Source organism: Maylandia zebra, linkage group LG11 (assembly GCF_041146795.1).
Source record: "Maylandia zebra isolate NMK-2024a linkage group LG11, Mzebra_GT3a, whole genome shotgun sequence".
Taxonomy (NCBI): Eukaryota; Metazoa; Chordata; class Actinopteri; order Cichliformes; family Cichlidae; genus Maylandia; species Maylandia zebra.
In genome coordinates this window covers 27,540,723-27,606,853 of record NC_135177.1, presented here as the reverse complement: position 1 = coordinate 27,606,853, position 66,131 = coordinate 27,540,723, and the positions used below count along the sequence as shown (strand labels likewise).

The window sequence follows — 66,131 nt, the reverse complement described above, 5'->3', positions numbered from 1 at the left end:
GTTTATAATGACACAAAGTTTTCTGTGAAACTTTTCTGTGAAAAATAGTTTAATGAATTCATGTCACATTTTCCTGATTACATGATTTAATTCATTTGACTGAGTCAGTGTGTATGTGGTCTCTTCCTACAGAGCATTTTCAAAGCTGTGGTTACCATGAACAGCCTTTCTTAGTCTGGTAAATGTGTATAGGTATAGAAAATAGAAAATGACACTTTAAGCAGCAAAAAAATTGATAGGGTTAACTGAGTAATAGTAAAAAGTATTAAGATGTTATGGTTTGCTTTCCTGTGTTTGAAAGTTGTTTTCTTTTTTCTTCACTTGCCTGAAAGTTTTATTTCTTCTGATTAGAATTTGCAGCTTCCTGCACACCATCTATACAGCTTTACAACCATATTAAATCTGAGCAGTTCTAAACCTGTGGACCCTGGTCCCTCACCCAAGACCAGTTTGCCTTGGATGACCCTACGAGAAGCAAATGCCCCCAACAACTTAGCTCCTGGGATCACTGGGCCACACAAACTTGTACATCATGATAAGATAGCAATTCAAAGAGGGGACCAGACAAAGAGTAATTCATACCCCAAGACCAACAGCTGTAGGTCTTGGACACATGAATATAAAAAGGGGCGATGGTGGTGAGCAGAGATGGGCGGTAACGCGTTACTGTAATCCGATTACTTTTTTCGAGTAACGAGTAAAGTAAGGGATTACTATTGCAAAAACGGTAATTAGATTACCGTTACTTTCCCGTAGGAATGCTGCGTTACTGCGTTACTAAAACCGTGATTTTTTTGCGAGAATGTCTCATGACAGTGACGTAAGCAAGTGCAACGTTCGTGACAATAGCTGTGTGCAGATCAACAATGGATCGCCTGCGGGAGAGAGTATGAGCATGCAGCATTTAAAGCGTGGGAATGGATAAGTTTGATTCCAAAAGTGACAAAAACATTAGCGTCCATTAGCATTGTGCGTGGGAAGAAAACTTCTTTTTACAGCAAAAAAACCCCTAAACTTCCAAGCAAGCACCGAGTGCGCCGTAATGGGAAATTCACAGAGAAACTCGCGGATTCTTTTACTGACCGCTGCGGCACACCTGCACCAGGGTAAACCTCCACCTACGCCACTCCTGCTTTACAGGTGAAAATAGAGCAACAGGACCGCTTGTCTTTGACTTTATTTATTTTCTGCTGTGTTTTACTTGCATCTATTTGAAAGACTGAGTGTAAACACAAAAAAATATATATTTTATGTGCTGGAATGTGCAGAAAATAGGTTTAAATAGGTTTAAAACAAATTTCTTCCAGTCAGAGAATGTTGCATATAATAAAATTTTTGCTTGATGCATAAAGTTAAAAGATTAAAACTAATAAAACAAGTTTTAAAAAAGGACTTTTCCATTTGATTACATTTTGTATGATGGATTATGCAGAAAAAGTAGAATTGGGCTGAAAGATCTATCGCTTTATCACCTATTCAGGTTGTAAATCGTGTTTTTAAAAAGTAACTAAGTAACTAAGTAATTAATTTTGTAAATAAGTAATCAGTAAAGTAACGGGATTACTTTTGAGGGGAAGTAATTAGTTACTGATTACTTTTTTCAAGTAACTTGACCAACACTGGTGGTGAGTTGGATCAGGTGATGAGGATGGATGTTAGACAGGGCTGGAGTATCCAAATGTATAGGGAGGGTTCACTTTGAATATCTAGCAGAGGCCCTGTTCTGCAAGATCTCAAATTCCCACCTTTGTAGGAACTTCAATACATATCCTGAGGGATGCTGGGGACACTGAGTCTGAATGGCCCATATCCCATACCTCCATTGCCAGAGTAGCTGTACAGATCTGTCATTGCAAGGTAATTGGTGCTTGTCATGGCAGTAATTCTCAAATCAAATGAATGAATGAAATGAATGAATGAAAATGGTGGACACTGGAGCTGAGGAGAGTCACCAAGTTGGAAGAGTACTACCAGGTTTGGTTAGCTTTTGGGACTCCTAAGGTCTGTGCCAGCATACTGGAGAAGAGAGTCCACCTACTGGTCGAATCTCCAATTCATGAGGAGAAACTGTTTTTGTCTTCATCGTGGAACACTAAACCAGCTTTTTTACCTCTCAAGGATATTTGAGATTTTATGGGAGTTTGCCCAACCACTCAACACATGTTTGGTGAAATTGGGGAAGTTAATCAACCACATCCCATGGGGAATTCTGTTACACGTGCTACTGGTGTATGGGGTACTTGACCAGTTGCTATTGGCCAGTCAGTCCCTGTTCAGCTACAGTGAGAGCTTGGTCCATATTGCTGGCAGTCAGAGCCAGGTCAGGTCCATTCCAGGACTACACCAAGCCTGCCTTTGTCACTGATTCTGTTCATAACTTTTATCATGAGAACTTTGGTGGCTGCAGGATTTCTTCTCTGCTTTTTGCAGATGATGTGGTTTTGTTTGCTTTATCAGTTGGAGACCTCCAGCTCACTCTGGGTGTGATTGCAGCCACATGTTAAGCAATGGAAATGAGATTAGCTGTAAAAGGGTGTAGTGCCTACTCAGTTTCAGGGATGGGTTGTTGCCCCAAGTGGGGGAGTTCAGATATCTCTATGTATTGTTCACAAGTGAGAGGAAAGGGGAGCGGGAGATTGACAGACAGATTGGTGCTACTTCTGCAGTAATGTACCAGTCCATTGTGGTAAAGCGAGCTAAGCATGAAAGCGAAGCTGTCCATTTACTGGTCGATTTATGTCCTCACTCTCAACTTTGGTCTTCAGCTCTAGGCAGTGACCAAAAGAATCACACTGCAGATGCAAGCAGCAGAAATTTCTTCCAAAGGGTGGCTGGGATCTCACTTACAGATAGGGTGAGAAGTTCAGTCATTCACCAGCATCTCAGAGTAGAGCCACTACTATTCCACATTGAAAGGGGCCAGTTGAGGTGGTTTGGACTGGATAACTACGGGTTGTTTCTGACTTAAATGCCTCCTGGTTGCATCATCCATCCATCCATGGGACAAACCGCAAGTGAGAGATATAATCTCTCTCCTGGGTTTGCCTATGGGCCTCTTCCCAGTGGGACACTCAACTGGTAAAATAAGTATTGAACACGTCACCAGTTTTTCTAAGTAAATATATTTCTAAAGGTGCTATTGACATGGAATTTTCACCAGATGTCGATGACAACCCATCCAATTCATACTTTACAAGAAATCAAACCATAGATGTCCATAAATTAACACTGGGAAAAGTACTGAAAAAGCTTACTGAAATGTATTTAATACATCTTACAAAATGCCTTTGTTTGTGATGACAGCTTCAAGATTTTCCTCTATGAAGAAACTAGTCACAAGGGTTACTCAGTTGTGATTTTGGCCCATTCTTCCACACAAACAGTCTTCAAAACCCGAAGTTTCTGTGGGACCCTTCAATGAACTTCGAGCTTCAGTTTTTTCCACTGATTTTCAGTTGGATCCTCCCGCTTTTCATTTGCCATAAGATCAAGACAGTCACAATGACAAAAAAAGAAAAGAAAAAAACTTGAGCAAACTTTAACAAGCCGGATGTTGCAGCAACTTCAGGTCATGTTTTTTTTTAGTGTCTAGACATCCGCACCATGAGTCAGTTGTACAGTACTATTTTTCACACCGCAGAAGTATGCAAAAAAGAAAACACAGAGCTGTTCTATTTTTTAGAAATGGGCATAGACAAAAAAATGATAAGCCTTGCAGTTCTTACATAATGAAACTTTAAATCTTTGTTAATTTTCAAGTAATTCATTCACAGTATCGATTTTAGGTGTAGCCACAAATGACACATCTATGAGAAACAATTACTATATGAAGGTTGTCTCGCCTGTTAATGACATATTGGGAGGCCCACCTGTGGTGAGTAATAAAGGTCTTTCGTTTGCTAAAATGTGTGATTTGGTTTCGCTTGTAGAGGTTTGGTGGCATTGAAACAGACTGACTATGAAGTTTGAGCAGTTTTCAAAATTTTCTTCATTGGACTCATTGAACTCCTTCAAAACCTGCTGTGATAATGTTGAATGTAAAAAATGTTACCAATACATACTTTATACAGCTTAAATTTAAAAACGTTTAAATAACATGGCTACTAATATCAGGTGGTTACACCACAGTGGGTCCTATTAGAATTCAAACCTTAAGTAAAGCTAATATTGAGTAAAATATTCCCGCAAAAACATGTGTAAGGGCAAGTCTGCAACTAAAGATGACTCCAAGAAGAAACTTGCATGACCTTTTAACTGCTTTAAATTAGGTTATTCTGTAAACCCATCTGCCAGAGTTTCATGTAACCCTTTTATCATGCTCCCACACAGTGTGAGAGGAAGTGTGTGAGTCTAAAGCCCACTTTTCAGCTGTGACACAACAAAAGCTGAAAAAGAGCCTTTGGGGGAGGAAAGGTCTCTTCTTTCACACCACAGTCAACAGTGGGCTTCTGACGTTTGTGTATGTGAGTGAGGATCACTACGTGCACAACATATGTAATGAACACTCACTCACACTTTATTATGTACACTTGTTCAACTGCTCGTTAACGCGAATATCTAATTAGCCGATCACATGCTCGCGTCAGCAAAAACAGCAAACTGTTCACATGGAAAAACATTACCTGGTCTCGATTTCTGAAACATTCAGACAATAGAGACAGACTGTAGCATAAACAGCATGAAAGCATGGATCCATCCTTCCTTGTATCAATGGTTCAGGGTGCTGGTGGTATATTGGTTTCTTGGCACACTTTGAGCCCCTTTGGTACAAAGTGAGCATTGTTTAAACACCACAGTCTGCCCAAGTATTGTTGCTGAGCATGTCCATTGTTGTATGACCACAGTGTACCCATCTTTTGATGGCTGTATACGGTGCCTTGCCCAAAAGCTCAAATCATCTCAAATTGGTTTCTTGAACATGACAATGACTTCACTGTATTCAAATGGCCTCCACATTTACCAAATCTAAATCCATCAGAGCACCTTCAGAATGTGATAAAATGGAAAATTAACATCATGGATGTGCAGCCAGAAAATCTGCAGCAACTGTGTGATGCTATCATGTCAATATGGACCAAAATCTCTGAGGAATCTTTCTATTACCTTGTTGAATCTCTAGGAATTGCAGACTAAAGACATCAGTGTACGTTAAACAAATCAATAACATGCAATATGTCTTTTGATTACTGCATATAATCCGAAAGAGCAATGAGTTTTGACAGAAAACAGACTTTATGAATATTTTCCACAGTAGATCACAGAAGCAGCCACAGCTGTCAAAAACAGAACTTAAAACGTGAGCCATACATCTCTATGGTTTCATCCTGGCCTCCAATGGCCTGAGGATTTTTCAGTTCAGTGTTTGGTGTCCACTTGACGAAGTGCACTGGTCCACCGCAGCCACGCCTTCAGTATGTAACCTCAGCAGACGTGGGTTAACCCCAAATGTCTGAGAAATTATTCTGTCATTGGTAATAAAGGATACCTCAGTGACTACTTAACTGCATGTTTGCTGCTTTGATGATGCACTGCCAGGATGAAATGGAGTTACAAATCATGACAGTTTACAGTTTAACTTGTATACTGAAATATTCCCAATCCAGTAGCTAAAATGGTAAATGGACTGCCTCTTACAGAGCTCCTTTCTGCTTTGCTTTAAAACTCAAAGCACTTTATACTACAAGCTTCATTCACACAAACACTTGCTTCACTTGTATATAAGTACTTTCTTAACATTCGCACTCTCATGAACTACTCAGGCAATTTCAGGGTTCAGTATCTTGCCCAAGGATACTTTGGCTTGCAAATTTGAGGAGCCTGATTGGGACTGAATCATTAAGCTTCTGATTAGTAAATGACCTGCTCTACCTCCCAAGCCACAGCCACTTCAAAAACACTCATAAGGAACAGAGGAGAACTTCTCCCTCCATAGTGAGCTGTCTGGGAATTGATCCCAGGTCATGATATTGGGAATCACGCATGAGACAACTACTCTAGCAGCACAGCATTCAAAGTAAGGCTGATTTCAAATAATTTTGTGAGCGCAGGTGTAGGTACCAGGAGACACCACCATACCAAGTTTGGCCGCTATCAGACCAACTTCAATTTTGACTCAGAAATTTCCATTACAGGCTAATATTTGTTGCGTTTTTATATTACCGTCAATTTATAGAAGGAAATAGTTATCTGTACAAATTAGGTTAACTCTTTTTGATCAGGTGCTTTAGACTATGTTGAACACCAATGATCTTATAAAGAGATAAAATATAAATAACGAACAGATGGGAGTTCGGCTCATTGGTGCAGCCTTCCACAACAATCTTAGTTTCCCATGCGACTCCTTGGGAAACTACCTCTGGGAGGGTAATTAAGCTGATACCATATGTGATAGCAGAAAAAGGTTTTATGAACCCATCTAATTTTCTTAATTGTGTGATTGGATTAATTTAACTGAATTACTGCGTACATGCCCCGACCCTGCACTCCAGATAGCCACTTTCAAACTGAAAATTTCTGGCAGCAACTGGGATCACAATAACTTTTATTTATTTATTTTCATTCCGTCGCTGAAACGTGGACTTTTTCCTTCTCAGCTGACTAATCGTTAATGAGTTCTAATTGTGTGTATGTGCATGTCTGTGTCTTAGACATCTTAGCAAACAACAGTGCCTAACGAGCTAATAGCATTAAAGCATTGATGTAATTGAGAGGTTAACTGAGTTGCAGAGTGAGTAAACGTGGTCTCTTTTATAAAGACCACAAGGTTAAACGTAGGTCTTATGATCTTAACAGGGAACATTTTGAACAAAAAGAGAATTCTAGATAATTGATTTTACAAATAGAGTGTGGGACACTCACTATGTGTCTTGGTTTTTGTAATTTATTAATTATAATTTTATTTTATTTTATTACTTTTCCCAGTAAAACGCAAACTGAGTTAGATATTGCAATTTTGTAATGAGATAAGACAAACAGCACATTCTCTAACTAGAATGATAATCCTTGCTGTTTTCTCTGTATAAGCAAGGCCTTTTTAGTAGTGGTTTATGCTTAGCTGACCTAAATGTTTAATGCAAGTTAAAACAATAGGTGACTGTGAGCACCTGTGGCTACAGACCCATAACAGAATGAAGGCCTCCAATACATACCCATTAAATCCAATGTCTGCAGGTTTGCATTTAATCCATTTGAGAAAATCAGGTCCAGAAATTTAAAGTTATAGCAGCAAAAATGTAAATTTCTGAGATGTGTAATGAAATGCTTCTGGGGATCTGGGGACAAAAGCACATTCTGCTGTCCGATCTGTGAGTTAGCTATTAAATGACCTTGGTAACCCTTCCGGCCAGGATTGTTCAAATACAAAGGTTAAAATTTAATAAAAAGAGAGACTTAAGACTTATTCTTAGGAAGTTAGCACATTTATACATTGCTTGTATCAGTATTTTGCATCTGTATTTTTGTATCTGTGTACAAGGTTTTGTAGTAATGGAATGAGTGTGGAATTTGTAGTTTTAATTGAAAATGGTTTTTTTAAACACAATGCTGACCTCATATTTTCAGTATTTTCATGGTTGTCATAATTTTTTTCAGCAAATCTTTTCTTTCTTTTCTTTTCTTGTCGATGGTGAACTGATCAAATATATTGCTTATATAAAGTGATGTGATGATGAGTGATGTGACAAAGATAAAATAACTAGAAAAATACATTCCTACTATGCAAGAGTCCATTAGAGTCATTAGAGCCGTGTTTATCCTGTGGACTCTGTGAATAGCTCCCTGTCCTTTTATTGACAATAAGAATGTTTCCACTATGAGGACTTCTTGCAAATATTATACAGATTGTCTGACGAATAACCAAATTCTAACATGTTCGTATGTTAAATGATAAACAAAGAAACGTATGAGCGAAATGTATTGATATTTTAATAGTGAGTGTGTTAACAAAGAACAAGTAACCATGACATTTCTCATCGGAGATCTCCCACAACTGATATGAATAAAAGAGATGCTTTCTCATCCTCAAACTTCTTCTGAAACCTACTCTCTTTAGCCAAAGTATCACAGGAGATTGTGAGGCTCCACACAGCTGTAGTTACTCAAAGTGTTGTGAAGGTCTGTTTGCTGTGCATGGAGGGAAAAAAAACGATATACATCTGTGTCCCAAACTGACACTCCTGGGGCTGGTGCTTGTTGGTGAGGTTTGGAGTCTGCCTCTGCGGTTTGGCTCGACTTTCGTCCTCTCCATTCACTCCCATCTGAGGTCAAGGAGTTGTGCTTGTTTGTGGGAAGCTCCTTATACTGTCTCGTAATGAATGCTCTAAGCAAAAAAAGTTTTTCCAGACTTCAGAGTTGGATGTGTCCACCTCTCTGATTTGTCCTCCGTTGACAATCTTAATGTCCTGAGAATGACTAAACACAGCTCCAGTAATGGATGCATTACAGAAATGTTGTGCAGTCACTGTTGCATTTCACACCCACACTGTATTTCACACATTTGCCTCAAAATGTGTTAGTGCAAGTTGTTTGTTCTGCTGCCATTTACTCCCCCCTCATACATTTTACACTTTTAAGGGTTTAATGTGGTTTCAGACCTAAAACAGTGTATTAATGTGGGAAAGCAGGAATGTGATAAATTCCTACAAAGCCGTTCAGACTTGAACATCCCTGGGACAGAAGGACATTAAGGACACTAAGATCTATTGTCTGAATGTGGTTTTGAACTTTGTCCTCTTTTGTATTTGGTCTGGTGAAACCACAAACAATACAATGCATAAAATGTTCTGTATGTAGTAAAAGTATCTTCTTTTTTCCTGCAGAGAGGAAAGATTTGTGTCAACAGATTATTAGCTTTGCTTACATCTCTTTCTTTGTTCTTGACTTAGACTGAGAGAAAAAGTATATCTTTTCACTTATAATGCTCACAAATTCTGAGGTGAAACCAGTGGTACCGATGAAAGCTTGGAATCTCAAAGCTTGACCTTTTAAAGCAGCTAAAGTGGAAATTAAGAAAACAAAGAAATGGGCTGTTAATAAATACAGTTTTAATACCTTTTTGGGCTTTATTTTTACTCTTCACTTGACTTTCAGTGTGAAAGATTGGAGTACAAAACAAAACTCAAGAGGTAACAGGAATCAAGACAGCAATGGAGAGAAGGTCACGGTTCAGTGATTCTCCAGCAATTGTTTGGAAATACAACAGCAGTTGAAAGCAGGTCAGATCACTGGGGAAGACAATGAAAGATGGCTCAAATCACCCAAATGTGCTGAGAGGAAAAGAGGAACCTCTTGATTACTTTTCTGCTTCAGTGGGATTGAACAGTGTCTACAAAAACATTTCTACAGGAGGATGTGTTTGAACTTCGTGGCTTATTGAGACATGAGAAAAGTAAGTGCAAAGGGTAAGGTGGAAAGTTGCTGATCACGCATGCTTTTATTTACCCAGTGTCAGATCAGTGGTCACACAGTTGCGCTGCTTTCCATTTTGGAGCAGTGCAGTATAACTCCAGTCATTTAGTGCTGCCAGCTGGGCAGCTCAGATGGAACAGTTGTTTGGGATTAGATTTTTGGAATGCAAAAGGTTTGAGGAGTGGATTGACCGTGATTGACTGTAATTTAAAATGTCAGAAAGATTTAGCAATGGACAAAACCAGGAAACCTCTCCAATTCTTTTTTTTTTATCAGTCCTCTAATTCATGTCTTTTGTTCAGGTTAAAATAGTTAATAATAAAGTAAATTGATGGAATAAAAGAGACCAACAAAGCCATGGACGAGGGTAATCTTGTAAAGTTCATGTGATTTAAGAGGATTTATTCAAACCTACTTTAAGTGTTGAGTAAGATTTCAAGAGGTCAGTTTTCTTTTAGTATTGTAATGTGGGAAAATAGTGCTAACTGAATAGGTTTTAAACACATTCTGAATTCATCTTTATAACCTGTAAATGCTCGGCAATGCCCCCACAAAATGTAAATAAAATTAAATGAAAAAAAAAAAGTTCTACAGGAAAGTGCTATGAAAATTTGAGGACATGAAATTAAAGTCACATAACTGTGATAAAAGCAAGGTCACCAGAAAAGCACATTTTTCTGGAGCTACTTGAAAATTGAATTAGAAATGAGATTTCCATCAAAATAAAATAAAGCAGAACATGATGTAGGGGTCGCATGATTTAAGTTATTCTTCTAGATATGGTACATCTTTCCATTTGACCTGTAACAGCAAAGATCTTTTCTTTTTACTCTTTTTTTTCCATTTTTCTGACTCACTAACTTTCTGAAATCTAACAAAATGTATTTCAGAACGGACATTTTTCTTGCTTATTTGGAATGTCACAGTGAATACTTTGTTTATGATGAAAACCATTGTAAAAATCTCTTTCTGTTTGTTTTGTTTGTTATTGCCTATTTTGTATGTGTTCATACCTCCCTCTTGTGTCCAATTCAGTTATTGCAATCTTGAACCAAAAGGTCTTAAATTGCAATATGATATAGAATAGGGCAGCAGGTTGGCGTGGTAGTTAGCCGAAGAAACATCTTGAATTTGGCATCGACCATCTGGCTGGTATCTTTATATGTGGAGTTTGCTGTTCTCTGGGTACTCCACCTTCCTCCCACAGCCCAAAAACATGCAGTTAGAGGGGTTAGGTTAACTTGGGAATCTAAATTACTCATAGGTGTGAATATGAATGCAAAGTGTTGACTGTCTCTCTGTGTTAGCCCTGCATCACATTGGTGACCTACCAGGGCTGCAGGGATAGACTCCAGGCCTCCTTTCAACTAGATAACTTGGAGAATGGATGAATGGATGCAGTAGAAGTCTTGACCAGAGATGGGCAGTAACGCGTTATCAGATTACTTTTTTCGAGTAAAGTAAGGGATTACTATTGCAAAAACGGTAATTAGATTACCCTTACTTTCCCGTAGGAACGCTGCGTTACTAAAACCGTGATTTTTTGCGAGAATGTCTCATGACAGTGACATAAGCAAGTGGCAACAGCTGTGTGCAGATCAACAATGGATAATATATCGAGTGCGGGAGAGAGTATGAGCGTGCAGCGTTTAAAGCGTGGAAGTACTGACCTTACTTTGAGTTTGATTCCATAAAAAGTGACAAAAACATTAGCGTCCGTTGTCCGTGGGAAGAAAACTTCTTTTTACAGCAAAAAAACCCCTAAATTTCCAAGCAAGCACCGAGTGCGCTATGACGTAATGGGAAATTCACAGAGAAACTCGCGGATTCTTCCACTGACCGCTGCGGCACACCTGCACCAGGGTAAACCTCCGCCTACGCCACTCCTGCTTTACAGGTGAAAATAGAGCAAAAGGACCGCTAGTCTTTGACTTTATTTATTTTCTGCTGTGTTTTACTTGCATCTATTTGAAAGAGTGAGTGTAAACACACACAAAAAAATTTATTTTATGTGCTGGAATGTGCAGAAAATAAGTTTAAATGTTAAACTAATTTCTTCCAGTCAGAGAATGTTGCATATAATAAAAGTTTTGCTTGATGCATAAAGTTAAAAGATTAAAACTAATAAAACAAGTTTTACAAAGAGACTTTTCCATTTGATTACATTTTGTATGATGGATTATGCAGAAAAAGTAGAATTGGGCTGAAAGATCTATCGCTTTATCACCTATTCAGGTTGTAAATCGTTTTAAAAAGTAACTAAGTAACTAAGTAATTAATTACTTTTGAAAATAAGTAATCAGTAAAGTAACTGGATTACTTTTTGGGGGAAGTAATCAGTAATTAGTTACTGATTACTTTTTTCAAGTAACTTGACCAACACTGGTCTTGACCTATCACATATCTTGATAGGAACTTTGAAAGTGGGTGCACTGTTTTACTAAAATATGTGCATGGAAATTTAAACGTATGAAGTAGTGTATAAAGTGTATGGTGTATAGTGTATAGAGAGTTTGTAAGATTCTAATATGCCTGAAAGTAAATATTTGGTTTGACCACCTTTATTCTCCAACACAGCCTAAACTCTCTTAGGCAACTTTCAGTTATTATTCATCTATGTTAGATAGCTGTTAGGCCTGTCAGCAACTTCTTGTTGTGTCGTCCACCTGTCCAACTAACTGTTTTGAAGTTAGGTGTAAAAAGGTGTCCACTTTAAAAGCTGTGAAATGTTCAGATATATGGACTCAAAATAAACAACAAAGGAGCCAGTGTCTAAAGGAAAACTTTGAAAAACCTTCAGACAACCTGAAGAACGATTGCTCAACACCGCTTTAGAAATGACCAAAAAGAGAAAGCCTAGCTCTTTGGAAGGATAATAAAAACAAGGTAAAAGACTGTTACAGCATTACAGTCTTCAGCAAGGCATTTTCAAAGATCTTATAAGCTCATGAAATTTTTTTGTAGTGATACAAAACATTTTTTAAAATAAAAATCATTTTTTACAAATGATTGCTTGACAAATTTGGCACCACTGTATATAAAATATAATAGAGTATTATAAATAATAATTAATGATTACTAATAAAAAGGTATGTGATCACTGTAAGTGTATTTATTTTAAACGACACACCTTACAGACCTTTACCATTTAAACATATAAACAGACGCAAACGTCAAATCAAAATTACAGTTTTTCTCAGTCGCTTTGGTGCGTTTCTCAGAACACCATTAACATTTGCACAGCAGTTAGTGCATTTCCCAAAACAATTAGTGCAAACTGCAAAACCTAGTGGATAGCCTGCAAAAGCATGTCACATGCACAGAATTGATTATCCATACCTCAAAAGCAAGTATCCATGTCAATGAAACTGTCAGTGCCATCAAAATGAAAAGTCTTGACACCATCTTTATGAACAAGATAGTCAAATGGCATTGTCATGTTTCCACTATGACAGTTTATAATTTCAGTGTTTCCCATTGCAAAAACAATTGGTGACACCTGAAAATGCTGACAACAGCACTATGGCCTACCTGTACAGCCATCTGAAATGTGCAGTAAAGTCACTGTAGATGTTATGGGAGTCTTGGGAGTAACTAAGACACTGAATACGTACGTTTCACATTTCCATTGTGTAGAAGTGTTTGTAATCCTACAGAATTGTGCAAAAGAAAAATATGCTACAGTCACTTGTTCACTGTAGAATACATGTAAACATAAAATCACCCATTTGGTAGAGCCTCCTCATGAGTGACAGCTGTAATTCACCTGAGATCAATTGTTCAATTTCGGAGACATTTCCAAGAACAATGATACAGAAAGGTATAGGATTTGCTTGACAGATGGCCAATATTTGGCATGTGATAACTAGTTCAACAATTTTGTGTGTGATGACTTAAGCAATGGATGTATGACTATTAGTTTTATTGGGAATGACTATTCAGCATCCATAGGTATGATTACTTTTGACTGACATGACATAAGCAAATGGAAATGTCAGAAAGCAGCAGGGAAATGTATGGAAGCAACTGATTCATGTCCAAAATCATTTGCAGTTTGTTCAGAGAGAGGAGAAATTGCTACTATGATGTGCACAAATGACTGAGTGTTGTGGAGGTTGAACTAATAGTTATGAGAATTTCAATTCTGATCTGAGAAACGCGCCAAAGCGACTGAGAAAAACTGTAAAAACTGTCCCTTCTTTTAACATGTAGTACCATTTTATAACCAAAAGAGGGCAGTGCACTTCAAGTATCATACCTTCCATCCTACAAGCATCTCTCAACCTTTCCTCTTAAGTATCAGGAACTACTGACGACCTTTTTCAGCCAGTCCCTTCCAGTTAAATCAAGCTATATTTTAAACTTTCTTAAAAATAACTTGACAGCTGACACAAGTTAAATCATTTTCCCAGCCTCTTTCTTTAGTAAGTGTTGAGTGAAGACTACCAGAGTTGAGAAATCCACTGACACCCTAAAATACCCCTATGTTTGGGTCTGGCACTAAACAATGAACCTAAGTTTCCATATTAAAGAAAAGGTCCTTCCTCACTAAGTCTTTTGGTTCTGATTTCCATTACACGTGTGTGTTTAACTGTTGTCAGATGCACATTTGTGATTTGTCTTTTCTCACAAAGCATCCTGGCTTGCCCTAAAACACAAAATACTTCTGTTATTTTGATTTAGAAGCCCTGCTTTTATTGATATCTGCTGCTGGTCAAACATGCCAAACTGTCAGTACTGATGTACAATTCTCTGGAATATTTTTGAATCAAATAGGACATTTTCTTTTTGTAGATTTCCAGAAACGGCCTCTCAGATCTTGAGCCACAGAGAGGGTATGTTCAGCTTTAGAAATGATCAAATCGGATTGCTGATGGGACATCTGCAGAGGCTGATCTTTAAAGTCATTAAAGTTACTGTAGTGTACTGTGCATTCAAGTTCAGATTAAAATTTATATCTCTGAGATGCCTTTCAAATGTTATCATTTTTAAGTTAAATTATAAGCATTTAGTTATATATTCACAACACCATTCAAATCAGTACACATTACACTGTAACCTTACAGTATTTTAGAGCAAAAACTCAATTCCCTTGAAGTATAACAGCTGAAATAGGCTCTAAAGGCATCGCTCAGTTACTTTATATGACAGCCTTTATTGACTATGGGTTATTCTGAGATAGATAGATAGATAGATAGATAGATAGATAGATAGATAGATAGATAGATAGATAGATAGATAGATAGATAGATAGATAGATAGATAGATAGATAGATAGATAGATAGATAGATAGATAGATAGATAGATAGATAGATAGATAGATAGATAGATAGATTTGGTGTGTTTTGAAATAACAGTATAAACTTTAACTTGTATGGATAACTTAGAAATACCACAAACAAGGAAGTTCATTCTTGGAAACAGTTTGACAAAATCATCAAACAGATGAGTCAGTTTATAAAAATAATTTATGATGATCACAAGAAAAAAAAGTAATGAGAAATTTCAAAATCCTGTAACTGAATCTTCTGATCTGAGATTATTTTAACTACAAATGCCATCAGAAAACAATAACAGATTTGATTTAGTTGCTCTCTAACAGTAATCTTTGTCATTGTTAGATTTTTTTTTAAGGGTTGTTATAGTGATAGTACTATTTTGTTTACATTTGGTCAAAGCATTGTGCATTCAAGTCCAGCAGGGTGTTCCCTGTTGATGTGATGCACTTTCTGGGGTCTGGGTTAAAAGCCAAGCTAAAGTAATGAAATCATTTAGTGTTAAGAATCTTGGCAAATCAAGGGCACCCATATACTCCAAAGATTTACCATTCATTTCTCTTGGAAAACATGGGAGCGGGGAACAAGAGAACGAAAAAAGAGAGTGGGAGCTGAGGGAGAGCTCCGTCCAGTGGAGCCAGGGTAAGAATTTATGGTCAGGAAGAGCGATGAATGTGTAATTTACGGTGCATACTCTACCATTCCCCCTGCCCTCCCCTTTGGTAATGAGAAACGGCTGTTTGTTGTGGGGCCAGTGCATGGTATACCCCCTCCCTTCTGGCTATGACACACCATTAGTTTTTATTTCTGTCTCTGCTTTTACGACCCCTGCCCAGGCGCCAGCATTTGGCCAGTGATCGGGACCATCACACCATCTAAGCCCTTCCACCTCTCGAAATGGCTTCCTGTAGCCTGAGAAAAAACACGCCGTAGCTACAGAAATCTTTCAAATTGGAGATAGATAGCAACATACTAACAGCTCCAATCTACCAGGTTTATATTCAGCACAGCGAGGAGGAAATGGCTACTTAAGGTACAAAACTGTCCAAAATAGATCACATTGAACAGGACTGACCTTCCTTGTCACATATTTTGTTTCTCTCTGAAATGAATAAATAATTGCTATTTTCATTTTTGTTATGATTATAATAACAGTCCTAATTTTGGTTTGGCTATCATATCGATTGCTTATGTAGCTGTATTCACCTAAAGTCACATTTCTCAAATTAAGGCAACACAGCTGCATTGAAAAGCTAGAAAAAGAGCCGCAAGAGCAGCCATCTAAAAGAACAGGATCTTAACATTGAAGTGAAGCAAATTATAGCAAATATGTGTTTTTGTTGATACTGATTTTAATTTATTCTGTATCTTAACTTGTTTTCATGGAATTCAAGTTTCTTATTTAGTTTTACTCTAATTTGTGTGCAGTGCTTTGTGACAACTTGCTTGTAAAACACACTTTATATATAAATGTTACCAACTTAACTGAATTATCTGCTGCTGGAATAAAAAAAAAAAACCCACCCATGATGCAGATTACAAGTAGGATCATTTGTTTATGTGGCCATAATGACATTAAAAAGATCAAAGTTAAACCACAAAATCAGAGGCAAGTTGATATTTTGTTTATCCTGTTCCTTCTGAATAAGCTTGACTAAGCTTGAGATTTGTACATAAGTAGTACTTTAACTAAGTTAGGCTGACTGTGTTTCTTTCTGGAAGTGAAAAAAAGACTAAAAGAAAGGAAATAAGACCACCTTGCAAAAAGGAATGAATTCATTCAAGTATACGCATAGTACTTGTTTTTACTGTAAACCCCACAGCAGCAATTATTTGTCATTTATTGACAAAATAATAAAACAGCCAATCTAAAATCAAACAGACCAGGTGCAACATGAGCGTAGGAGTGATGCTCGTTAGCTTCATCTGAACTTTATTTAGGCTTTCACAGAATAAGCTATACATGATAGTACTAATACTTTTAAATTTGTTGATAAACACAGCTTGACATATTCAGTATCACAACTCATAGTATGAATGAATAATAGAGCGTGTAACTTTCCCCGAAACTAATACCTTGTTTAACAAACAGACCCATGGAAAACACTCCATCCGCAATGTCATAAAGCCAGTTTTTACAGTATACGTTTATAAAATGCTATTATCGTTCTGAAATATGAGCAGTAGGGAACATTATATTTGTGCAAAATCTTCAGACCCTGTTGCAAACATACTGATTAGTGATGATTTGATGGCTTATATAGTAATAATTGGCTTGTATTTACTGCGTATTCAGTATATCACTGTGCATTTACATTTTTTTGCTGTTTTCCACATCCTTTTCCTTCAATCTGTTAGATCAGTATTACCATATACTATATGTGCAAACATCAACAAACCTACAAACAACTAAGTTCTGTCATCAAACCACTTGAATTCGTGCAGGAATGCATATAAACAAACACCCAGACTTCAGTTACAAACAAACAGATGCACACGCATACACACACTTGCACACACATGTAATCGTTTGCCATGCAAATACTCATTTCTGTGCAGAGATATTTTCAGATACAAACATTTTTTTTTCAAAACAAACATTAAGCTATCGAATGACAAAAGTTTGTGACTAAAGACCAGAGGATATAAGATGTGCGCCCAGTAATCCTCCTCTGCATTTTCTTCAGCTTGTTTTGGAACAACGACTCAATTTTTGTACACAACACAGTGGGTTTTAAATCAAACAATAAAGATGCGACTGGGGTACAGACTTTCAGCGTTAATTCAAGACATTTGACAGAAAAAAATGTATTAACCGTTTAGGAGTTTAAGATGTTTTATACACAGTCCCCAATTTTCAGAGTATTGATTGACTAGCAGTTTTATGGCCAGGTGAGGCCTATTCTCTCAATATTACACAGCAAATTAAACAGATCAATGATCTGAATTTGAATCTAAGGGTTGTGTGTATATCTTCAAAACTCTCAATATGAAGTCCAAATGAAAGTAAAGGAGGCCATCATCAGGCTGAAAACCCAAAAAAACCTACTAGAGAGATAGTCTTAAAAAAGAATGAATGGACCAACCAGCAAGTAGTTTTATCATTGTCAAGGTCTACAATCAAGAGATGCCTCAAGACTAAATACACTCAAGAGTAAATACAGAGGGTTTACAACAAGGTGCAAATCACTGGTTACGCCCAAGAACCAGAAGGTCAGATTAGATCAGCCTTTGCTAGAAAACATCTAAAAGAGCCTGCCTCCTTAGCTAATTCTAAAGAGTACAGGGCTATAGTCTGCGCTCAGATCCAGCCGAAAGCTGCAAAACCGATCTGGTGCTTCACAGTCCAGATGGATTAGGATCCACAGCACTACTACAGAAGAAACCCAGTAATTTTTCAAGGTAAAGAAATGGGATATTCTTCAGTAGCCAGGTTAATCATGTGATCTTGAAGTCAATAAAGAATGAATTTCAGTTAATGGAGACAAAACTGAAGGCAGAGAGACTGACAAGCAAGGGCATATTGAAAGTGACTACAATCACTAAAGGACTAATGGAGAATCTAAAGGAAACACAACATTTGCTAATTCATTGACTGTAAAGGTTAAAAAAAAAGCATGAAAAAGAATCTTTCATCTAAATTATGGCTGAATTTGAGCCTTTTAAAATGGGGGGACTATGTATAAAAAAATGGCTGTAATTCCAAAAAGTAAATGCAATACTTTTATGAAACCTCCTGAATCAGAGCTCAAAGATCATGTAGTTTTTACTTGATTTAAAATCTGCTGTTGTGGTCTACAGATGACATGCTACAAAAAATGTGTTTGTCCAACAAATTATGAGCCTAACTGTATAGAAGACTTCTGTCCTCGGCAACCACAAGTGATTTCCAGTGCCTTTCTTTCTGTTTCCTTTCACAATAGGAAATAAAGGTACCAATACATAATACTTTCTTTGTCTTTACATCACAGACAGTGACAGTTGAGAAAATCCATCTGCCACCTCTTACAAACATGAAAACAAATGGAGAACAGACGGTAATTAAAATCAGACTGGAACAAAATACATCATGGACCAGAGGAGATTTCGGCATCCCTTCATTCATAATCAGGCTTGAATGCTGCATTTAAAACACATGGTCTGGTCTTAGTTTAAGAGTGGTCAGTTCATCACACAAATCAAGTCCAACCATAGTCTTCATTTTGGCTTTGCTGTCCAACATTAGGACAGCATGTCTCTTCCAGATATGGTGAGCTATTCAAAAAGCTTCAGGGAATCTTTTGTGTTTCAGCAAACCTCCAGTTCTCTCTGCATCTTCTACAATGCAGCATAGCAGCATTAATCCCTTCCTTCAACATCAATCTGTGTCTGTGGCTGACACTGCTGGGCGAGGCATTGTCTCTGGTTTTCTCTCAGCCTCATCCAGCAGGCGTCAGCGCTTAGGTGACAGAGCTGGTTGTGATGCTGGGAGCAGTGGTCGTCCTGCTCTGGCCTTTTCTCCGCTTTCCTCCTCCTCCTCCTCCTCGACTATCTTGTCCTCGCCCACGTGCATTCTCCTTTTCTCTCCTGTTTGTATCGTCTTGTCGGTCTCCTTTACTCTTCCTCTCTGAAAAAAAAAGAATGTATAAGGAAAAAAATTGGGGTTATACTACACATTACTGTATTTCTTATATAAAAGGCATCTGCCCCAACAAAATGTTGCACATAGAAATACTCCTGCTTGGCTAAAAACCTCCTGAGGGGTTGTGTTATGCATCAGAACTTTTAATACAGGCTACCAGACATAAACCATAGTCAAGAAATCCCAAACAACAAAAGCTAAAATAATGTTATGTTTAGCCATGGTGACAGTATATGTATAGCAGCAATTACCGCACAACATGCAGCCAGCAAAAAATAACACATCTAAACATTTGGAGCCAGTTTGTCCACGACTGGACTGAAATAACCCAACAGCTGTTGAATCAGTCTCATGTCTTCAGTTCACGGCCAGAGGAGGTAGAATGCAAATCCCTTTAGAGTCTCCCTGACTTCTGTGGCATCACCTTTCACCTTTGTTGTTTTCAGTAAAATATCTTCATAACTATCGCACCTGTTGCCTGGAAACTTGATACAGACACCTGTATTCCCATGCAGACGGGTTGTCACAGTGATACTCCCTTTACTTTTTTATCTCCAATGCAGTCGGGTCCCAATAAAAAACTGTGTAACACCAGCAGAAAATGGTAATCGTAATTAATATTGGATCTACTAACACCTGCATATTGATATTTTCATAGCATAGCGCCAAGCGCTGCAGTACCTAAGTACATTCTCACAAAGGTGTCATCCACACGCTAAGCTCTCAGTCTGTTTAATTTCTCTTTCAGCAACCCACTCCCTTGTCCCACTTGACATACACTCAAACCTCCCCGTTAGTACTCTTGCATTAAAATTCACAGCAGTCACACATTTTAAGAGCATAATTGCTCTCTAAATGCAAACATCCATCATTGTGTGGTTCATTTCCACACTAAACCTGTTCATAAAAGTGAAGGGCTTAGATCGGCTGGTGATTTTAAATTACAGCACACGTACTGACTGTAAGAGCGGAAGGGACAGACAAGTGACAATTTGCTGTCACATAAATCACATCTGGCTTAATGAGTTAAACATCGTCAAGGACCCAGTAATGGCCCACAATGATATGAAGAGCTGCCGGAAAGTGCAAATGGACACGAGGCTTGTGTCTAGTGTCAGGTTTCAGTTTAACTTTGTCAACTTTAACTTTGTCAACTATTGTTTAGGCAGCACTGAAAACTATTTGATTTTGTATATACGAGGGAGCATAGTTACGCTGGAGTGTGTTTGTTATAAAGTTGTGTGTTGAGACTCTCTGCACATCCGGAAAGCTGAGAGGACACGTGCCAAGGGCTGGACAGTGTTCACTGCACGGCTGACAAACTCAGAGCTTATGGCGCCACCATGTTTGTCTGCTGCTATGCAGTAGTAACTTTATGTCTGTGTTTATCTCCCTACCAGCACTTTTAAATTTGTCACCCATTCAATTATGTTCAAATTGAAAGAAAAGAAAAAAAAAACTCAAGCCATGATATTTCACAAACTTGAAAAAGAGCAGAATTCTACAGTGAAATTCAGTACATGGGCGTGACGTAATTTTGATGTGAATGTGAACAAACCTAACACAATAACATTTATCCACCACTGACCCATGCATGTCACAGTTACTTTAGTCTGAACTGTAAACAAGAAGGCTCAGTCCCACACAGTAGTGCACAAACAGGAATAACATGTCTTTTTTTGGAGCTATTAGTGCCAAAAGTGGTGGAAACTTCACTAAGATCTCATTTGTTTAGTTGACTTAAATTACATAAGATGAGTTTGTCCAGCTTGTTCATCATTTGTCTTGAATGAATAAACATATTTCTAGACTTTTATAGAAACTATTAAAATAAACACTTAATATTGAGAAGTAACAGATTCGCTTTAAATCACTGAGACACAATGAAAGAGAATGGCATTAAGTAAGGGTCTTCAATCACACACTGCAGCCTCTGAGATGATGTGCTTACTGTGTAAGGACTTAATTACTTCTCTAACAAATCACTAATGGAGCCAAGAAAGGCGGACTCCATCAGTTTATGACAGCTCTGATTGCAGCTCCTCTTCATCCAAGCTAAACAATTTTGCCTGACAAATGAAATAACACATCCAGAAAATTTTGTTTTCGCGTGAGACCTTTTTGTGGAGCTTCAGGAAAAGGGTGGAAAAAAAATCGCAGCCAAATCAACACAAAGCGTGAGATCTGCAGACCACTAAATCACTAATGTTATACAAGGTCTGCCCCCTGTGTTTTATATAGCCAGTTGCCAGCCAACTCCCACCCCACAGATGAATCCACAGCTGCGCTCTTTTTGCGGAGTTTACCCACATAAACTAGTTCATTGGAGTCGTGGTACCATCACGCATGAATGATCTCACAGAGGGAAACTCATCCCTGTACGTTTTAGCACCAATAAGCGTCTTCAGTTTATACACGTTTACCTATTTAACAGTAGCTTACTCAATGTGAACGATCACATCCACAAAGCTTCCACAACTCATCTCCTCAGATCAAACCTAACACACCCTTTGCTTAAAATTCGACAATCTACATAGCAGTTGTTTTTATAATATTTCACTATTCAGTATTATTCTGAACCAAAGGCTGAATTTTTGTTCCAGGATGCTGGCCCCACACAGAGCAAATCTGCCACTCGTTTGTCAAACTGCGCTGTAACAGCCTGTCCAGTGAAGCGGCCCCTCCTCACTGAGCAGTTACGAGCCATGCCAACCTCTCTCATTTCCCATTACCGCAGATCTATGGGAAAGTGTCAGATCATGTTCTGTTTTTTAGACTCAGACCCCTGGAGAAGAAGAGAATGATACCAGAGTATGTAAGCCTCCACCATGTTTACTCACATATATCAAGCCATGTCATCTGTTACGTGTTGCAACATCTGTACTGTGGCCAATTAATATTGTTATGCAATGCTGCTGCTGTGCCCGAAATCCCCAAAGCGTGCCACCGAAAAATAAAGACCTTAAATACTCCTCATTAACAGTTCTCTAAGTCTTGTAAATAAGTTTACAGTTGAAAATTGGCATATTATGCAAAGCAGATTAATATGGGGGTATTTAAAGACAAAGAAACTTTCTAACAACATTTCATTAGCAATAACTCCTTTGCACCTAAAGAGACCAGAGCCGATGATATGAATCAGGAACAGGGTTAAACCCATCCACTTATTTTCCTGTCGTTTGCAAGCTTTATCACCCCCAGAATTGCTGCTGATACTTATTTATTTGTTTGACTAAGAAGCAAAATATTTAAATGTAAAATAAGCCTTATTTCTGTTTTTGTTGCATTTTTGTATTTAGTATGCTCAGGATGCTTGACTCAACTGAACAGACCGGTCGTTTAATAGCCGTAGCAGCAAATAAGCCCAAGAGCACTTAATAAGATGTTATGAAAACTGATAATGACCACTAACTGGTGACAATGATAGTTCACCCACTGGAGAGCAAGCTGCTATGTGGATGAAAAGACCTCAAGCAAACATGTCATGGGCATGTAAACCTCGCGCTTCAGCAGTCCTCAGAACAAATAGCTCTTTCTAGCTCTGATCCTTATCCAGCTTTGCAGTGCGTAATGTCCGCCCTTCATCTGCTTGGCTCGCAGATGAAGTTTATTGTTTACATGCAGAAAAGTCAAGAAATTCTGTGTTCTGCTGTGGACTCTGCCAAACCAAACCCAATCAACACGCTGCGGGTCACAGACACACTGGCGAGAACGCAGGCCTTTGAATGTCGAGTACTGGTTCCATCAATCATCATACTGACTAAGAAGGAATTGCATAAAATACATGCAGTATAATACAAAATACATTGCCTCTTAACATGTTATCTAAGCCCATAAACATTTTAGTATTTGACATTTATTAAGGGTTTCATCTTCAATCCGTTTGTTCGGTGCGTGTGTATTTGGTTTTTACCCCTCACACACGGCGTTTTGGTCACGACACACTTCCTCCTCTCTGTCTCGGCAGCACAGGTCTGCGAGGGTACAAAAGCAGGGGAGGTATCCGGACTGTGAACCTGCGGAAGGGGCACACGAACCCGGGACTGCGTGCCTTTCCTAAATCCGCATGTTTTGTTTTTCTTCATACAGGAACCCCATTGGCTCCACTCACCCAGTTCACACTCTGAGGCACGTTGACCTGGAATGAAAAATAAATAAATAAATAAGTACATAAAAATGTGGAAACCACTAAGGTACTGAGTAAATGGTTCACAGCTCACATTTGTTTCACAGCCTCTCAGCAGTTTTAACTGAGGATAATGAGTTTAAGTAAATCTGAAAACAATTTTTGCTTGTTTGATCTCTGATGAGAGAAGGACAGATAGATGAAGCTGAAGGAACCTGAAAATGTAGCAAACTGTACAGCATAAAGTGCATGTAACAAAGTCTCGTTTTAGGGGCCCATTCAGTATATTCACTGTGGATGAGCAAGGCTAATTTAAAAGAACAAAAAGGCAGCTTAAGACTCCAGGTCTCTGGAAAACTGTGCCAAGATGTCTGGAGAGCTTTGAGTTTCCTTTGTGTTTTCTAACTTATGACAGAATCATTTTCACAAGAAATAAAACAACAAAAAGGGTCAGCCCAAGAGTTTGCTTTTTTTGTAAGAGTTCGCTTCGCTTTTCCAGACCCGAACATAGATGACTGATGAAATTAAGTGATAAGTAAAGTTTATAGATTCCAGCAAATCACTGTGAGTTGGTAAGCAGTAAATATAAAGAAAAAGACCACTCACCGACACACTCCATGGTCTCATTGACGGTGCGTTGGCCTGGAGGGCAGCTGACATAACATCTCCCACTGTGTGAATACAAGCCCTCCTTACATTTTGTGCAAAAATTGCGATTGAAACACGCTTCACAATTGTCTATTTTACATTCTGCAAAACACAGGGAGACAAAAAAAAAAGGAGTAAGTATTCTGTCAGTTTAAAGTCACGTTGAGACTGGAGACTGTGTTATTATTTTGCCTTCAAATTTTTGGTATTGGTCTGAAACCTTTCTGAGGTTAACGTAGAAATAATAATATGGAATATTCATTGTTCTCATTCATGGTTGTGAAGACTGAGGACAAGGGGAACTTAAATTTTATTCCCTCTGAGAGATTTATTAGTGATGGGGTCTTTTAAGGGGGAGTAATCCCTCTAAAAACACATGCACCACAGTCCTTGTTTTTTTGGAAACGGGGTGTGAATGAGTACAGCCAGAAGTCTATCCCTTCACTAACTTTTGGAAAAGTGGGTTTCTCCACACCTTAGTCTCATTAAATCTCTGACTCAAACAACCAACTTCTTGAAATTTGGATAATGAGAACCATAAAAGGATAAAAACCAGACATTGTAAAGGACTCCCAAAAGCTCAAGCTCCATCATGAAAGGCATTTCCTTATTCATTATATCTGAGAAAAACAGTGGAGGCAGGTGAAAATATCTCAGTATAGGAAATATATTTATAGCTATAGTTGATGTAATAGCATGTTAAGAATGTCTACTCTGCAGCTCTGGTCTGATACCAAGATCCAAAATGATAAAACGTCGAATCCCTCAGTGGGATTCTTCCGTCTCCCGATTACTATTTTCAAACTCTTGACAGCTAAATTTGACCGTCCTGACGTTTGTAGCCTTATAATGTAAGACATGTGTTTGTAACAAGACATTGTGGAATGGTATGTATAAAGTTAGATGATTGGATAATGACCCAGGTTAGTCACCGAGGGCCTCAGAAAAGAATTCAGCAGCCTTCTGCAGCAAACTGGGACGGTGAATGAATGCCGCATTGAGAAAAACAGTTATAAATGAGATTCCATTTGTTGCAATCTACTAAAAACACACAACTGTGTCATTAGCACTGATAAAACAAACTTTACATACATCTGAAATAACCAGTTGTGAAAAAGTTACATCTTTATAATCAGAATTATAGGCTTTATCTGCTTTTGGTTTATGAAATCATTATTTAGCCCTTGTTGACAGATACTAAGTGTTGTAAAAACGGGCAGTCAAGAACACTAAACTCAAAGCAATCACTGTCACTAAAGCAATGAATATCATTAAATGTGGTAATGACCAAACAACAAAGCAGCCCTCATTATATTTACCTTAAACAATCTTTCAAATGTTGCTGAGCAAAGAATAATCACAAGTGATTTAGTGCACACTCACATTCAAAGGAACCCTTTAACGCAGTTACTTAGTAAACAGGCGTGTATGCAGACCGTACTGTGCGTGATACATTAAGGTTCCATCAGAATAACAAGTGTGTAAAAGGGAAACCGAGACTATCACGACTGTGGCCTGGCATGAACTCTGCACATGAAGGCTAAATAAAAAACACAGACATCCTCTTAAAAAACAGACAAACAATAATGCATTACGAATGTTTTGGTTGGGATTTTTTTCCAGTCTTGTTTTCTGCCCACACATAAGAGGAAACAGACAACAGGCGGAGTTGCTGAAACTGCCTCTTAAAAGTATGTAATGTCAGTTTGTTAAGTACTGTGAATGTGACCGTGCTTTTGTCCATATTCCAAATGAGCCAAACCTGTCTGTAACCATAATAAGAACTATTTCAATTAAAACTACTGACATTCATTCTGATTAGGAAATAATTTGCTTTAGTTCATATTTTTCGTGCCCTTTTCCCATGAAAACAAGAAGCAACAGATGATTTAATCACCAAGTGGCTACTTCTATTATTACTCTCGCCTTTTTTGTAACGTGCATTATGTAATGAGGCGCTATATGGTATTCGGTCACAAACAGGATCACATAAGACAACATCAAAATCACATAAACTGCAAAAATATGCAGAAATAGAGGGTGTCTATTATAGCAATAATAGTTTGACTTTGTTAGATTCACAAAGGGATTTAGAAAAAAGGTAAAACAATCAAATAAGATACACAAGACAAAACTTAAACAGGTGAAGATGAACCGAGGATAAACACTTCTGCATGCTTGTTCTGAAACCAGATGTGTGGAGTATCACAGAGTAAAGAGTTAGCTGGATCTTTTTACATATTTGCAAGATTCCATATGTGTATCTACAAAGTTAAAGCGCCTGCTGGCATCCTGTTGATATATCACTAACACTTGCATCATTCTGTGGTCAAGAGGGTACAACACAATTAGAACTCACGGGTGCATCGATTGTTGCCTTCGGGGTTCCTCATGCCAAAGTATCCCATGGGGCAGGAGGCAAGGCACACGCCTATCTGACGGATGTCATTGCGCTCCAGGAAGATGAAGAGCTTGGGCTTGCATTTAATGCAGCCGTTATACTCAGAACATCGGTCACAGCCTTTGGGGCAAGACGGGGGCCCCTCAGTGCTGACTGTGGAAACATAAGGTAAACAATGAGAAAGAAAAGGCCACACTGAGGTAGGTAACAGCATGGTCCACCGACGGGAAAAAAATAACATAAATTGTTTCCAGCCACATATGAATTTTAATGAGGAAATAAAAAAGGTCCAATAGTCAACAACCTGCCTAGTAGAAAAACATCAGGAATTGCAATATTTTTTTGGCGTCGTCACCAGTCATAAACATGCAAACATTTAATATTCCAACAAACAAGGGTTTAAGCTTAATTTAAGGGGGGTTTGGCCAGACATGAGTGGTTACTCAGTGTTTACTTCCAACTGCTTGTCAGAGATGCTTAACAGATTTTAACTTGGAGAAAGCCAGGTAACTGCGGCTGACAGTCAGGACCAAGAGCCTCTCAGATTCAGCCAACTGTCACTGGGTCCGGGCAGAAATGCTACGGTGACCGACATGTCCGAAATATAGTTGGTGAATGTGTTGAACGAGTGAGGAATTTTAGCATTGCAATGCATTTACATTTCCTTTAATCTAATCCCAGACTTGGACATGAGTCCAGTTGCCTCACTCTCCAAAAAGGCACAACCTGCAATCTAAATCAATTTTGGGTAAATTGTGTAAAAGTGCACATCATTTTTGAAGAACCATTCTAAGACAAAAACAACAGTCGCCTGAGTTGATTTACTGTCGTTTACTTTCAGCTAAAAATACACACAATCTTACACAGCCTGACCTCCCGCCTCCCTGACATAACTCGTCCGATAAAAGTATTAAACGTGTTTTTCTATGAACAGATTAGTCTATCATTATCCAGTTACCGCCAAGTCTTATTGTTACCACTAGTAACTATAAAAGTAGCTTGGGTGTCATCTTTAGCAACAGTAAATGATATAAGTTCAAGAACTTTTTTTGGCAAACAGTGTAGAGAGTTTGTGCTCTCGGTATGTTAAAATTGACCAGTCTGCTTTGATTAGTCAAGTCTGCACGATACTAAATCCTTTCAAAGAAGAAAAACAAACAGCCCTAAGGCAGCAGAACAAGTCGCTCTGTCCTTTGTTTATTATCATTTTCTTGTTGTGGGGGATGGATGAAAAAAAAATGAACATCATTAAATCAAATAACTAAAGAAGAAGCGCAAGTTGCAAACGTTTATTTAGTATCTAGAGGGAATAAGACTGTCGCAGTCTGCATGGCACTCGTGTATATGGCGAGTGACCTCAATCCTTCTGTCCAAATTAGATGAACTGCAACGACGTCACTGTCTACATATACATCAGCGGACTTAACACAAACTGACACAAACAATAGCTATTCCTTCCCAGTATGTGTGATTTTAATAATGCCACATCTGTTATTGTGGATAATCTTGGTATTATATGAATTCTGGTTCAGGAAGGTTGGGGTTAGCTTGGCATTGGCTGAAAGCTCCTTGTGTGTAAGGGAAGAATTATTTCAAAGCTGACAGTAATACCAGATCTGAGGCTCTGAAGCCAGAGATATACTGCGAGCCGACCTGAACACTGTCTTTGCGGTTGCGTGAGGTTAGAAAAATGCTTACAACAATATCGGCAGCATGGTCCAATTGAGAGCTAGAACTGTCAGGTACTCATTCCATTATGTGCCCACGGAGCCAGACACGAAGAGAGCGATGGCTTTGAGAGGGAATCCATCAAAAACCCCTTTATAAACAACCCTAATACCCAGAAAAGCTTCACATAAACTGAGAGAGGCATAATCTTAAAAAGAGGAAGAAACACGAGCCATTCTGGGGAAGCACTGAACCGAACATAACCCACCTAGGAAAAACAAATAGGAATGATGAGAAAATAAACAAAACGTTATCTTTACTTTGCTTGTTAAATGTTTATAAGGCGTCCACCACAGTGACTCAGACCACAGAAACGAGAAGCAGCAGTGCTGCTACGAAAGAAAAAGGAAATCAAAACAAACTGACAAAGTGAGAACTCACCACGTCTATGCCGTCTCGCCTTGGAGAGCTTCAGAACATCACTGTGACCCATGGAGCTGAGAAAGACCATTGCCAGCGCCACCAGTCCCAGCTGCATAGTCTCTGTTGCCTTCCAGGCTATGCAGGGTCCCCCCCCTGCGACGAGATGGATCAGGTGGGGGGGCCACCTTCCTATGCGGGACAGGTGGATGCTTATCTTACTGGGATAGATGATCCCTCCTTTCTCTTGTAGTACTGCACTTCTTCTCTGTGTGTCTGTCCCTCCTCCCCAGTCTCTCTGTATCGTTCACTCTAGTGGCTGACACATCTAGAAGTCTGTGTAGTGGTGTGTGATGCCGCAGTTGCTTGTCCAAATGTCCCCGCGGCACAACAAGCCATCACACTGGTGTTGGTTGCACTGGCAAGGCAGTAAAAAGGGCACAGCTGTTGATGAGGGAGGCGAGGTCACGGGGTTGTGCAGAGACTGAAGAAGAGCAGAGTGATGGAGTTCAACAGGGTCATCACAGGAAGCTTGGGCTGAGCTTTCGATCTGTAACAGCGGATCTGCTGTTTAAGGCGGGTTTATGGTCAGTTACTGAACAACTAAATGGTTGCAGAGTGACAAGAGAAGACTGGCTGATTATGACTACAGCTGAATAAAGATTTGCTGGTATTAGAGCGTGCTGAAAAAAAAGAAGACAGAAACATGTTGAGGAACTGGACTGTTTCTAGATACAGATAGATACTAGTTGTTGAAGAAATGGTAAATCAATATTTTAACACTTTAACTCAAAACCCTTTTCATGTCTCTAAGATGAATATAAAGCTAAAGCCAGTGGTTTAATTGGCTCGATCAAAAGGTGAAAAGGTCACTCGTACAATGTCATGTCACTTAATCACTATAAATCTGCGGTATAAAAATGAGAAACTGCAGTCTTTTGCATCCAACCAGCTATCCTACCTCCCGTTTAACTTAACCTCTTAGGTTTTGCAAGTTGCCTATCTTAAGGGTTATAAAAGAACACTAGGAGTTTAAGTGCCTAGTCAGGAAATTGCCCCTACCCCACTTAACCGCTCATAAAACTGCAAATAACACTAAGTTAATATTCAATTTTTGCCTTTTTATCCACCCTTTATGCCAAGCTAAGACAGCCAGTTGGTGACTACATCTTCATTGCTCACATAGCAGAATAGCAGGAAAGCCAATATTTAAGTTTCATATTTTCCAAAATCTCACTTGCTTTATTATGTTTCCCAGCAATATGAGAAAAGCTTGCTATCACTGCATTTATATGCACAAACCAGCAACATTGAACAACAAAGATGTTTTAGTTGGCCCAAACAGCATTCGCTGCAGTGTGATGCATACTTTTTCTCTTTAACATTAGTGGTTTCTGTAATTTGAGGAACTAAAGCCATAACTGGATAAATCAAATGATCAGTCGTACAAAAAGGAAACCAAATCCCACAAAACAAACATAGACTTGGATAACAAATTGAACATGTTTATCCTTTGGAAATACAGTGAAGTAAGTTTCTTCTGAGAAACGCACCACACAGTCAGACTGAAGGCCTTTGTCATATTTGGTGCTGAGATCTTTTTTCGATAGTGTCATGTGCTGCCTGTATTTACAGCTCTTGTGTGAAGAGGACACACAGAACATGTTAGCATCGGAACAATGGGAGGTCCTCCCTCGCAGCTCAATAAAGAAAAATAGGACCATATTTGGGTGTTGAGTCGGTTGTGGCTCTGAATCACACAAAGGACAACGCCATTTGGTGTGTTTAAACATTCCAGGAGGCAACATTGCACTCGTTGCTAAAATACAAATCAAAAGGGATGAAATAATTTCGTCCCTTTCGATAATTTCACAAGATTTATTTTAGGTGGCCGGAGACGAAAACATTTTGATCATGCACATCGAACTTACAGCTATAGTTTTACAGTTTCTAAATGTCATATCATTTTTTGTAGTTTGTTTCATTTCAAACTAATGAACACAAGCAACTGAAAATGTAGTACTGAAGTTATTTACACAACTATACGAAAGAAAGGAGAGTCACTAAGAACAAACTGAAACTACCACTACTAATTTACTGCTTAGTTTAATAGAGTTGCTGTTAGTTATCTCACAAAATTTGTCATTTCTAATAATTAGTATTGAAAAGAGGAAACTACTTTAGTAGACATTAAAATTTGATAGTATTATTTCAGGATAGGGCTGGGCCAATGGGGCTTCTGGGCACATGCCTAGGGCACTATGTACAGTTAGAGGCCCATCCAAGAGAGAAATGAGAAAAAACTTACCAGGAATGTTTTCTCTTAACGCTTACTCTCATAAAGACAACTTTTAATGGCCTCCCCTGTACCTTTAATGATGAGTTTTTACCCCTCAGTATGTATCAATAAAGGTGTGGCTCTGTGACTATTCCGATAGTTTCTGGGGGTTTTCTCAAGTACAGCTGCACAGGCAAAAATAACCGAACAATGAACGTTCCGTCATTTGTCATTCCGTCAACGGCATAAGAAGGCCTGAAATATGACAAAACCCCTTCAGTTTAGAAAAGAGCTTCAAGGGTTACTGCTACAACTACACATGTTTCTTTTCTTAGCTATTTATTAATGAGTGACTTATGTATATATATATATGTATATATTGTACTATTCTTAGTTAGCGTATTGTCTGTCTTGTTAATGTTGGTTTATAATGGAGCACTGTAACAAAAAATAATTTCCCCCAGGGATCAATAAAGTATTCTGATTCTGATTCTGATTTAAGAAAATGATAATTGGTAGATGTCCGTAGATTTTATCTGCATCTTTCTCCCCTATCCTTTAAGGCTAGCAGACTCTCCCAAACTCAGCTAGCTAGTGGATACAGCACTTCCAAACTAAATGAAATGGACATCAAAGCAAAAAATTTTTTAAAAATTCAATTTTTGTTCAGGCAATTCAACATGAAAACACTGCAGTTAACTTTAAAGTTGTTGAGACATTCAGTAAGATGCCCTGCAAGCTGGAAATTAGTCGTAGCAGTGTAGCTCATAATAAAACTTTGGTTGAAGGGGGCAGGCTGCCATCACCCGTGGAGGCCTAGCTGAACCTAACAACAAAATATCCAAATAACCAGTAAACAGTTCTATTTTGGGTTTTTTAACATGGAAACCAAAAAGTTTATTCCCTTTCTAAATTAACGCATCCCAAAAGTGCTTTTCCTGAGAAAAGCTTAGACTAATTCATTATTTTTTTCAATACTCATCCAGGAGCGGGGCTGTGGCAAGAGTCACCGAAAGGAGGGGGAGATAACAGACAGACAGGAAAACAGACAGACAGGGAGAGAGAGAATGAGAGATAAAGAAGATAGTAGCAGTTTTGTTCACGAAAACGTACATTAAATACAATATTATTGTTTTAAAAAACACAAAAAAAGCTCTGACTGCTTCATTTTTCGTTTAACTCAAGGTACTTCAAAGAAATGTATTTTGATGGTTACTTAAAGTACAGTAAGTACAGTACTATTAAGTGTACATGTATGTCCACACTCCTGCATGATAAACCTCATTACTGAAGAAAGAAAAAAAACACAAAACTGGTCATCAAAACAAGCTGGTTAGGGTCCACCAAACATTTGTGCCACGGAATCTGCAACTTGTTGATCTGGGCACGAGACATGGGTTTCCTAAATGGGGAAAATGTTGAAAGTCTCCCTAAGTTTATTTAATTCTTCATTCTTAATGACTCACTATCTCATTGACACATCTCAGCTAAAGCATTATTTCCAGGAAAGAGCCAAAATTGTGGCTTGCAGCCAGTCTTCCACAACACCTGTTTGTTGGGTTTGAGAGTGGTGACTGGAGGACATGCTAAGACTGGATCAACTCAAGACATGTGCCAGAGACTCTTTCACCCAGCACTCCCACAACTGTCAAAAGCCTAACTCATCCCACTCCATATGTGCTCTCACATGCTGCAGAGATAAGAGGAAACACTGGGCTACAGAGCACATCAATCAGGAAAAGGTCTTTGCTGCCACTTTTAACATGCCACATCACAATCAGTCATTTCTCTAGGAAAGTCTGGCACTTCAGCTTTAATAGTTCTCTGAAGCTGCTTCCTCGTCCATTTAACAGTCTGTCTTTACCCAACAATAGCCACAATCAAATGAGCACAATGGAACTAAGCCCAGCTCATCAAATAGTCAGGAGATTAAATTGCCTCCTAAGTTTGATCTATCAATTATTCAAATACTGAAAGGAAGCTCTCACACTGGGAATTTATTGAACTCGAGAAGGTGCCACAACTCTGAGCTCAGAGTTGCAAGTGCCTGTAACTCAACCTCAGAGCTGAACAATGATCATCTGTAGGTAAAATGTGTGCCAGAATTCCTCAATTACACAGAGACTTGCTGAAAGGGTTATAGAACAACGGCGATAGCGGAATTGTAAATCTAAAACATAGAAGGCGATAAACTAAAGAGGCAGCGATTACAGATTTTATTTAATCAGCTTTTTCCCTTCATGAAAATAGGAAAAAATGTTAGAGGCACATTTTACCATTTACAACTAATTTACAGTAATCTGAAAACCTTCGATTTCAAAATTATTCTAATTTTTGCGTCATAACTTTTGCACTGTCCACTTCCTGCTGTGACAAAACAAATTTCCCACGTGTGGGACTAATAAAGGTTATCTTATCTTATCTTATCTTATTACATAATTTTAACACAGCATCTGCCACACAGACAATAAAAAAAGCAATTAGTGGTGAATTCTGGACTATTTATTTACTTACGCCCCCAAAATGTGGTCGCTCATGAATGCAGGAAACAGTGCAACGGCAATTTGTGGGCGAGTTCAAGCAGTCATACTTCATATTCATTCTAAATTTATTTTGATATTTGTAAAATCCCTGACATGTATAGCCAAGACCTGAGCTTTGAGCTAACCAATTCACATTATCAAATTTGCAACACAAAGGGGAAAATAAGTGTTTACTGAAGCTGAGGCTCTAAAGAGAAACAGAACCAGACTCACAATCACATATACACTGATTAGGTTTTGATTAGGTTTGAATGTATGAATAATAAGTAACCTGTACTCATTCTATAGTATGGCATAACACCTGGCTGCACCAGCAGCACCCACAGAAGCCTCAGCTATTTTGGTAATCACTTCCTCTGTGGCTTAAGGAGTAAAGGGAGTGAGAAGTCAAATATGCAGCAGTTGTAACACACTCAACTCTTAGAGCAGAGCACTCAAAAGTATCTCTGGCATCTTCCCACAATGTAAGCACAAGCAAACTGTCTCTCTTTTTTTTTTTTTTTTGAAGTTTTCATGTTGGACTCAAGACTGCACAGTTCTAGCAGTCTGAAGGTTTGATTCTGCACAGCTCATTTGGGCACGGTTCAGCTTTTCTGTTATATATTACTGTGATTAATGCTAGCTTTTATTTATTTTGCTGTCCAGCACTTTCTGGCTGCATGTCTGTAAAAGCAGATTTATAAATAAGCTTTACACACTTACTTTCTCTCTGGAGCACCACACATTCTAGTTAAAAGCTATTTGCTGTTCTTCAGCTAGAGTGGTGCTCAGCTGTCAAATCCATAAGTAGATATACAGATTAATACATTTGTGTAATGTAAAAATAGCGTGAGAAAAATAATAATAACCTTCATTATACTCCGGGGTAAATTTTAGTCTTTATATAAAAGTCTCATCATCTCAGTCCATACTGATGTGTCAAGATAGGCGGCATTCCCTCTATTCCATGTGCCACTGAGATAAGATGTATTATATTTAAACTATAATACATCTACACTGGCATTCACAATAGTTTGAAATAAAATAAAAAAAACTCTTAAGTTCTACAACTTCGAAACGTTTGTAAAATTAAATGCTGGCATATAAATGAACCTATATAACACTAATGTGTGATATATACAGGTGTGTATACCCACACGTGTGTCTCTCTGTGTGTGTATGTGTGTGTAATCCTACGACATCGGCAAGTACAAAACGTTGAAAATCGAACAGACTCACCTGCACACCGGAGCCCACGAAAATACTGTTTATGAACGCTCGGGTCTCCGTTTCCTTTTTTATAAGCGAAAATCTGTTAGTGGTTTGGTCACAAAAAACTCCTCCTCCATGAGACCCCCATGCAACTTTTCTGTCATCATTTAAAAAGACATGATTTTTATGATCCGTTAAATGCGATGCAACTGCCTTTAAGGCGGATTTACGCACACGGCAGAAAATGTGCAGAGGATTAAAATTCCATGCCTCCGACAAAAAGGATTTACATTAAAAAAAAAGTATACAGTAACACTGTATATATACATATATATTCCGATTAAGTTAGCCACTCTGACTTTTCTAGTGCGCGTGTGTGCACTGGAGCTCCTGCGAGATGCGCGTTTTAAGTCACTTTGAAGCTCGAACTGCATCCAAGTCAGGCAAGTACTTGCAAAGCCGCGATATGTGCATCCAAACCCCAGCACTGCCAGCGGGCATTACAGGCCACACCCCTTACAATTTTACTGAGAAACAAAACCTGCGATAGTGTTGTGTAGGTTAAATGTAGCTGTTTAATGCAAGTTTCCATTTATTTCTGTATTCGATGTTACTGAGAAAGCCTTTTATTTATGACCTTTTATCTGAAATGTAAAATAAGTTCTGTCTTTGATATATATGGTTAAACATAAAATATAAGACAAAGAATATAAAGCATTTTGCTCAAGTTGCTGAATAAGGATGCTTTCAGATGATCTTCAGTACCTCCCACTTAGTTCCATGAAATGTGCCTTTTAGATGAGAATCAGATAACTGATTTCTGTCAGCTGAGTGGAGGAATAAAGTTGTTTTTGATAAGAAAATTATATATGTGTGTGTCTATATAGAGAGACACACACACATATATGTTACTATCAACACAAAATCACTAAACCCATCTACAAATAACAAGTATTAGATATGAGCAGTCCTCGTTTTCTTGCTATCCAACAGGGGGCCATAAACAACAATTCTTGGAGATCAGAGACCAGAATTCCTTGTTTTGAGACTGCAGCGTTTATCAACACTTACTATGTGAACAACTACTGGATAAACATCAGCCACATTCAGTTACCCTCATCTTGCTGAAGGATTTATCATGAGAATTAAGTTACAGTCCAGAGAGTTTGTTTTTTTCAAAGTCACCAAGAAATAAACCCAAACAATATGCGATCACGTCATCATGATGATGGCCAGTGATGTAGACAAAGATATAACATCTGAAACGGATGATACTGTAGGTTAGATATTAAAGCAGTTGATCATATTATTCTGCCAGCTGGTGTTTCGATAGATAGATAGATAGATAGATAGATAGATAGATAGATAGATAGATAGATAGATAGATAGATAGATAGATAGATAGATAGATAGATAGATAGATAGATAGATAGATAGATAGATAGATAATGTAAACAAATCCAAAGAATAAAATGCATCTTATCATATAAACTGTCTAATGCTAGGTACTATTTTACAACAAGAAGATTAGTGACAAGCAGCACTTCTGAATTGGACAGTCCTGTTCTGTAGTGACTTTGACAGGCTGTAAAGTCATGAGGACATCCACTGACTGCCAAGTGATATCCCACAGGAGCACTAAAACAGAGCCAGACAGTCATTATTGTATCAGTTCTAAGATGCTTATGCATGCAAATATTACAAAGTCAACTTTATTAAGGTCATAATTTCTGTCGTAGCTGAAAAGCCAAGGGTAGTTTTGGACAATGCAATACCTCCAGGGTAGACTCCAGAGCAAGCAGTTTAAAGAGAGGGAATTATTAATGACTAATGATAGGTTTATGACTCCAACACTGTGACTGTGCAGAACACTGAGAATGCTGAAAAAGATATACAAGAAAAGTGTTACTATTGTCCCTAAAAATGTAAATCAAAGTGAGATGATGTTAAAACCATTCTGCAAAATGCAGTGATTTATAGGTAGATTATTAATGATCATACAAAAAACAAACAAAACACAGCCTGTTCGAAGTTTCCGGTGGTGTATTTATGTCAAGATACCCTCTATCTATTTATTGTCAGTGTTGTTTTCTTTGTTCAGGCAGTTTCAGGTCTTCAACCTCTATAAAAAGAGTACCTTGATTACATTGCTGTCGCTCAGTCTTTCTCCTCTGCTTTGTGCCTCTGAGTCTAAAGTCTCATTGAGTTTTGAGGCCTCAATTTCACATGTAATCAGTATTTAGTTTTAATGATTAGTAACAACCTAATCCAACCCCGATTGGATATTAATAATGAACCTGTGGAGCTGTGTTAGTTTTGGCAAACCCATCTGACAGTAATGTCTGGCAATTGGAGCAGTTTTAAGAAGACCAAGAAGTTGGGTGGTTGATAAAACCCTTGTCTTTCAGATTGACTGACATATTGTAGTATGTCATTCAAAAACCAAATGCAAAGTCACAGTTGACCAGTCATAAACAGAGTACTATAGGCTGTCAAAGACACACACATAGTGGGGGTGGCTTTCCAGACAAAAGCTAAGGTGATAGACAGATACCTAACTTTCCAAGTCCTACAGGACCCAAGCTCTGACACACTTTTTCATGCAAAAAAAAAGATCTTAGACTTTGACTGCTGGATGTGTCAAAAGTAAATAGACACATGTGCATGTGTGTGTGTGCACACCGTTCACAACTTTAAACTGTCTGAGACTCTTCAGGCCTGCACCAATGTCTGCCAGTCATCAGTGCAAAAACCGTCAGGACCCATGCCAATTCCAAAGTACATACAAACTTACCATATGTGCATTATTCAGCGCTCACATGAACTATTATCACATACTTTAGAACTTATGGACCAAAATGACAGTTACATATCACAGAAAGAGCTGAGCAATACTTCAGCTATCAAGAAAGAATAACAAGAAAAAGACGGATCAGCAGGAACTCTGAAATATGATGGAAATGCTGTATGAACTTCCAAAGCCAGACTTTTCATCACTAGTCCTTGTACTTGGAAGCTTAAAATCTAAATTAAATATGGTGTATTATTCCACAGAACATTCAGTACCCACTGTCACCAACTGCCTGAATTCATCAGCATGATGAGTCTTACACTTCTTACAGAGTTTTCTGTTGTTTTAAAAGTGACAAAATTTTGGCTAAAATATTTACGGTTGTGTTAGTTGGCAAATGATCTGATTACTGTAAACAGATTGGCCTTTTCCCAACCTTTAACCATAAAGCTTGTTGCTCAACAAAATGTTCACAGAACAAAATCCAAATTTGCTTTTGCAGACACTCACACCATAGCCTAGAGTAAAGTCATCCCAAATATCTAATTTGGTCCTATCCAGTGGAGAACCACTGCACAAATGCTAAATTTGATCTCAGCATTTTTTTTACACATGAGACTAAATTGTGAAACGATGTGGCGCTGACTGAGATAAATGTGACTGAATTATTCATGGGCCAGTGATTGAGCAGATGTTGGTCACAGCTGTGCAAAAGACTGATTCAATGACCGTTTCGTTTCTCTTCTTTAAGCAAAAAATATAGGAGTTAAAATAGTATAAGTGACTAATTTCATTGACCCAGCAATTTATTTTCATCACCAAAGGGCCATTAAAAAGCCTGGGAGAACAATAAGGAAATTTAGAATGAAAACACAATTTATGGAAAGCAAAAAAGTGTTTTTGGCGTCAGTCTCTTTGTCTATGTCTCAAGGCTAATTTGACTCCTCTTTTGGACTGTTGTCATTTTTGTGTTTAACAAACAACATAAGACTGAAAAACTATGATTACGGAATTACAAAGTAAAAGGTTTAATTACGGCTGTGAAACCCTATCATAACTTAAGTAAACAAAGAAAGATATCCTGAACCATTGCCTGCTGTTTACTGTAACACTAGGCTTCTTGTCTACTTTGTCATGGTAAAGTGCAGACACAATAATCCCTCCTGGGAAAACACACACCATTTCTGCAGTGGTGCTGATAGATGAATGGTTAAATATTGTAACCAGAGATCGATGAACACTGCTGTGTTAACGTCATGTTTTTGTGAGGAAGACTGTTGTGTATGGAACAACTTCACGTCACTGCACAAAGAAAAAAAAACTGAAAAAAAGACAGCACTGTTTATCATATTCTGATTACAGCTTTCCACTAAAGAAATATATGGACATCCACGTGCCTCAGTTCCCTTTTACTCAAACAGGGAGAAAGAATTCATTTTTGCTCCTTTTTAAAGAGAGTAGACTCTTTCTTCAGAAAATCCTGGATCTTCCTGATTAAAAAAAAAAAACTTTTGTGATTTTACACTTTAGAGTTTTTTGTTGTCATTTGGTTTTATTGTACTCTGGTAGCTGTTTCAGCTACACCTGAGACAAACACAAAATCAGCATCTTGGATATCTATCTATCTATCTATCTATACAAATATATACAAACTAACAAATGAGTGTGTAAAATTAAAGAAAAATTCATAACTAATAATATGAAAATGAGGAAGAAAACAAACTTTCGCCATCTATTCTAGTGTTTCCATAATAGGGTGAGGGCTGTCCAGAGGCACAATATTTTCTTGGTCTTAGTTGTATTTTAAAGCCATCTAAATAACCGCATGTGATTTTTTTGTTTTAACTGCGTAGAACTTGTTGAACCTCAGCCTTTACTGCGACTACATTTCCGCTGAAACCCTAGCAAAGCTATGTTTACTAAAGAGGGGAACCGTTTCATTTTTGAACATACAATTCATTCATAACAATCTGAGAAGTCATAAACATCATGTGCACAATTTATCACATTAATTTATTCTACATCAACATTATGAGTATGTAAACTTAAATAAAACCCTTCTTGTCAAGTGAATAGAAGCTCATATGTTAATGGGAAGTGTTTTCTTTGACTCTAGTCCCAATACTTGAAAATAAAGATTAATGACATCTGAAACAATGTGCCCAGAAGGTTAGCATGTGTTTGCCAGATTGGTCAAGGCATTTTGAGAGGATGTGCAATACCAGTAAACATATTACAGCATGTCAGTCAATCTGAAAGACAAGACATACACACCATATTCCATCATTATAAACTTGCCTAAGTAATGCCAGATTGATAGTATGCACTCTTAGATAAGAATGGCATGGGTCACAGGTCTTTTGAATTATTTCCATGTCATTATTTAATCGCCAAACACAATTCCTGCATGCTAAGAAATGAAATGTTGTATTTACTTAATCCAGTTATCCAGCCAGCCTATTTTACTGGGAAACGTAATATACAGTTAAATGTAGTAATATGTTTTACATGGATTTAATTATATTGTCAATGAAATGCTAAAGCAAACAGTTACATTACATTAGCTTAACATCATTGCACTGGTTAAACTTAAAAAGGTTAAACTTGCTCGGATTTATAAAATTGCCCAGCAAGTTGTTCATTCTATATTACATTAAGTGGAATTTTTTTTTAAATTATTTTTAAACAAAACTATATGGCATATTACTTTTACCATGTGTACAAATACAAGTATTAAACAGGTATAAAATTACAAGTAGTTAAACTATTATCATAATCCAAATGAAGAAAAATAAAAACATTAGAATATGAAAAATACTTAACACATTCTTTGTTAGTAAATTTTGTCTGACTTCACAGAAAGCTAATGGAGATCACTGGGCACTGGATTGGTCTGTGAAGTATTATCTAAATATTTTTATAGTGAAGAAATACAAATAGCTTCATATATACTTGGTCAACAACACAATTTTTATAATTCTAGCTTTGTATGCTGCAGTAGATTTGAAATTAAACAATGCAGATGTAAAAAAAAAAAAAAAAAGGGGGGGGGGGAGCTGTTCTTAACCAGTCATAAATCAAGAATGATACCACAAAAAATAATGCAAAATATAAATAAGTAACATTAATCTTGAAGTTAAATTCTAATCCTGTTTGGTTTAAGGAAAAACTTTGAAAGATTTGATGGGTACTATCAGTATTGACATTTAAGCGTGACAACACTACTCTGTCATTACTCAAAGACTTACGCAATTTTCAGGATAACCAATCCACAGACAGGTTTGTTTTGGGGCTGTGCTTTAAAAACAGTGTTGCAGCTTACCAAGTATTCGTTAAGAATGCAGTCAAAATCTTCATTTAAGTAGACACATCAAATCAAATCAAATCAAATCACTTTTATTGTCACATCACATGTGCAGGCACACTGGCACAGCACATGCGAGTGAAATTCTTGTGTGCGAGCCCCACAAGCAACAGAGATGTGCAAACACAACAACACAAACGAGCAAAATACAAGAATGGCCAACCTGAAACTAATAAATATATGTACAATATATAATAGTGTATGCATTTCTGGATGTGTATACTAAATATTTTCCTACGTGTGTGTGTGTGTGTGTGTGTGTGTGTGTGTGTGTGTATACACATTTTTACAAATTAAATAGTAAAAAAAAATAAAATAAATAATAATAATAATAATAATAATAAAATATATAAAATATACAGAGTTGAATATGTGCAAAACAAGTGGCATTTATATACAGTGTGGAGTGCATAATGTTGAAGTTCCAGTAGTGAAGCTGAGGTGTCTATGACGTGTTCAGCAGTCTGATGGCCTGATGGAAGAAGCTGTCTCTCAGTCTGCTGGTACGGGACCGGATACTACTTTTAGTATAGATTCCCATCCTACTTTGACACATGGACTGTTTAGGAGGCAGCAATCAAGCAAGTGAATAACAGCTATGACGTAAATGCATAGAACACACAGAATACTGTGTTTTGTTTTGTTTTTTAAAGTGTATTAATGAAAAAGTAATACTTTGATTCATCAATTTATCAATAATCCAACTTTTTCTTTCTTTTAACAACTCCAGTGAAATTTATGTACTCTTTCTTTGGGTGCACATTTGACAGAAATACATGCTTCACCTAAATTATTAACATAACTAAAGATTTAAACTATAAAGAAAGGAGTCAGTTTCAAATGTATGTTGCTGCTGTGACTATCCTCAGATTTTTTCTTCTTCGGTTTTCTATACGTTAATATTTTTGAGTTTGAAGTTATTGTAATCAACATAACAATGTATGAAATTTCATTTCATTTCATTTCATTTTCATTTCATTTATTTATTTATTTCACACTTGGTACAACAGATCAAACAAACCAACCACACTTTCTATCAATAAAGCACTACAACCATGTGTGAAAAGGAGCAGGAAGAAGAAAATATTCTTATTAAACCTTGCCCCCTATCTACAATCCAAATGTAAACAACATCAACATATTTCAGTTCTTAAAGTGTGTACGCAAAATCTGTGAATTCAATAGAGATTAATTATACAGGGCAGAGAAAATAAGACAGGAAGTATATTTCAAAAGTCATTTATTTTAAATTCCCCCCTTTTGGAGGCCTGAATGACACAAACATTTAGCGTTCTACTCAGACAATTTAAACCAGGTGAACTGCATGCTCTAAGATTTCAACTATGAGAAAAGTCTCAATCTAATTTACTAACTACAAAGCATTTGAAATATCCACCTGTAACCTGACCTTGGTCCATACGATTCGAATTAAAGTAAAGCTAAGTTTTATTTTCAGGGAATTAGCTAATGTGAAAGTCTAGGTCAAAGATGCGGTCCCATAACATGAAGATTTCAGGCATAGTATAACTGAGAAAGAGAGTCAGAGAGGCCTCAAAATGCATGAGGCAAATAGCAACAGATGTTTGAAGGATCCAGATGTGAAAGCGTAAGTACCAAAATGGCATTTTCTATACACTGTTGTGTGTACTTGGTGGGAAACAACTCTGTCCCTCTTTCTCTATCTGTCTTTCGCTACACATATATGTGTGTGTGTTCAGTGTTGGGGAGTAACGGAATACATGTACCGCTGTTACGTATTTAAAATACAAAATATGAGTAACTGTATTACAGTTACCGTTTAAAAAGGTGGTATTTAGAATACAGTTACTTTGTTGAAATAAATGGATTACACGGCGGTACTTTCCTGTTTCATATTGTCGCAGGTCAGGACTGTTTGGGTTTTGTTTGACAGCTACGTTCTGTTGTTCCAGGCGGCAGCACTACGGTTGCCATGGTTACAGGGTGACGCTCTCTCTCTGCGTGTTTCCTGGGTGAGAGAGCGCCTTTTTGTTGTTGTTGTTGCGCTAAGCTAATAGGCAGAATGCTACAGACATAGCCCTAAAGAACGTAGCCTCATGGACAGTATAGTCCGTGCTGCAGGGAGAATGGACTGCCATACCCGTTATGTGTCTGTGAGCAAGAGGAGGGAGAAAAAGGAAAAGTACGAGCTGTCATCGAGCAAAAACGGGAGCTGGAAGCATGTAAATATAATAATAACCACTGCAGCCAAGAAGAGTGCCTGACGAGCCCAGTTGTAAGTATGCTATCCGGTTGTTCAGTCTGACGTCACTAGCCGTGTCTGGGTCTAAACTCCGCTGCAGGTCCATATATCAAACGATCACTATGGCATTACTGAGAGTTGAAAAACTGTCTAAAGTCTTTCATCTTTAATAAAATGATCAGCGTTCTGCTCTACCAGGTGTAACAATTGAGTTTAACACCCAGGCATCCATGAAAACGGAATTTATGACATTTAACGGAGTTAGAAGTTAGCAGGGAGTTAGCTCGCTAGCTTCTATCTAAATACAATATAGCATGTCCTGACTGCGGGGTTTTGGAAACAAATTAAAACGTACAGCTCTGCTATCACTTCCAGCATAAATGAAGACAGAAAACTAAACAGCAGTGACGTTTGTAGGGTTACTGAAGTTGGGCTAGCTGGTATATAATGATGTGCTACGTGACCGCTAGCGACACAGCTATGTTATCATAATATAAACAAGCTAACTGTTTTTCCACTCGATAAAAGTTACCGTGAGTGTTCTCGGTGGTCAGGAACAAATGTAATCGCATGGCAGGATGCTGTAAAAGGACCAAACTTCAGCCAGGAGAACAACTGAGATAATCCATCCACAATACGAGGTTAGTCATTCATATACTGCTGCATGGGCTGGGCTGTAGTTACATCCTAAGGTTTTAAAGACTGAGCTTAAATAAATGATTAGCGGTAATAAAAGCCGAGGGAGGTCAACAGTGATCACTGACTGTTTTAGGAGCTTTTTGAGATCAAATAGAAGAAAATACATAACATTAAACATGTTAACAACACAAAAGCCATATTAAACGCAGACTACTTTAGACCCGGAAGTAGGATTCGTCGCATCATCACTGAACAACCGGATTAAGACTCGACTGTACACCGTGTTCGTGTTTTCCTCCGAAAACAATAAGTTCCGTTGGAGCAGCCTTTCAACGCCTCTCTCTGTCTCTCGCTAGCAAAGTTGACCCAGACAACAAAGTAAAGCTAGTTTTCAGCTACGAGCCCGACAGGGAACCCGATGTATTAGCCAGAGGTCCCTTTACTACGGTTCGGAGCCGCGGACCTTCAGTAATAGTAATAAATATCACAGCAATAGTATATTAACGTAGTTGTAAACAGCATGATAATATATTAAGTAATCCAAAGTATTCAGAATACGTTACTCTCATTGAGTAACGTAACGGAATACGTTACAGAATACATTTTGGGGCATGTATTCTGTAATCTGTAGTGGAATACATTTTAAAAGTAACCTTTCCAACACTGTGTGTGTTTGTGTGTTAACACAGAGAGGCAGACAACTACACATTCTCATAGCCACATTTACAGCCAATTTAGAATAACGAAACAGGCATGTTTTTGGACTGCCTGAGAAATTAGAGTACCTGGAATAGTGAGTGGCCAGCCAAGCGTTATGGAAAGACAGTTATTATTCCCCATGCTTGGTGGACACCCAAACAAAGCTAAAGGGAGAAATATTACTCCAAATTATTGCTAATATGTCTTTTGAATTCGCAAACAGGAAAAATTGTTGCTAGCAGCTATTAGAATGGCAAAGCAGATTTATCGTGGTCACAGTGTCTATTATTGCAGCTAAATACATTTTCCCACTAGACAAAACAAATTACTTTTAATGTAAGGATAGGTTGCTCTGAAACAGAAGTACAGAATGTGTACATGCAAACATTTTGTCAAAACTTTAATGTAAATTTCTGTTTTCTTTTATAACAGAGAAATACTAAAAAGAGTAGTATGAGAAACCCATACAAGGTGCACTTGTGTTTGGCTGACACATCCAAAGCCAAGGCAAAGGTATTTTAAGGTGAGCATGGTCGTAGCAGTTAGTGCCATAAACCTGCTGTTGTGCACTGGCAGGTGCGCAAGAAGATGATCTACATTAGCCAGTGGAACATAAAACAATAGCTCTCTGGGATTTTATGCAAAATTGATGAAGGTACAGCTAATGAACAGTGAACATTACTCCATTGATCATAAAAAGAAACACACGAATAGACAACTTGGCTGCTGGCTGAGATTCCACACAGTCTCATATCAGTAAATTTTGTTTCATTTTCATACCCTCCAGAAGCTAGTCTGAGGGAGTCCCCCGACGAACCCTTTAATGAATATATTTATTTTCTATTTTCCAAGTGCACTATAAGGTAAGTGTCTAATATATTGTTTCTAAAATGAAGAGATTGGTAATCATACAAACTCTTTATAGTCAACCTTTGGTCTCTAGTGATCCATTCTCACCCACTCATCTAAAATCAATTACAAAATTCAGTGCACTGTTCCTGAAGTAGCTACGACAGTTCTGTCTGATGTTTGCCTTAATATCGTCAAAATAACTGAATGTGTCCTGTAAGTAACTAAAAACTTGATATATACCATATAATCACTTTTATGTAACAACAAAACAAATATAACAGAAGAAATATGGCTCTGTAAAAGTCATACTGAATGGGGTTTAAACAGTGTCAAAAATGCTAGTGCAGTGTTCATCCAAGTTTTTTACAAAGGATCAAACTGGGAATTTGACATCGGTTTGTTAGACTGAAAACTGATTTTCTTTTTGATTGCAGACATAGCCACAAATTGGTTTCAGTTTCAGCTGTTTAAAAACATAAGACAGTTTGATATATCAGATTCAAGGATAATGATGCATTTGGTGTTTTTGGATTTCAAGAATGTTATGCTTAAGTGGTCTTGCAAACTTGTTCCCATTGTTCTCTTTGTCATTGCAATCCCATGTGCCAGGGAAGTTAAATAGTTGCCCATGTCCCAGTTTGTGACAGTCTCATGTTATAACAAAATCTATTTTCAAACAGTGCTTTGTTTTATATCATGCTTTTTGACATACACAGCACTTTTAATGTCTGCATGCAGGTAAGTAAATCCCAAAAGGTTGATTCTGTTCATCTGGACGTAGCGTTTTCAGTGACAGAAACGTTTCGTCAGTCGTCCAAGTCCAACCTTAGAAACTGTACATTTGCACAATGACCTCACAGCCCATTGTTCATTGAATGGGCTTTTTCTGACAAGAGTATAACCCATACACTTTTATTTGTGTATTTTACAAATCTATACTGTCATTTTATCCTGTATTAAGATTAAGACCAATGCCAAATCATATACACAGATATACTGAGCTGTGAACCGATAAATAAGCTAGTAATTAAATAAATAACTGCGATATCCAGACAAAATTCCAAATCCCACTGTGTCTTGGCTGATTTCTCTCACACATGGATAAAATCAAGAGTGAATGATGGCCTCCGTGACTACAAGCCTTGCATTTCAGAATTTTTAATAAAAAAATTTTCTTTTAGAATAAGTATTCAGATGCCATCCAGGACAACCATCAGTGTTTTATTTAATCAAAATGTCTAACTTGCATTTTGATCTGATGTATTAAAAATGTTATTCCTATGGAGATACTAGAGAAAAAATAAGTTAATAGTTTTATATCCCAGTTTTGCTCTCCTTTTATTGAATTTTTACTTCTCTTTTTTCTGCTACTTCTTTCTATCTGCTGTCTTCCTTCGTCACTTTCACCGCGTGGTGCATGGATTACACATCTCCAGTCATGCTTTTTCTCTCTGACCGATATTGTTTATGTTTCACTCAACCGCGATTCGCCTCCCACAGATGTTCTGGAACTGTCCAGGGTGTTAATCACAAGTAACGTCCTCCGTGGTGTAAAGGAGCCTGGCGTGATTTCAACCCAAAACTCTTCTATAAGGGTGGTGTGTTTTTCTCATCCAAAGGCTAATGAGTTCATTACCACGTCAAACTCAAAGAGGCCTCTGAAAGGCACTAAACTTACTAGATAAAAGACTATGTATTGTATTACTATAAAACATTTTTATGCAAAACATTAATGGTGATGGGGGCAATTTTCCCCTGGTTGAGTCTCACAAGACAGACTGGTCCTAAATGAGGAGTGATACTAAGCAATATTTAAAAAACCTGTGTAAAGAAACAAGAATTGAGGAATACAGTTACTCAGCCAGACATAGGTCTTATTCCTAGTTTCTAAAACTGGGCATCAGGACTTGGGATGTTACCGCTTTGGAGGGGAAGGAGCACACAAGGTTGAAAGGTACTGAGTAGATATAATTGGACAAGTGGCTCTGGCAGGAGCTAACACAAGAACATTGGTGTGTGAGGATTTTTAATGAGGTCAAGGGTTTCTGTGAGAATTAAAAGCAATTCTGGCAAACTGTCAGAGGACTCGGGAGGGAAATGATGCTTCTTGTATACAGTGGGGATGAGTGCTACTGATTTCAGCTGAGGGTATTATGGGGTACTGGAAGTCATACTTCAAGGATCTCTTCAATCCTGCTGCCACGCCTTCCATAGTGGAAGCACAGTCTGGGGACAAAGGTGATGACTTGTCCATCACTTTGGGCAGCATGTGGATGTGAGTTTTTTAAGGCTCTGGATGCTGTGGGGCTGTCTTGGTTGACATGCCTCCGCAGCTTCACATTGAAGTTGGGTACAGTGCCTCTCGTCATTGAGGAGGGACTGAATGTAGAGCCAGTGTTTTTCCACATCAAAAGTAGCCAAACAAGGTGATTCAGACCTTTTACAATCCCCTCTGGGTGCCTCCTTAGCAGGATATTTAGGGCAGGATATTTAGGACATGTCCTACTGGGAGTGGGCCTGGAGGGACCCAGAACACCTTGGGAACGCCTTGGGAATGCCTTAGTGCCCACCCAGAAAAGCTGGATGATGTAGCCAAGGAGAAGGAGATCTGGGCATTTCTGCTTAGACTGCCGCCATGGATGGATGGATGGATGATTCCCACATAACAGAATATAAAGAAATTGTGTAATTACAAGTAAAATAATGCAAATATTTCCTATGTCTATGTCAAGCTGTTATATAGTACTGCTAAGCCACTCCCCAAATGAACACATTTGGGCTGTAGTTGTAACATTCACCAAAAAAAAATCCAAATAAATAATCTTAATTTCAGTGTTTAGAGCTGGATAATTGGTTTATAGAGTTAGTAAACTGAAAAACATGAGCAACTGTGAGATTTTAGTAAAAGTGCAGTTTCACAATGCAACACACACAAACACACCAAAGACTGGACCGGGTTTCCTGAAAATCTCTACACTGTTAAAAAAATCCGTAAATTTAGGGGTCCCTTTACCGTGGATTTGCTACGGATTCGCTCCGTTTTGCGAAATACGGAAAGTTTGCTGTTGCGCAAGGCAGAATTTTCTCCCCCACCCAGAATATTCCGACGCCATTACTTTCAGTGCGGTCAGTGCCTACCTAAATTTCTGCAAGTCACAAGGAAAGTTGGAAACAGGTTGGTTGTGTGGAATGAGAATGAGAATTGAGTGCCACCTTGTTCCCCCTCGTACATTAAATTGGTCTCGATAGGCAGTTGGTAGTGGTGTGTATGTGAGTGGACGTTTGCTGCTAGCTGCGTTAGCATTAGCCAGCCGCCTGCGCTTCGTAAGTACGTCAAAAACCATTTTTTCCCTCCCTCTTACATGAAATTTGGTCTCGATAGTCAGTTGGTAGCCGTGTGTGTTTCATGGTAACATTTGAATGTGTGGGTTTTGCGTTATTTTGAAGCGTGGTTTGCCCAACTAAAGTTAACGTTAGCCCATAAGTTGGATGCGCGCGCTTGTGTGTGTGTGTGTGTGTGTGTGTAAATTAGCCACATGTGTGTATTGTTATAGCTCGCTGTGTTACGTTAGCATGCAACTGAACATGGTAATAATTAAAAGGGGTGATAGTTAAGTAGAATCAGATTTCATTGCAGAAAACATTGCAGCCCAAAGAGAGTGGCCCATGCAGCCCAACGCAGATTACTTATTTGAAGGTACCTGAAAAGTGAATGTGCTTCACTGTGCTGATATAAATTTATTGTTTTCATATTGATTCTGTTCTGATTCTGGCTATCCTTCAATTGGCAAATTCAATCTCTTAAAAATGTTGACTTGTAACATTTGTGGCTTTAACGCTCGGTCTTCGACTGATTACTTGAAACACTGCCGAACACACAGAAATAATAATAATGTATCTTTTTTATGTGGCCATAGGGATTGCAGAAGGAAGTTTAACACATACAGTAGCCTTGCTGTGCATATGTCACGAGCTCATGTAGACAGAAGGAGCACACAAACATGGAACCGTAATGTGTCTGTACAGTTAAGGTGCTTGTTTAATTTTTGCAGCAGTGAATATGATGATCTTAAAACTTTAAAGTGTCATTTGAGTGGTCACATAGATGAGGGTTTGACTGTAACATGTCCCTTTGATGGATGTTCTAAGACATTCAATGTAAAGTCATCATTTTTAACGCATATTTCCAGATACCATAAAGGGTGGGATGTTACCAAGATAGCCCCAGTTCATATATGTGAACTAACAGAACGGTCTTTCCAAGGTGAAGGATCACCTGAAGAACCTGAAAGTTTTAACATTGATGCAGAACAAAGTGATAATTTCTGCAGTGATCAAGTGAAAGACAACTTCACAGAGAGTCTTGCTCAGTTTTACTTGGGTTTACAGGCAAAATATTTGGTTCCAGCCTCCACAATAACAGAAATAGCAAATGAAATGAGAACTATAAGTGATATTCAACAGGAATATACTGTGGATGCACTAGCCTGTGAACTGGGGCAGTATGGTGTTCCAAAGGAGACTGTAACATCTCTTGGGAATAGTATATACGAGCAGAGCCCTATGCACAAGGCATTACATGAAAAGGGTCATTTAACTACGCAACACAAGAGGCTGAAATATTACAAGTCACACTATGACTATGTTGAACCTGTTGAAGTCTTTCTTGGACGCAATCGCAGTGGCCAGAAGAGGCACTATCATTACATCCCAATACTGGAAACCCTCAAAGTAATTCTGAAACAGCAAGGTTTAGATCAGCACAGTCCTAGTTCAAATTCTGAAGATGATGTACTGTGTGATGTCACTGATGGGTGGGCCATCAAATCCAATGCCATGTTTTCCTCAGACCCAGACAGTTTAAAGGTAATGCTCTTTCAGGATGCTTTTGAGGTGGCTAATCCACTCGGATCTGCCAAGACAAAGCATAAAGTATTGGCTGTCTACTTCACACTTGGAAATTTTCATCCACACCAACGATCAACTGTTGATCAGATACAGTTGGCATTACTCTGTGTAGAGAAAGATTGCAAATACTTTGGAATGGATAAGATTTTCAATAAGCTAGTGTCAGACTTGTGTGAGCTGGAGGAAAGGGGCATATCTTTCAATGGAAAAATATATAAAGGCACTGTTGCGTGCATAATGGGCGATAATCTGGGCTCCCACATGATTGGTGGCTTTACAGAAAATTTCAGCACAGCTCAATATTTCTGCAGATACTGTTTGGCAACAAAAAGTGAATTTCAGTCGAACCCTCTCACAGTTTTCACTCATAGAAATCCAGCTGATCATAATGAGACTGTGCGGTTTCTGGAAAGTAACAATGAAGTACACACTCATCACGGTGTTAAATGTGACAGTGTTTTCAACAAACTGTCCAACTTTCATGTGTGTCAGCCAGGCTTACCAGCTTGTTTAGCTCATGATCTGTTTGAGGGGGTAGTAGATTATGATTTGGCATTGTTTTTGCAGTTCTTAATCAGAACACAAAAGTGGTTCAGTTATGAGGTTCTTAATGAAAGAATCAAATCATTTCCTGGTGAAAGCAGCGACAAGCTAAACACTATTCCCACTACAGGAGCCAGGCTTGGAGGACATGCAGCCCAAAACAGGTGGCTTTTGAAATTCTTGCCTGTTTTGGTGCATGACACAATTGAAGATGCTGATAATGAAGTATGGGGACTTGTACTACTTCTGAGGGAGCTTGTTGAATTTGTCTGTGCACCTCGGCTCTCAGAGTTGCAGATTGCTTTCATGAAGGGACTGATTGAACTGTATGTGGAATTGAGGCAAGAGCTGTTTCCAAGAGTTCAACTTAGACCAAAACACCACTATCTGCTTCACTATGCACACTTGACTTTACAATTTGGCCCACTCATATATACTTGGACAATGCGCTTTGAATCAAAACATTCTTATTTTAAAAGGTGCATTAGAGCAAGTAAGAACTTCATAAATGTAACCAAGTCTCTGGCTGAACGGCACCAGTTGCTTCAGGCTTATCAGTCTTGTGGTACCTTAAAGTGGTACCATAAAGACAGTGGTTGGAGAATTTGATTTGAACTCAAGTAACTCAGTTGTCACAGAGAGTGTGCAGGTTAAAGGCACTACATATGCAAATGGAATGCTGGTCTTACTGAGCTACACAAAAGGACTACTGCAGTTAGGACAAATAGCAAGCATTTTTGTAAAAAATGAAACTACTGTCCTACTTTTGCTTCGAGGGAAAACTGCCAGCTGGATACCTGAGCTTGGACTCTATGAACTTGATGAAAATGCTTCTGACCTGTTCAGTTGCCATGATTTGAACAAACTTGCTGATTATCATCCACTTTATTCTTACCAGAGAGGTACTCGGTGGCTCATTCCTCTTAAACACACACCAACATGGAACTTGTGAAAAACTATGTCAAGAAAGCAATGCCATCGCTCAGTAGCGATCAGATGGATACACTCATGGCTAAACTGGAGGAATTAGGAGTTCTCTCTGTAGATGACCTGAGCCTTGTGGACCCGGAGGACATTAAAGACACTCTGCCATTCATTCAGTGCAAAAGATTCGTCAGAGCTGTCAAAGCATTGGAAGCAGGTGAGTTTTTGCCCCTCTGTTTTAATGCAAGTTTTCTGAAACTACAAAGGTTTATTCCAAAAATGCAAAAAAAAGTTGCCATCAGCTGTACATGGCAATAATTACTCTATAATTGGTTTTCATAATTAGGTCCATTTGTATTCCTGGTTGACCCAAACTGGACATTGAGGACCAATGTATTAATTGATTTGCAACAATTGTGATGTGTTTAATTTATGGAGATGTTTGTCATGTCATCCATAGATTCACAAACTCCACCGCAGTTCACCCGGCCTGGCCCCTCATCAACACCTGAACCACAGAGGTTTCAGCTGCCCTCAACACCACCTGAGACAGCCGACTCCCCATCCCAAGACACATATTCTGTACCATGGCACAAATTTCCCTCAAAAGTCATGGATGAGTTGCGTGAAAAAAAGTACATAATGGGGAAAGACAGACGAGAGATGGTTCGGATCGTCGCTGAAGATTACCTCCATAAACACCCAGGAAGACCTGGTAGACAAAAGCTGAGGGAACTCGCCAGTATGATTGTAGGACAATATCCTGCCTCCTTCAAGCTGACAGAGCCGTTTGGAAACAAACCTTTTGCAAAAGATGGTTCTGAAACTCTCTTTCGTCAGCTGGAACACAGAATTGAAAATATGAAGAGGCCACAAAGCTCACTGAAGAGGCAAGCAGGGGGTGAAAATTCAACAAAGAAAAGGCCCAGGAATTCAGATCTGTATGGATGTGTGGCGTGGGATCCAATCATTGAGGGGGCCGTGTGTAGAGAAGACCTGCTGTCTAAACGAGATGAGTTGAAACGTGCCTTTCAAACCCAGGATCTTCAGGTGGGTCTGCAATCATCCATTACAGATACAGAAAGCTTTATTAATCCTCGAAGGGCAATTCGGTTCCTACAGTCCACCATCTAGACATACAACCATTCACACAGCAATAGTATATAGCAGGAGTAATGCGATAAGGTCTGGGTCCAAGTACAATTTAGGACACATTGTGAAATTGTAGATCGTCTGTAGATCACTATGCCCATAGTCAATTGAAATTGATACCCTATTTTATTATTTTAATTGGTTAGTTTGACTAACTGTTCGACTGTTTGTCTAACTGCCTCATATCTTTAGGAGTCATCTGTTCGAAAATTGATGACTGAAACATATCCCATTCAACGTGAAATCCTCAACGATGATGATACCACTATTGCCGTTGTAAAGGACGAGTGGCCGTTCCTGTTTGAAGTTCCTCACCCGTTTGATCATGCATCTAAACTCCTTGGCTTCTCTGTACAAAACAAGCTGGCACAGGTGTGTTGTTATTGTTATTATTATGATTGTGCTGTGCTGCTCCATATGGAGAGAATTTTGTCTTTATTAATCAATCAGAAAAAGATTTGCAACCAAAAAGAGAGTTGAGACCAAAAAAGATAAACTGGCAACCAATCAAATAGAATAACTTGGATGAACAATCAAATGGAATAGATTTGAGACCAAAAATCAGGAAGTGACAACCAAAAAAGCAGGACATTTGAGATCAAAACAGAACAGGTTGCAAATGAAAATGAAATAATTCATTTTTATTTTTATTTTTTTCAAAATTCTCTCCATAGCTCCAAACGAAAATGAGTGTTAGTCTTATGTACTTGTACAAAATTAACACCTTGAACCTTGAACAGGAACTTTCCAAAAAAGAAAAGGGGATCAATGACTTCCTTGACTCCAAAGGGATGAAGATGGGCGAAGGTCCAATACAGCTCATCTGTGGCATTTCAAAATACTTCAAGGAAGACTCTTATAAACTCTTCCACAAAAAAGAGGTAGATGTTGTAGATTTTAAACTGTGTGCAAGATAATTATTTGCATCCAGTGGTGAACCAAGTAACCAACCACAGTAGGAAGTATAGATTCCCCTAATTGTGCTGCTGATATTCTCTATAAACTCTCTATCTATAAACTATTTACATTAATGTTTGTGCATAATGGCTACCTCTGTCTGATGAAGACACTAGCAGATAGTCAATTTGCCAGCAGGTTTGTGTGCACTGGAAACATTAATTCATGTATCATGTCTGTCACCAAAACAGATCTCTGCAGATCCTGAAGTCGAACTCCCAGTGACCCCATGCATCCTAATCAGAGGTTTGTAGTTAAATCTTTTTTTGTATCCCAGCAAGCTGTTGTTAGCTGTTGTTATAAGCTGTTGTTGTGTCATATTTATTAAAGAAATGTTTTGCTTGCCTTAAAATATAGGATTATTTTTTTTTTGTAAATGGTACATGGTTTTTATCTGTGTTTAAGGTGACCAGCAATTCAAGATTGCTGTTGATGGGTTACTTGTCAATGACCACATCACCTCTCCCATTGTGGCCTTGAGCTACGTCTTCTCCATGTTTTATGTCTGCAACGTCCAATACCCACCGGAGATGGCTTTTACTCTCGAATTCATGCAAAGGTAAGCACTCATTGTTTGGAAATACTTTGTAAATGTGACTTTGCCGTGCCTTTCTGCACCTGACCTGCTTTTTGTCAATCTACACTAAACCCGTTTGTCTGAGATGTACAAGCTCAAAATGTGTCGTCACATGCTGTGAGCTTTTAGATCAGCTGTTATTGGCTTATGATCCCCCTGAATATGGATTTGTTCAGAGATTTTGTAGCTCCCTGTTGAAGACTATTGTTGGAATAAATGTGTCATATCTTTTTAAAGGGCAGGTAACAGGCTTTTTGCTTTAAATAGTGTCCTAAGTCAATCAATAACAAAACAAACATAACATGATTCTAGTTGGGAAATGGAGCAAAAACATATTTTTCTCAGAATGGATTGTTGACACAAAATTCGTGTCAAAGACACACAAACTGAAATTTATTTGGCTGCAGACCCCAAACTCAAAATATGTTGTTCCAGGGACCCCCCCCCCCCCCGAAGGAAAGACTAAACATATTAATTTAAAAAATACTACATAGTGGATTCATGCCCAAATGTTAATACTTGTACTGATGTGTAACGTGCACTGAATGTCACAGTTTCTCCACTCCATGTTTGAATAACCCCCAGGACAGTCCGTGTTCAAATGTGCTGTTACACCTTTTGATAGGACAATGTCAACTGTGTTTTCTATCCCCTTCTGTGTTCTGTGCATTTATAATATCCCTGCATACACATTGAGGATGCATGCTGTCATGTGTTGGTGATAAGCAGACTTCTCACCCTTGCAAACATTTCTGTATATGCGCAGTGTGAATGCATGTGTCTTGAAAAGACAAAGGAAGAGATAAGCTTAGCCACTGGCACCAGCACCACAACAACATTGGGTTCTAGACAGATGGTCAACTAGAATGATAGAGAGGTTCACACATAGGGGCATATTGAAGAAAACAAATGTAGGATTTTATTGAACTGCTCCACTCCTGTCAAGCCACACTACATGTGCAAACTTTGTCTGCATATCACTATTGTTTTTTTTTTTTCCTCAGAGTTTTCTTTGGGGTCAATCCTGAGCGAGGCTCCAAGGCAGAGAAGAAGGGGAAGAAACGGCACTTCATTCCTCCACAGGTGTGCAAGCTGGTTTCTCAGCTGAAGGAATTTGAATGCAAGCAGAAGGAATCTGAATGGGCCATTTGAGTTGTTCTCAGAGCTCAGAAAATACCTTTTTGGACTGAATGTACACACACACACACACACACACACACACACACACACACACACACACACACACACACACAAAGGCGAATCCAAAAACATGGGGCTTGGGAGTAGAAATACAGATTTTTACAGTATTAGGTGAGTTCAGATGTTTTAACTAGATGCCCACAACACACATGCTGCAGTTTCAAATCCCCCATGTTAAGGGGGAGGGAAGGTGGGCGATATTTGTCATTCCAGTTAAGCTTTTCCTGTCATTGTGGAGTTGGAGGTGTAAGTTTTAAATTTTTTTTTAGTTTTAAGTTGTTTTAAGAGTTTTAAAAATCTCTTTATGGCATGTTGCACAGTCATCCTTCTAAGGTCATGGTTGTTATTGCTGCACTGATGTTTTATAGAAAAGTTGTATAATGTAATACTTCTAATGTTCTATTTGTTTTTTTGTAGAAAGGTCAGCCACTGGTTGCAGAGCTCTGCCTGTCGGTGTGATATGTGGAGTTGGAGGTGTAGGTTTCTGCATCCTCCTGGAGGGGGCTCCTCATTTTGCACTGACAGGTGAGACAGCAACAGCAATGCTGGCAGTTTTATTGTCTTATTTTGTCATTGTATTTAACAAATTAATTTGTTATTAATGCCTGTCAGCCTGTGGATGCTAAAAAGTTGCTAGATTTGGCATCTCCCTGTTAAAGGACATGGCTGTACTTCTTTGAGAGAACAGCTGGTTTATGTATGTAAAATTTATCTGAATGTGAAGGTGATGTTCTGAATGTTTTAATGGTTGTAATGTAAATATTGCAAATCATTCACCACAAAAAGTGAAATCACTTTAAAGCACTGGCAGCTATTAAAGGAAATAAATAATTGCTGTGATTCTACATTTGTGCTTTATTGATGGTAAACGGTATAGAGAATGGTACAGAATTAAACATTTTAGGATGACTGAAGTGTCCGTAAATGGTATGGATTGAGTACTTAAATAATACGGAATATTCCATTTTAGGTTTGATGGAACTGTCCGTAAATGGTAAAGAAAAAGTCAGGTAAATCTACGGAAATATCTGTTATAGGGTTTACGGAATTGTCTGTGCAATAACTCCAAAATTTATGGAAAATACGGAATTTTCCATTTTAGGTTTGACGGAAATGTCCGTCAATGGTACAGAAAAACTCTGGTAAATCTACAGAAATATCCGTTTTAAGGTTTACGGAAGTGCCCGTACAATAACGGAAAAAGTGCTGGTAATTAATTACCAGCACTTTTTCCGTTTTATAACGGAATTTTTTTTAACAGTGTATAGCACGGCTGGATGATGTCAGCATTAAGAAACTGAGTTGCCTTGCGTGACTTTACAAAATTGCCTTCAGATATGTAACCTCCACCCTCTGCCAGTTTGAAAAGCAACTAAAAGCCACAGGTCTGATGGTCACCAGGGTTCTGTTAGACATGTCTGTGAACTGCTCTCATTAGGGTTGATCAGAAATTCAGGGAACACTGAGGACTTGTCATGGCTGTGGTAAGTGTGGACAGACCACCACAAAATGTACAAGCAGCAGCAGCAGGCTAAATGGATCTGTAGAGGCATGCAGTTTGAATGAAACTTCTGAAGAAATCAGTGGTTTTGATTGGAGTACTTTCGAGCGATGATATATATATATATATATATATAAAGACTAACCCTCACATCAAAGCAGACATATTAATATGTTTACATATTTTTTCTTCACCAATTTTTTCTTCAATGCATATTAAAGATTTTTGCTCTGTATTTATATATTAACTAATCCGAATCAGGGCATACTTTCATAAGTCAAGTGAAAGTTTAATTATATAGTTCGTTTTAAATAACCTCCACTGACCAAAGTGCTGTACAAGTTATACTAGATATACACTATATAAAAGTCAACAATAATCAACAATAAATATAAACATTTATGTTGCAAAGAAAACAGCTATTGTGCTGTTGAACAGATTTTATTGCATCACTTATTTCACAAAAGACAAATCCATACACTATGAAAATGTTTGAAGTCAGTTATGGCACATGCTTTGCACATTTGCAGCCATTCTCAAAATAAATAAACCACTGTCTCTCAACAACTCTTAAGGATAATATCCAGAAGTAGCAAACACAAATGCAGCTTTTCACATGCTTTGCATTTAGCCAATATCTTCTTGTTATCAGTTCCTATTAAGAGAGCCATCAGTTTACCTTACAATGCGTGTATTTTATTTTTTACATAAGACAATAGATGTTTGCTAACTCTGCCTTTTTCAATGGAATTCTAATTACCATGGACTTTCAAAGAAAAATCCTATTATATATGGGAATCCCTTATTTTGCTTTAACCCCACATAAAAAAGGAAATAGAAGAGCATCCTAATATTAATTCACATGTGTTAGTGGTCTTGAGCTCATTTAAGCTTTGGCAAGAGACACTGTATCGGTTATTGGGATGACCCTAATCATTCTGACTTCATCGTCTTTGTATTAGAAGATCATTACAGAATAATGGCTTTGCTTCTTTTAACTTCAGTGGAATCGATGAAAAAGTCTGTTTAAAACAGTTTCACAGGCCGTTTTTTTTTTAACAGAAAAAAAGAAAGAAAGAAAAGAAAAACCCCACTATAAAGTCACTTAGAATGTCAACCAAAACATATTTTAAAAAAATGGGTCATTTCATCCTTTAAATTGTTTATTGAAGCTGACACGAGATCATTAGTAAGCAGGTGGCTTTTGCCAGATCTAAATATGTTCCATTCTTATTTGGTGTAATACAACACAAAGGACACATTTTGGTTAAATTCACAAGGTTTTTTTTTCCTTTTCTTCTTTCATTGTTAGTCTGCTTGTTGGTCAGTCCACCACTTTAGCAAAAACTAATGTTGTGCAATTATTGAATAAATTGCCATAATATTTTTTACAGATATATTTGAGCCTAGGAAAACAATTCCTACTAACTTTATTGATCCCATCCATCCACCCCATCAATTTTCTTCCACTTATACAATTCAGTATCTTGAGGAGGCTGGGCCCTCTTACAGCTACCACAGTATAAGAGGTGGGGTACTCCAAAGGCTGCCAGTCTGTCGCAGGGCTAACAAATAGAGACGGACGAAAACTGGCATTCACATCAAGTTACGTCTACTTGAGAATCACAAATTAACCTAAGGCGTGATCGATACTTCTGCAGGGACGCTTTGTAGAGCCTACCACCTTACCTACGGGCAGTTATGGGCAGTTATGCTTGTGTGGCATTGTGGTATTTATGCAGTGCCAGGGAATGGAAGCAAATACAATGCTGGGACCACTCTTTGTTGTGGTCAGTTTTTTTTAATGGGCAACAATATTTGTCCATCAAGTTTTTCCACTTATTTCTATAGTTTTCAGGCCAATTCTGTTTCAGAAATCCAGTCACTGTCCTCCAGTTGAAAAATTAGGTTAAAACTTCTGGTTTAAGTTAATGAATTCTTTCAAGTTCATCAAGTTAGTCGCTCAATTATAAAACAACTAAAGGCTAGTGTTTCTGTGAAGTCATTGCATCTTTTTGTCTCTCTCTAGGGAAGCATTTGCGTAAAGAGCATAACTTTCCCTTAAAACAGGTTTTGGACTGAAGGATAATAGCATAATGTTTATTTATCTCTGAACTCAGCTATTAATCATAGGAAACACTTCCCCTATTCACACTTTGTTGATAATGTAGTGATAAGGAATGAATAATAGTGATGTGGAAATGGTACTGCTCATGCAGAAAAAAGCTCTACACATTGATGAAGAAAGCTGTGACTCACTAATGCTTTTCTCTGACGGAAGACGTAAAGCTAAATTTGGATTAAATTGCTGGAAAATTGCTGAGTCATTCTACCTTTCCTGATAATCACCAATAACATCCTAATAACTGTTTAAACAGGCAGTTATTATTATTACCAAGCAGTAGAAATCTCCTGCAAAACAACCATAAAATGCTTTTTTGATGTACTTTTATTTGAGTTTTCAATCTGACCGAAAATGTGTAACCTGCTTGAAATTCTGATCACATCATTGAACAGGTCTAAAGCCAGCATTATCTATTTCCATACCTGCTATATACTTGACATCTTGTTAGGATTGGAGAGGTCACTGAAAATGCACTCCAAAATAAACACATTTTTGGAATTTCTTCTCTCTTTTGGGCCAGACAGATGTCCAATCTGGCAGATGAACCAAAAACATCTGAAACAACTCTTTTAACCTTAGTTCAACAAATATACTTTTCCACACTTTTAAAGGAACAACCCACATGCACGGCTTTTGCATTTCTGATGTCCTGTACATATATCCTTTAGAGTAAATATAGATGAGATTAAGAGATAGTTATTTAAATGACTAGGAATGGTGTCTATAGTACTGTATGTGACTCTTGGCAGCACAGCTTAACTTTAAAACGTGCATCTGACCAAACTACAAGACTTCTGGAAGACTTCTGCAACAGGACCTGGTCACCTTTGAGTCACTGATGGCCATGAAATCCTCTGTATGCCAAAATAATTCAGAGTCATATGTGAGAGCATCTCTCTGACTAAAGCTTGGCCATAAATAGAACAATGACTCCAAGCCCACCAATGTCAATAAATGAAGCAACCTTAGTCATACAGGCCATATAGGAAATTATACAGGAAGTGATACAAGAAATCAATACAAATAGTTTGTTTTTTGACACAGTGATTCTGCATTTTGGCTTAGTTTTTTGTTAAATATATAATTACACTGTGTAATCATGCACTGTTGTTCATCTGAAGTTGTATTTGCCTCATTTTAGAACCTTGTATCACCCAGACATTTTTTAATATGCTCTGATACATATAACCTTGTAAATTGAAAAACTTCTTCACAGCCCAGTGAGTGTTGCTGTAGAAGAGAGACCCCAAGGAGTATCAAATAACTGATTACTTGGGAAAAGAAATTGAGGATACCAGCGAAGCTCTGTTAAGGAACTAAAATATCAGCTTGTGTAACAAAAAAAAACCAACCCAAAACACGCTACCCAAATCTTTAAATGAATGTTTTGGGAAAGTGAGCAGGAATATTGCCATAATATAATTGTTGTTTATATAAGTATTGATTTGCATTTCTAGAATCAAGCTGTTATTTGACCGTTAGCATTGATACAATTTCCAGTGAATAATAATACCTTCAATGGAATCTGGTTTTGGTTTTAACAGTTGTTTGCAGACTGAACTCTGCAACATACTTTGCAAACGCAACAGTGGACACATTTTTGAAAGGGATTCATCTTTATCAAAGAGGGTTTCAAAACGAAATATTCCAGGAACAATCAAAAAAGAAAAATTAAAACAAAATTTAAAACAAAAAGAGAGAGATCTGAATAATAGATGAAGTACATCTAAATACAGAGCTCCCACATGTATGTGAACTCACATCTCCTGGTTAAAAGTCTTGGGCCTACACCTCCAATTATGGACCGTAGCTGTGAAATGTGGAAAGTTTTTGAGGAAGTGCCTCTTTTTATGTGTACTCAACATTTGTACTTTGAACTCAAAATCAAAATAATCAGAACCCCTCTTTTTTAGCTTCTACTTTAACAAAAGTAGTCACAAGATCAACCTTTGAATGGCATGGCTCTATAGTCTAGATCAGGAATGTCAAAGTCATTTTACATTGTGGGTCATCTACAGCTCACCCATACTACGAGAGGAACCGGACCAACGCAAATGAGCCAATGCAACACAAAAATAATATGATGTTTACTGGATATCAAAAGCAGACCATACAGCTTTTCAGCTTTTTAATGAAGCTGAAAGAGGATTACAAGAAAATTAAAGACAACAGCCAAAATAAATCTGAATTGATATGGGTTACTAGATGTGATCCTCTGCCACAGAGCAGCATGTCAATGAATAACTGATTCAACTTGAAGGAGTTTGAGGAGCTGGCATAAAAAAAGATTGATTTTCACACAGAGGACACCATGGAAATGGACAACCAGCTGAGTTTCTACAGATAAGTCAATACTTCTGTGCATTACATGTATAGTTGAATTGCTTCCAGAAATGGTAAATTCTCAAAAGAAGTTTTCAGCCTTGATCACTTATGCAAGGGATCCTTAAGTTAAGACTAATGCGAGACCTGCAAGCATTAATCATGCCTACTCCAGCCAGCCCGACTATTGTCATCTCTAGCCAGCTGTAGTTCTTGTGTCTCAGTGAGCTCAATGCCTAAAAAAGATTTTAAGCCAAACAGCTGCCAAATGGAAGACTAGGTAGTTAGGCTGAATGCTAGATGTTTATAGCATTCAGGCATTAGCCTTTTCTTTCTTGGCTCCAACCTGTTAGACTCAACCAATCACCTACACACCACTTCCTCACACCAACTTTTCATACAGTCTTTGGTCTGTTAGCATTTTACATTGCAGAAGTCTCTTTTCTGGGATACTTTTTACCTACAAATAAACCCTAACAAGAAAGTGTGGTTTCAGAAGATATTGTGGTTTCCTGTTCACAAGCTGCTTGTCTATCTTTCCCAGGAGCACTGAGTTTCTGTTGCTCAGAGCCATAATACTACTCAGTGCCCAAGCCAACATCCTGCCCGGGGTTAGCTAAAGACTCCTCAGGTCCACACTCTGTTCCGTAGTCTGCACTGACTGACATCTTCTGAGTTCTCTTTTATCTGAGAGTGACAGCTGTCCACTTCCTGATGAAGCTCTTTTCTTGAGCTTGCTGTCTCTTCTAGTCCTTCGTTAGTTGGATGAGTTAGATGAGTTAGCTGTCATCATATACTCAAATGTAAATGCGCCAACCTCGCAACACATTGGCCTGTTTCCAAGTCAACTCTTCTAGCTAACCTCCTGCCAGATCACGAGTCACCCAAGCATCTTAGCAGTCCTATTTCCTGACACTTACTAAGTATGCAGCTGCCCTGGTTTCCAGTCTCTTGCCACTCGCATCCTGGTATCAGAGTAGTGTGAGGGGCTGAGACCTTAACACACCTACTTTTTAAACTGCTACTTTTAAAGAGGGATTGTAAGAGTTTTCTGTCTTTATTGATGGTTTATTTTACTGCTGGTTCTACCTGTAAGGCCTGCACTAAAGCCAGCCTTCTGTTTTTCCCAGTATTTAGGCCATCCTCCTTAGCTGTACCCTTATCTGTTCAGGCTTTAGGCCATCCACCCACCTAGGTGGTTCAGTAAGTCTAGTCAGTGTTTGGGATGGCTGCACCACCTGTCTGTTCTGCCACTGAGCTGACATATTGAATGATTACACATATCTGCCTTCCGTTTAGGCTACTTTTGCAAAGTTTCTTGTCCCCCAATTCTAAATCTGTGTAGTTATCTACCTGATTTTCATTAGTTCTCTTACTCCCGAGCCAATCAAGCCATTTGGCAGAGATGTCCTAGTTATGTTTTCTGTTCACTGACTGCAGTAATATAAATTGTAAGCCAACCAGGGACTTGGAAAGCCTTAAAATAATGTGTGCATTAGAAAAGAACATTAAGAAGGACAAGCAGGGCAGAGAAAGGAGGCAAGGGATGACTTTTCCATGGGTTCTCCAGTTCCACATTCCTGTAGTGCGAGGAGGGTAGTTCACATATTTTGCCTGCTCAGTCTAAATTTGTTTCTGTTTTAAATAGTTCTTAATTTTTCACAGTTTCCAATACAGTTAGCTGATCTATTCCAGATGGTTTAAGCATAAGGTGAGTGAGCAAGCAAGGCATATACATACTTATATGCGCACAAACAAAAATGTGCTTTTCTATACTCAAACTACATAAAAATATCTTTCTTCCACCCTGTCTCCTGATTTTCATTCAAAAAGATTTGCAGTGAATTCAAAGGGTCGCACACAAACAAGGGCAAAGATATGAGCTTCATGTCCAGTGTTTTTCTAAAATTCTGTGGGAATCATGGATTAACTTGTTAAGAAAAAAAAAACCAATACAATAAAAATCACAAAATTGAAAAATGATCCCCTCTGAAAATGACTAAATTCTACTGCTGGCCCAATCACTGTTAAGACAAATGCAGACATGCCACATCTTGATCAATCACAGAAAACTTCTTGGCCTTGTTGCTGCATGGTTCAAAAACATTTTGTTTCAATATGACCTGGAACCACTGACTATTGGCGTGATCAACTCCAAAGTACATAGAAGAGAGGAGCTCATGAGTACTTAGTAACAAACACAAATCGTAATGTTCTGACACACATGCAAACGTTTTTGATGATTTTCACTACTAATAAGGTCTACTATAATATTTTTCAAAATGAATACCACTTAATGGACTAGCGTGTTAAGTGTACACCATTATTCTTAAACTTGCCAGTCACATTTTGAAATTATGCCAAATATTTGAGACTGACTTCCCTGCTTCAAAGTTTTTGCAACTGCACAAATTAAAACCAGAGTTTGTTTAGAGGGTTGGAATGAATCAAATAATATTATTTATTGGCTAATTAGTTTAAACAAAAAATACAATGGAGTCTTGTTAATCTCCTTAGGGATATTTTCTAAATTCCAAGTTTGTACTCAGACATTTATTTAACCAGCAATCACTATAATAATCTCCCTCCTTTCAATAGAGCTCTCTCTCTCTCTGGCTTTCTCCCACAGTTCAAAAGGCATTCGTGTATGGGCAGAAATCTGTGCCATCAGAAACTGAATTTGAATAAGTTAAATTTGAATTTGAATTGCTCGGATTGAATCTGAATTGTAACTTGAATAAATGCTTTTAAAAACTGAATATGAATTAGCCTAGGGCTGTGCGATATGACCAAAATCTCATATCCCGATATAAGACATCTATCGTCCAATAACGATATAAATCACAAAAATTTTACATTTTCTGTAGTCGGGTGTTTTAACCGAAGCATGAAACTATACATTTTTAGATATAAGTTGTAACGGCCGCCGTTTTCCGCTATCTATTACACGGCGTGCTGCGGGGAAAAGCCTGTTCTAACGTTTGAGTCTAAGGTTTATTTTTTTAGCACCTGGCGGCTCTTTTTTGCTTCTCATCCGTAAGTACTCTGCATACTCTTTTACATGATTAAGTTTGTTTTGGAAAGTCTCAACAGGATCTTGAGCTTTATTGTGAAAGGTTTATGTGGAAGATAAACAAGAGGACACGCGATGGTTTTACCGTCATTGTTGCTAACGATAACGCATAAAAACTGTGGCTTGTCCGTCCATAGTGTGGTTAAATTAAATATAAGAGAAAGAGTGAACTTTAAGAAATTAATATAGCCACTACAGTGACCATCAAAACGATGAAAAAATATTGCCGTAAACAGTTTATTTTGCGACACCACGAAACAAACGATAGCGTAAAATGAAACGATAGACATTTTTATATCGTTATCCGATATATATCGTTATATCGAACAGCCCTAAATTAGCCTAATTTGAAATTCAATTTATTGGTTTGAAAATGATCATCACTAAATTGAAATTGAATTTCATAGTTTGAAAATGAATCCATTTGCTTTGAAACCGTATTTTATCCTTTAAAAATTTAGCTCTCGAATAATTGTAGATTCACTTCTCACCATTCAGTTTCAGTTCTACAATTCAATTTCAGTTCCAAAATTCAGTTTTTTGGGACTTACATCCGGTTCAAGAGTAATCGAGCGCAGATTAATAGAACTACGTTTTAGTAGTGGACCGAAAGTGTTACTGACGGGAATCTACAGCGTCTTGAGCTGATTTAAGCTACCACCACTTCCCCTGCCAGTGGCGGACTCCCTCAGACATCGGGGCGTTGGTGGTTCTTTGTGTCCGGGGGTGGGCGTCCAGGTACACACCGGCTCACTCCTTGGCGGCCGCTTATCGGGGCCTGGAGCCTGGGGCTTGCTCGGGCCACTTCGGAGGTGGGGTGCCCCCGGCCTCTCGGCCTGGGGCTCGGTCACTCAGGCACGGCTGGCTGCCGGCGGAGCTCACGGGCGCGTCACTGCAACTCCCCCTGGCTTCTGCTCCGCGGCTGCTGAGTGAGCCCTCATCTGGGACTCTCCTCAGCTCTTTCTGGGACAGTGGCGCGGCTGCCCCTCTGTTGGTCTTCCTTGGTCTCTTGTGTTCTGGGGGCCTCTGGATGTCTGGAGTTTTGATCTCCTCCATACCTGCTTTATGCCCTGGAGGACGGGGCTGTGGCCCCCCCACACCCTCTAGCAGATCATTACATGAAGGAACCTTTTAAAAAACAAACGCGTCCATGCTCACAGGTGTACACACGGGTGATCACACCCACAAACTACACCCTTTTTGGCTCCTACCTCAAAGGACACTGTGTTCTGTTGATCTTATGTGCTGCACAATAATGTTTAATATTTAGTATTTACTGTCATATTCCCATATATCATTGTGATGTTGTTTATTCTATTACTCTTGTTCTCTTCTGCTTGTTTTCTTTTTTCTTTCTCAGCAGGTGACCCAGGTGATTGATATATGCATTTTTTTTCTTTTTTTCTTCTTTTTTTTCTTTTTCTGCTCATTCTGTTGGTTTTTGCCCTTCTCCCCCGTCCCTCTTCTCAGCTGTTTCTCTTTCCCTCTTTCTTTCTCCCCTTCTTTCCCCAGTCAAGTCTGTCCCGTATTCAGTAAGTGAAAATAAAATAAACAATAAAAGGTGAATCAAATGGACCATTATGGCAAGGCTGGGATGGTCAATTTGGTAAAGTAAATCCGTTGGGCATCTTTCTTTGCCTTTAGACAACAATTCTGATGGCAAAAGAGCCAAACGGGACAGGCAAAAGAAAAAAAAAAAAAAAAA

At 38.3% G+C, this 66,131-nt stretch overlaps 2 protein-coding genes across 4 annotated transcripts; one reads left to right on the top strand and one right to left on the bottom strand.

The window, feature by feature from the left end:
• Positions 1 to 16,583: 16,583 nt before the first annotated feature.
• On the bottom strand, positions 16,584 to 35,019 carry rspo1 (R-spondin 1). Its single transcript, XM_004551002.3, has 6 exons — positions 34,606 to 35,019; positions 28,588 to 29,249; positions 26,437 to 26,631; positions 24,036 to 24,179; positions 23,217 to 23,441; positions 16,584 to 19,288 (listed from the first exon to the last, which is right to left on the bottom strand). Exons 2-6 carry the CDS (start codon positions 28,682 to 28,684, stop codon positions 19,122 to 19,124), a joined length of 828 nt encoding a protein of 275 aa, XP_004551059.2. The 5' UTR covers positions 28,685 to 29,249; positions 34,606 to 35,019; the 3' UTR covers positions 16,584 to 19,121.
• A 13,145-nt stretch (positions 35,020 to 48,164) lies between these two features.
• LOC112435572 (uncharacterized) lies at positions 48,165 to 56,238 on the top strand. Of its 3 annotated transcripts, none has more exons than XM_024804259.2 (8): positions 48,165 to 51,736; positions 51,980 to 52,569; positions 52,864 to 53,043; positions 53,412 to 53,552; positions 53,820 to 53,874; positions 54,034 to 54,187; positions 55,210 to 55,288; positions 55,823 to 56,238. In XM_024804259.2, the coding sequence occupies exons 1-8, from the start codon at positions 51,535 to 51,537 to the stop codon at positions 55,862 to 55,864; spliced, it is 1,443 nt and encodes a 480-aa protein (XP_024660027.2). In that variant the 5' UTR covers positions 48,165 to 51,534; the 3' UTR covers positions 55,865 to 56,238. The 3 variants fall into 3 exon arrangements, with proteins under 3 accessions (XP_024660027.2, XP_076746250.1, XP_076746249.1); XM_076890134.1 differs by lacking the exon at positions 55,823 to 56,238 and having other exon boundaries at positions 48,166 to 48,319; positions 51,494 to 51,736; positions 55,210 to 55,811; XM_076890135.1 differs by lacking the exons at positions 53,412 to 53,552; positions 55,823 to 56,238 and having other exon boundaries at positions 55,210 to 55,811.
• Positions 56,239 to 66,131: the final 9,893 nt, after the last annotated feature.

Bases quoted from the DNA above. Each gene is read 5' to 3' on its own strand.
- rspo1 (XM_004551002.3), bottom strand. From the start codon at position 28,684: ATGCAGCTGGGACTGGTGGCGCTGGCAATGGTCTTTCTCAGCTCCATG. The intron at 24,180-26,436 runs GTGAGTTCTAAT...TGTGTTTTGCAG, and splicing joins AGGCAACAATCGATGCACCC to AATGTAAAATAGACAATTGT. The intron at 23,442-24,035 runs GTGAGTGGTCTT...TTTTCATTCCAG, and splicing joins TGAGACCATGGAGTGTGTCG to GTCAACGTGCCTCAGAGTGT.
- LOC112435572 (XM_076890134.1), top strand. From the start codon at position 51,535: ATGGAACTTGTGAAAAACTATGTCAAGAAAGCAATGCCATCGCTCAGT. The intron at 51,737-51,979 runs GTGAGTTTTTGC...TGTCATCCATAG, and splicing joins TGTCAAAGCATTGGAAGCAG to ATTCACAAACTCCACCGCAG. The intron at 54,188-55,209 runs GTAAGCACTCAT...TTTTTTCCTCAG, and splicing joins ACTCTCGAATTCATGCAAAG to AGTTTTCTTTGGGGTCAATC.